Source organism: Aethalodelphis obliquidens, unplaced genomic scaffold (genome assembly GCF_003676395.1).
Source record: "Aethalodelphis obliquidens isolate GAN/ISIS:26980383/991018 unplaced genomic scaffold, ASM367639v1 scaffold42, whole genome shotgun sequence".
Lineage (NCBI taxonomy): Eukaryota > Metazoa > Chordata > Mammalia > Artiodactyla > Delphinidae > Aethalodelphis > Aethalodelphis obliquidens.
In genome coordinates, this window is record NW_020837986.1 from 2,625,269 (window position 1) to 2,696,721 (window position 71,453).

The 71,453-nt window shown below is 48.8% G+C and overlaps 1 protein-coding gene across 2 annotated transcripts; it reads right to left on the bottom strand.

The window, feature by feature from the left end:
- Positions 1–8,838: 8,838 nt before the first annotated feature.
- HNF4A (hepatocyte nuclear factor 4 alpha) lies at positions 8,839–34,197 on the bottom strand. 2 transcript variants are annotated; one of them, XM_027078069.1, is made up of 10 exons: positions 33,917–34,197; positions 29,643–29,817; positions 28,444–28,538; positions 22,519–22,625; positions 21,664–21,819; positions 17,684–17,771; positions 16,633–16,788; positions 13,617–13,853; positions 10,304–10,456; positions 8,839–9,246 (listed from the first exon to the last, which is right to left on the bottom strand). In XM_027078069.1, the coding sequence occupies exons 1-10, from the start codon at positions 34,029–34,031 to the stop codon at positions 9,104–9,106; spliced, it is 1,425 nt and encodes a 474-aa protein (XP_026933870.1). In that variant the 5' UTR covers positions 34,032–34,197; the 3' UTR covers positions 8,839–9,103. The 2 variants fall into 2 exon arrangements, with proteins under 2 accessions (XP_026933870.1, XP_026933871.1); XM_027078070.1 differs by having other exon boundaries at positions 9,104–9,246; positions 10,334–10,456; positions 33,917–34,031.
- Between the last annotated feature and the right edge of the window lie 37,256 nt (positions 34,198–71,453).

The window sequence follows — 71,453 nt, forward strand, 5'->3', positions numbered from 1 at the left end:
TGTGGACCAAGGGCAAGTCACTTCCTCTCGTCTGTGAAACAAGGACAGTTCATTTAACGTGCCACCCGGCTCACTGAGCCAGATACACGAGACAAGGAGTGTGGCAGTGCCCTTAGCACATAGTAGGCCCACAACCAACGTCGCCTGAATCCCTTTCCCTCACCTTTAACATCCATCTCTCCTGTTCTTAGTCCCTTTTCCTCTATCTGACCAGGATCGTGGAGGAACCCCGAGGGAAGTCTTCCCCTACAGCTCTCCGCTGCTTACACTCCCTTTTTGGAATGAGCTCAAGCAACTATTTGGCTTTTTTTCTTTCATTTAGAAAAAAGTTAAGGTATAATTTCCATATTCTGAAACTCACCCTTTTTAATGTTATGGCTCTGCAAGTTTTAGCAAATGTATATGGTGATGTAACCCCTACCACAGTCAAGATACAGAACATTGCCATCACCCCAAGACCCCTCTATGCCCCTTTGTATTCAAACCCTCTACCCCATCCTTAGTCCCTGGCAACCACAGCATGTGTCCCTAGAGTGTTGCCTTTTCCAGAATATCCTATAGAGGAAGTCATATCGCATGTAGCTTTGGGGCTCTGACTTCTTTTCTTTTCTTTTCTTTTTTTAAATATTTATTTATTTGGCTGTGCCAGGTCTTACTTGTGGCAAGAGGGATCTTCTTTGCCACATGCCGGATCTTTTAGTTGCGGCATGTGAACTCTTAGTTGTGGCATGGGGGATCTAGTTCCCTGACCAGGGATTGAACCTGGGCCCCCTGCATTGGGAGCGAGGAGTCTTAGCCGCTGGACCACCAGGGAAGTCCCGGGGGTCTGACTTCTTGCACTCAGAATGATGCATTTGAGACCCATCTTGCTTGATCAATAGTCCACTGCTTTCTCTTGCTGAGCAGTATTTTCATTTGGCTTTTAAATCAGATCTGTACTCGTGGCTTGGACTTTTCCTCTGCAGCTCAACTTTTCCCTGAGCTCTAGGCTTGTATATCCAGTAATTCCTTGGATGTTTAATTGGCATCTCAAATTGGCATCCCCAACAGAACTCTGCTTTCCTAACCCAAATCTAGAGCTGCTCTAGCCTTCCTCATTTCAATAATCAGCGCCACCAGCCCCATGGTTACTTCTCCTCTTTCCTTCACACATCCAATCCATTAGCAAGATCTTGGCAGTGTGGCTTCCAAAACATCCCAACCTGATCACCATTCCCCACCACCACCTGTGTTAGTTTTCAATGCTGTGTAACAAATTACCCCAAACTCAGTGGCTTAAAAAGATGCCCATTTGTTATCTCACAGTGTCTGGTCAGATGTCCAGGCATGACGTAATGGGGTTCTCTGCCCAGGGTCTTACAGCTGAAGTCAAGGGCTGTATTCCTACCAGACGGCTCTGGGGAAAGAGCCACCTCCAGGCTCATTCAGGTTGTTGCCCGAATTCAGTTCCTCATTGTTGCAGGATTGAGGTCACCATTTCCCAGCTGGCTGTCCACTGGGGAGGGTCACTCTCAACTTCTAGAGACCACCCACATTCCTTGCCATGTGGCCACCTCCATCTTCAAAGCCAGCCACAGACAGCCTCCCTCACGTCGAATTCCTCTCCTGCTTCTAATTTTATATGCCAGAAAGAGCCCAGCCCCCCACCCCAAGGACTCAACTGATTAGGGAAGGCCCGTCAATGATAATCTCTAGATCACAAAATCACTGGTTTGGGACCTTCATTACATCTGCAGAATCCCTTCGCAGCAGCATCTAGATTTGTGTCTGATTGAATAATATAGAGAAGATGTGTCTAGACCAGGGGGCAGGAGTCTTGGGGTCACCCTAAAATTCTGCCTACCACACCACTCTAGTCCAAGCTGCCATTGTCTCTCCCCTGAACTACTGCACATACCGCCTCTGGGCTTTTCTGCTTTCACTCTGTTCCATGGAGTCCCTTCTCTTCACAGCAGAGTGACCTTTTTAGAACATGAATCAGATCACATCAGTTCCCTGTTGAAAATCCTCCAAGAGTTTCCCATTGCACCAAAAATGAAATCTACGACCTTTCTCATCGCCTAGAAGGCCCCGCCCCCCCGGTCCTGGCCCTGCCCACCTGCCAGACTCCATCTCCTCCCACATTGCTCCAGCCACACCGACCACTGTGTTCAGCCCCCAAGAGGCTCAGCTGGCTCCCACCACAGGGCTTTTACACTTGTGGTTCCTGCCTTTCCCCCAGAGCTCTGCGAGCCTGGCCCCTTCTCAACCTCCGGAGCTCAGCCCAGACTCACATCCTCAGGGAGGCCCTCCCTGACCCCACGATCTGATGTTATTCCATCCTCAACACTTTCAAATTAACCTATTTGCTTGTTTTTATTTCATATTCACAGTCACCATACCTTGCTTAACTGGCTTTCTTTCTTTTTTTAAAAAAAAATTGTTTATTTTTGGCTGTGTTGGGTCTTCTTTGCTGCGCGTGGGATTTCTCTAGTTGTGGCGAGCAGGGGCTACTGTTCATTGCGGTACACGGGCTTCTCATTGTGGTGGCTTCTCTTGTTGCAGAGCACGGGCTCTAGGCGCGCGGGCTTCAGTAGTTGTGGCTCGCAGGCTTTAGAGCGCAGGCTCAGTAGTTGTGGCACATGGGCTTAGTTGTTCTGCGGCGTGTGGGATCTTCCCGGACCAGGGCTCGAACCCGTGTCCCCTGCATTGGCAGGCGGACTCTTAACCACTGCGCCACCAGGGAAGCCCCCTTGTTTTACTTTCAAAGAACTTGACCATTTACAGTCTGACAGCACTTGACTATTTCACATTATCTTTTAAAATTTATTCCCTCAAACATTGTCTGAGTGCTTCCTCTGGGAGGTAAACCTCAGGAAGTCAGGGACTCTGTCTTGCTCACCTGTGTACCCTGGTGCCTAGACAAGGGCACAGCACATAATGGACGCCCAATAGACATTTGTTGAGTGAGTGAATAAATGAATGTCTCTTGAACTGGTCCCTCCTCTACATCTGTACTGCCTCCATCGGGCACAGGCCTCACCACCTCTCACCTGGCCCAGCACGTGAGCATCTTCAATGGTCTCCCTGTTTACAGTTGCACCCTGTCCAATCCATCCTCCACAAAGCTGCCAGAATGAGCCTTTAAAAACACAGATCTGGCCACAGCCTTCCCCTGATCTCTGATCTCCAGTGATTTCCTATTTCCCCCAAAGAAATTCCGGTTGCCCAGTGTTTGAGGCCCTCCCCCCTGGCCCAGACCAGCCGCCATGGTGTGCTTCCAGGTGTGGGTTGAGGACCTCAGTGGCATGTTGAGTGATTTTAGGGTACACAGAGATGGTATTCAGTGACATTGTCGCCAAAGCCTGTCTCTTTACAAGTCTTCCTTCCTTCTGAAAACTTTACGGAGAAAGTCTCCATTGGAAACATATGCCTTTCACATCTAAGTACTTGTCAATTTCCCGTTTGAAGAAGAAAGTGTAGAGCTTTCCCTGGGCAATCCTATCTGGCTCCACCTTAAAAATACTGTTTTCTTTTCACTCTAATTTTGCAATCACCTTCTATTTACGTGGCAGGTGATACCGGTTTTCCACTTACGTCAGTGATCAGTGGAAGGAGAATGCTTATGAATTGATTTAAAGAAAAATAGTAAGTAAGGGAAAGCACAGTGGTACTCGGGTGTGGAGAGGATCAGGTGGCATGTACAGTGACCGCTGGCTGGGAACGCTCGTCTCTATCCTCCCTCCCACCCATGGGCTGTGCTTCCTGCTGCCTGCCGTGACTGCTGCTCCATCTCTCTCAACCTTGAACTCACTTCTGTCTGTTCTATGTCCCATTGCCTCTGAATCCTCCAGCAAGTGAGACTTTCCCAGACTGCAGTCATCCCCCCATCAAACTACCATCTCCCAGCTGTCACTCTTACTCCTTTGGCTCTTAATATTCAACTGCCTGTAATTTTCCCCTCTACGAGTGAAAATTGTGAACTCTAAGAGGGAGGCACCTTGTGGTACCACTTCTCCATAACCCCCAGGATGCTCTGGCTCAGGGCTCCGCCCATCAATATTTGTCAAATTGAACTTTCCACTGTTCGCACTACTTCTGTGCTCACCACACAGTGACTGAGTCATCAGCATCCTCCCTGGTCCCATTATGGTGGCCCCTGGGGTCAGACAATGGGCATTTGAACCTCAGCTCTTGGGTCAGCTCTGAACCTTGGACGAGTCCCTTCCTCGTTTGTAAAATACAACACGAATATCTGACTCAGGGCGTTGTCGTGGGGATTAAATTATGTCCAGCAATGTCTGGCAGAGAGGAAGAGGTCAGTAAATGTGGGCCTTGGAGACAGGATGTGGCTGTATGTCCTCCATCACCAAAGAGCTGCATGGGATCCTGCGACTCATGTCTCTTAGATCATGCCTTGGAATTTACAGATGACACATGATGCGAGAAATGTAGATCAAAAGTGATCTGGGGGGGCTTCCCTGGTGGCGCAGTGGTTGAGAGTCCGACTGCCAATGCAGGGGACACGGGTTCGTGCCCCGGTCCAGAAGATCCCACGTGCCGCGGAGCGGCTGGGTCCGTGAGCCATGGCCGCTGAGCCTGCGCGTCCGGAGCCTGTGCTCCGCAACGGGAGAGGCCGCAGCAGTGAGAGGCCCGCGTACCGCAAAAAAAAAGAAGTGATCTGGGTTCCACAAAAGAGGAAGTAGGGTGACCCCACCAATTTGCGATGATAGCTCATTCACGCGGCATGAAAATCCCTTTGGAGCTCACACAGCCTGCCACCCAGAGCCCCCCCGCTTCTCCTTCCCGTTTATTGAGCAATGGGGGCTCCATTTGGGATAAAGGGATAAAAGCCTCTAGTGTCGTGGCTGGGGAAGCAACCTTTGTAGGGGGGGAGGCGAATTCCCAATTCTCAGGGGGGCCGCATGGTTGGTAGAAGCAGCATGGGATTTGTGTCCTGGCTCAGCCGCTCACTGGCTTTGTGCCCTGGACAAGTTTCCTCACCTCTCTGGACCTCAGTTTCATGGTCTCTAAAATAGGGATAATGGGATGTGCTGTGTGTCATCTGAGCTGATGTTGTTCCGCAGCTAAATTGGAAAGCAGACTTGCAGCTCTGGCCGCCCACGCGGAGATCTGAGATTAACTGGGGCAAAGGGCTGATGAGGTGGAGAGCCAAGGCCAGAGGAATTTATGGCAGCCCAAGGTTTATGGTTTTGATATGGATTTATTAAGCACACTCTAGGACTGCAATAGCCTCCTCTGGCCCCCACCCCATGACCATGCTGGCAGCGGCATGGACGAGGCTTCTGTTGCAATATTATAGAGATTATTTCCTGGTGCTCGGGAGTGGAGGGAAGGCACAGGGGATGGTGGGAGTGGCCCCCGGGATCAGGCAGGCAGCGAATGGGTGCCTCTGAGGCTGGAAATCTCAATGGTTAGCTTCTCACTAGTCAGGGGGTGGTGAAGAGTCCACACTCACAACGTCCCCTGGGGTGGGCACTCTCTGTGCACCTCATATACACGGCAGCTCTCGTAGCTGCTATGATCTCCTTCAAGTCCATCCTGACAACACCCCTGGAGGGAGGGATCGGGGGCTTCCCTGGTGGCGCAGTGGTTAAGAATCCACCTGCCAATGCAGGGGACACGGGTTCGAGCCCTGGTCCGGGGAGATCCCACATGCCACAGAGCAACTAGGCCCGTAAGCCACAACTACTGAGCCCGTGTGCCACAAGTACTGAAGCCTGCACGCCTAGAGCCCGTGCTCTGCAACAAGAGAAGCCACCGCAATGAGAAGCCCACGCACCGCAACAAAGAGTAGCCCCTGCTCGCCGCAGCTAGAGAAAGCCCGCGTGCAGCAACAAAGACCCAACGCAGCCAGTAAATAAATTAATTAATTAAAAAAAAAAGAACTACCCGACTATCCTCATTCTTATTTCTAACACCTGAAAGGAAGAAAAGACACCCATCCAAGGACTTAGAAAACATATGCGCCATTTATTTTCTTTTATAAACTTTTGTTAAAACACACAAGAGTAAGAAATCTTTTTTGCTTCTTTGCCCCATTGGGTGGCAGTGACAGGGGCTCAGGGGACAGCACAGGACCCAATGGCATCCACACCCACTGGAAGATGCTCATCAGTCTGGCGGGACACAGCCCACTTCCAGAAATGCTCGATGTAAATTTCAAAATTCGTCACAATCAAGGCAAATCACAGAGCGACTTGGCAAAAGTAATTGGCTTGGTCATCACAAGAAATCGAGGAGCGTCCATTTCCGACGGTCTGCTCCCCTTTGTCCACCCTCAGGAGAGCCATGTGGGTTCTCGAAGCTGCTGAGAGCTGCCTAGAGAAGGGATTGGCTCAGTGGAGGAATTACAGGGTCTGTGCCTGCCCTCCCAACCCTCTTTTAGTCCATTAGATCTTATGTTTTAGGACCACGACTCAGGTAGTGAAGAAAAAAAAAAGAGATCTTCCAATGTGGTGTCGTGTCCTCAGTTCAGAGTCAGAAAACTAAATTCTCTTTGTTTTGTGTTTCCTGCGTTGCAATAACATTATTAAAGTAGAATGGATTTCTCCTCCAGGGAGGTTGATTTGGGACCGAGAACTAGCCCCCTGGCCCAGAAGATTGTTACTGTTAAAAGCCAATGTTACCCAACCCCACCCATGGGAAATTCTTATCTCAGCTTTGCTCCCATGACGGATAGAGGCCTGGGCAACATTGGGGTCGGCGGGGGTGGAGGGACAAAGAGGGGGAATGACAATTACCAAAAATGATTCCAGTTTCCCTACCTTGCCCCAGACTAGTCTGAGCGCCCTGGCTGGGGTTTCTGGGGAAGCGCCCCAGGAATAAGGGGTGGCTGAGGAAGCATGGAGCACCCCAAGCAGGAGACAACCTCTCCTGGGACTGGGGACTCGGCTTGGTGGAGCGGGAAAGCCAACCCTGATAGCACTGGAGACGCAGCAATGGCCCTTGGACACCTGCCCCAATACCCGTCATGCCTCTTTCACAAAAAGGAACAATGACTAATGGTGAAATCTGGGGGCACTGGGGTGCTGCCTGCATCCACTCAGAAGGGTCAGCCCTGGGTGGAGGGTAGGTCGTCAGTCTGACTGTTCACTCTCCTCCCTAAGCACAGCTCCAATCCCAGGACACATCTCTTTAATGCCTACTGGCCAGCGGCACTTTTCAGAATTTTCCCAAAGCCTCCATAATTCTGCATGGATGAGGTGCTGGCTCTTCCATCCCGGGGTTTAATGGTTCCAGAAGGTGCCCTGAGTGATGTTCCACAGAGCAGGTACCCTGAGTGATGCTCCACAGAGCAGGTCTCCAATCCAATCCTTCTTACCTCTCCCTTGCTCCCACCCAAACCATCCCACCTCTAGCATGCCGGCTCGCATTGGTCTATCTCCCGATGCACCGCTGAATGCCCCTTCCCCAGACTTGGGGAGTGAAGACAAAAGGGATCCAGGAGCCAGGAACTCTCCTCGTTTATCAGCACACAGGATTCTGGACCCGAAGTGGACTTTAGGGCAGCCTCAGGCCAATCTTAGTCCTGGGGGTGGGCAGGGCCCCTGGGAAGAATGACGCTTCGGCTTCTGAGGCTGCTGAAGGGGGCAGGAAGTCCCTCCACTCAATCCCAGTGAGGACAGAAGGGCCTTTCCAGAGAAGATTTTCAGCCACCGAGGTTAAGAGCTCCTGATCCGGGCAGACCTGGGATCAAGTCTTCGCTTGGTCACATACTAGCTGTCTGAGTTTCAGAAACATGGCTTAACCTCTTAGATCTCAATTTCATCTTCACTAACGATCTCTGGGTAGGAGAGAGGATGACAGGAGATGGTGCAGGTCAAGTGCCTTAAGACAGTGCCGGGAGGAAGCACTTGAGACAGACCCTGTGGAATAATTCCTCTTTGTTGCCACTCTGACCTGAGGTTCACCCATCTATCTGTCTTCTCCATCCCCAGCTTCATCTCTCTCACCTGGATGACATTATCAGGCCCCATGTGATGTCTCCGCTCCCTCCCAAACTTCCCACCTCTGTAGGACTGCGGTCTTCAGCGCCTGAAAGCTCAGCTCACTGCAAATCACTCCCCGGCTACTCACAGCCTGGGGACCCAAGTCGTCAAGTCTTGGTCTGGCATTCACGGTCCCCAGGCTGTCCAGCGTGCCCCCTCTGCTCCAGACCGCCCCGTCTTTCATCATCTCCCTCCACACCCTCCTTCTTACCTCCCCGCCTTGCCCAGGCTGTTTGCTCTTCTTTGGAACGTCCTGTCTCATCTGCTCCACCAGCTGGAATCCAGCCCTTCCTTAAAGGCCTGGTGCACAGTCTACCCCCTGCTACCTTCTCTGACCACTCCAGCCCTCCTCCCAGCTCCTGGCTGCAGTGTCCACCCTGGACTGTTCTCTCATTTTTGGCCGCCTATAGGGATCATCGCTCTGACTCAAGGGCTCCACTCAAATCCCTGAAGAAGGAAAGAGCCAGGGGTTAGAGGAGAAATGGAGTCTCCCTTCTCGACAACCTCCTACACTGCGCCTAGCTCCAGTCAGTGCTTTTAAAATGCTCCCGGGATGACTGGGGGAGCTGTTTGCAAGTCTTCCTCAGCCTCTGGAGAGGTGGCTTTGGAGAGATTAGGATGGCTGAGGAAGGTGACAGTGGCGGTTAGGACAGCAGAAGAGGGATGGGTAAGGTGCCACCGTCTGACCCAGCCTAGAAGGGCTCTGTGTCTGACAATGTGGCAGTACTAGGGACGAAGTACCAATCTGAGTGGGGAGGGAGCCATGTTTAAGCAAGGTCTTGTGTCGTCTCCAGGCAGCAATCCTCTAGGGGTGAAGAAGTTGGGGTGAAGGATGAAGGGAAGGCAGTGGCGTCGGCAGGAGAAAAGTTGTCCGAGGCAGCGGAGGATGTTTCAACGGGGGTCTCCCCAAGTCACAGCCCCGTCACCAGAGCGGGTAGTGAAGGGTGGCAGTGGGACGTGGCCCATAGCCCAAGTTCTAGGGCGCTCGCCCTTTCCATTACTGCTCTGGGACTGGCCCTGTTGTCACAGCTTTCTTCGCTGTGACCAAGTGACCATCGGGGCTCTCTGAGGGGGCCGGGGGGCTGGCAGAGCCCCCTCCCCCTAGTGACTTGCTAGATGACTTCCTGCTTGGTGATGGTCGGCTGTGGGATTGCAGAGGGGGGCTTGACGATTGTGGCGATGGCTCCCGGCAGGAGCTTGTAGGGCTCAGACCCTGAGCCACCTGGCGGTGAGGGCTGTGGAGTCTCAGGGGTGGCTGGAGGGATAGAGAGACAGACAGGGGCTGCTCAGAATGCCAGCCCTTTGGGGAGTAAACGAAGAGTCCTGGGAAAGTTCGTCCCCCTCTCTGAGACTTAGTTTCCTCTACCACAAAATGAGGGAATTAGACTAGATTCTCTCTAAGGTCTCCTACGGCCCAAACCTTCTGAGTCCCAGATCACCAAGTCTAAGTTCCATGAGGTCTGGAAGGCTGTGGCTGGGTCGGGTTCTCTGGTCAGAACCTTTTGCCCAAGTCCCCATAGCCCCCATCTCTTCCACCATTTGACATGGAGACTTCAGCTGCTGCTCTCAAACCAGAGCCCAAGTTGACTCTCCCTATGGACAATGGGACATGTGACAGGAATATCCTTTCTTGGAGAAAAGGAACAGCAGTAGATGCGACCCAAGGGTCTGGTTAACTGGTTCAAAAAATACCATTTCTTTGATGTTGAGGCAGCTGAGTAACAGAAACGAACGGCCCCAGCGCCATTACCAGTTCAGAAAATAATTTTGACCATGACCCACTTGGCCAACTTTATTCAATGGCCAGCTTTCCCAAAGAACAGTCTCAGTGAAATGCAACCTCATCTTAGTGGGCCACCTCATCCCAACGATAACCTTACTCTTTGAAGAACTTTGCCCGATGACAAACTCACTCTTGGGAGATATCACCTCAGAGGACAATCTAGCCCAGTGGAGGTTCTCATCCAATGAATGGTCTCACCCAACTGTCTAATGGACAGCCTTACCCAATTGGGCAGTCTTACTTCAATGAACAATTTTACCTAGTGGACAACATCACCTAATGGAATTCTCACCCAATGGGCAGCCTCACCCAGTGGATTGCCTTATCCCAAGGGCCGCTTCATTCAGTGGAGACCGTCCATCACCTCAGTGAACAAACAGCCTTCACAATGGATGTCTCACCCCTCATTCCCTACCCTGGAGCACAGAGAACTGTTTTATCCCATTTCCCATCTTCTAGACCCGACCTTCTCCAGATTCCCTCTTAGGCCCCAACCTCACCCCTTCCTGGGTAAAGCCCAATTGCCCACCTGCCTGCCCCCTGGGTCGGGGCCACTCACACATCTGTCCGTTGCTGAGGTGAGCAGGCATCGTGTTGGCAACAATGACGTTGGTGCCCATGTGTTCCTGCATCAGGTGAGGGTGCAGGGGGTGATGGGCATGAGGTGCATCACTGGAGGACCCTGCAGGTAGAAGGGGTACTCAGTGAGGATGAAAGAGTCTGGGGTAAAGTCCATGGGCCTTGAGGCACCATCTTCCTCCAGTGTGGCCGATCTACCTGCCCATCCAATACTGACAGTGCCTGTTGGGCTCCTATTTCCAGATTAGTAAACGGGGGCTTCCATTCCTATCCACAGGCTTCATGAAGGTACGGAGAGGACACAAAAACCAAGAGAATAAAGTGATTTGAAAGAAACAAGGAGCGTCTAAAGAAGCTGTGAGATCATTTAAATATTGCAGCAAGCACTGTATTGATTACATGTTAATATAATGGATTCAATCAATGGCTCTCAAAGCTCCTTGGTGTGCAAGTCCTTCAACCATTTGGTCCCAACTCACCATTAAGCCTCATCCCCTATATCTGAAGCCCAAATGACCTACTTATAGCATCGATGTGTCCCCTGTACTGTCCTAGCTCTGTGCTTTTGCTCCTGTGTCACTTCCACTAAAGATGCCTTCTACCTCCCCTTCCCCCCGCTCCCCCAATATCCCTAAGTCCAAATTCCAGCTCACAAATTTCCTCCTTTGGGAAGCCTCTCCTGATTCTCCCCAGTCCAGTAGGAAGTAAACCTCTCCTTCCTTGGAATTCCCATCGTCATTTATCTGTAACCCATCTTTTGGGACCAATCACTTCTGTCTGTGAGCATTACAATTACAGGTGTATTTTTCTTCTCTCTTTGAGGTCCTAGCAAAGTGTCTGGAACACAGTAACTGCTTCAAAAAATGTGTCAGAGAATGACAGTACCATATATATAAGGTCTGGTAATAGGCTATGTTCACTAATATGACAATGATGGAATTTTAGGGCTTGCAAGGGGACTCTAAAGTGTACCTGTCGCAGTGATAGCTGTCAATTATTGAGCACCTGTTATGTGCCAGGTACTGCTTTATAGCACTTTTCATGTTTGACATAATTTAATCCCCACAGCAATCCTGTATAGTGGGTATCATTATTAACCCATTCTACAGATGAGATTATAGGACCCGAAGAGATTAATTATCTTACTCATGTTTATCTGGCAACAGAACACAAGCTCCTTCCTGACCCTGATCTCAGTGACACCTGATTCATTATGACCCCATATTCACAGGGTCAAAGTGAGAATGAAATGAGTTACCATATGACAGTGGTTCTCAGCTGGGGGCGATTTTGGTCCCGCAAGGGACCTTTGAAAATATGTGAATATTTGTCACCACTGAAGGAGTGATACTGGCATATCTTGGGTAGAGGACAAGCATGTGGTTAAACAAGGTACAGAAGAGCCCCCTCAGCAAAGAACTGTCCAGTCCCAAGTATCTGCTGAGGTTGAGAAACCTTGTCCTTGGCCATCACCAGTAACTGTGTCGCCTCCAAAACCTTCAGTTCAATCATCTTCACTTAGACCCTGCCTCTTACCTTTCCAGCTCACTTCCTCTAGTACCACCACTGCAAAACTTCTTCAGCCCTATTGACGCTGTCATTTCACTGACCCCCACTTTTCACTCTTGTCACCCATCCACATTCCTCTTAGTTCAGCCAAGATTCCGTGGTACATTGTTATGATCACCGCCTTGCAATCATCCTCAGCTCTCTCCCAGGTCCCCTTCTTAGCAAAACATTGTCAAAGGGCGGTATACTCTTGCTATCTCCACTTCTCCACGTTCCAACTCACTCACTCTGTAATACCCGCTCCCCTGCCTCAAATCTGGTTTCCTTTCCCACGGTCTTCTGACACTGCTCTCAACACAATCGCCAAGAGCCTCCTTCTCCCTCCTGTGGAATTTAACACAATTAAATGTCTGTCCCCACTCAAACACACTCTCCTCTTGGATTCTGGGACTCTCCCTGGCTTTTCTCCTATCCCCCTGGCTAGTCTTCCTCTGTCTCCTTCTTTGGCACCTAGTTTCTGGGACACCACGAAGCTGCCCCTCATCCTCACCTTTGGGCTTGTTTGAGCAACAGAGTCAAACATGCATCTGCCTCCTGGATAACTCAACCCGGATATCTAACAGTCATCTCAAGCTTAACTAAAGTCTAACATGGATTCCTCACCACCACCATCATCCCCAGCCTCCAACTGTTTTTTCTCAGTCTTCCCCATCTCAGTAAATTACTCCACCACCATTCCCGTTCCTCAAAGCAAACATGTAGGTTTCATCCCTGACGCTTCGCCTTCCCCTCACCGCCCCATCTGATCAATCAGCAGATCCCGTGGGTTCTTCCTCCAAATAGATGTTCAAGTTCATCTATGCTGATCAATTTCCAGTCATGCCTTAGTCCTAGCCTCCTTGTCCTTCCCCTGATTGGAGACAGTGACATGTCTCAGGGGTCTCCTGTCTCCACTTTGCTCCCCTGAAATTCACTTTCTACCCAACAATCAGGGTAGTTTGTTTAAAACATTAGTCTGATTTTTCAGTCTTTTTATAAGAGTAGTGATGAGAATACAATGCAAATTTCTGACCATAGCCTTTAAGACAATGTTTATGAGTTGGTTTCTGCTCAATCTCTACCTTTATCTCATGTAACTCCTCCCGTCTCACAACCTTATCTTTCTTGAAGACACAAGCCTCCCCTGCTTCAGGGCCTTTTGCACTACATCTCTTGGAATGTTTCTCTCTTGGCTTTTAAATGTTCTCTTTCCTTCCATCAGGTCCGTGGCATAAAAGTCACTACTTCAGTGAAGTCTCCCTTGGCCAACCTATCTAAAGAGGCCCCTTTTCAGTTATACTCTATCATATTACCTGGTTATTTCAAAATCTGTAGTTGCCCTCTTTATTATATACTTGATAATCATCTGTTTCCACGAGCCTTTATACACAGTGGCAGGCGCACGCACACTCATACACACACACTCATACACAACCTCCAGGAGGACAGAATCTTGTTCTCTGTTGAAACTCCAGCACTTAGAACAGTGACTGGAACATGCTAGCTTCTCAGCACCCGAATTAACAGACCATTATCCCCATTTTCCTGATGAGGAAACTGAGGCTCAGGTAGGTAAAAGGATTTGCCGAAAGCTACAGAGTGAGGAAGTGATGGAGCTGAGAGGTGAACTCAGGTCTGCCTGAGGCTTGTGTCTTGGAGAGGCCGCCCACCCCAGCCCCGCCCACCTCTCATCCCTTCCTGGGCCAGGCACGGACCTCCCAGCAGCATCTCCTGCAGCAGGTTGTCGATCTTGGCCATGCCAAAGAGCTTGATGAACTGGATCTGCTCGATCATCTGCCAGGTGATGCTCTGTAGGGTGGGCAGCAGCAGCAGCAGCTCGCCGAAGCGGCCGCGTGAGTCGTACTGGCGGTCGTTGATGTAGTCCTCCAGGCTCACCTGCACCTGGGAACGCAGCCTCTTGATCTTGCCCGGGTCGCTCAGCCCCTTGGCATCTGCAATGGGAGAGCTTGTGCAAGGGAGGCAGTGGGGGCCACCTGGAGCATCTGGGGAGGTGGGACCCAGATGTCCCCTTACTCCTGAGGCCCTGATAGGGGGACCTCGTGGCCCAGGTTCACATAGGGAGTCCCCAGCAGCGCTGGGGCAAGGATTCACGGTCCTCAAGAATCAGAGTGCGCTAATGCGAGCTGTAGCTTCCCGGACTCAGGCAGAAAAAGGTTTCTGTCACATTTCCTAAGACGCAGAACTGGGAGAAAGAAGTGGAAGATGGGGGGCAGGACTTCAGGAACACACCCAAGAGGGTACCTTGCAACCGTCTCATCTTAAAGATGGGGAAATCGAGGCACGGAACAAGGAAAGGACTTGGCCCAAGCCACACAGCCATTTGTTGGCAGATCCATGATGTGAATTAGGGCTCCTGACTCCCAGGTAACGTCCCGCCATCCAGACCTCAGCACACACTGCTTCTGCTGCCTTACAATAGCCTCCCCTCTTCTCTGCTCCCTTGCCTGTGTCGTCTTGGGGTTTCAGCTTAGTTTACGCTTCCTTCAGGAAGCTGTCTCCATTCCACCCTCCAAAGTCTGCACTCTCAGTGTCCATGGTGTCCCCAAATTTCTGTGGCTCTTCCATCACTACTGAGCACACAGGATGTAATTGTCTCTTCCACTAGCACAGGCCCCAGACGCACAGGCTCAGCGGCCATGGCTCACAGGTCTAGCCGCTCCGCGGCATGTGGGTTCTTCCCGGACCGGGGCAAGAACCCGCGTCCCCTGCATCGGCAGGCGGACTCTCAACCACTGCGCCACCAGGGAAGCCCTCTTTTGTCTTTTTAAACCCACTACTTAGCACCATGTGTTGTCAATATTTGTTGAATAGATAATTAGATGAGAGGATGGGTACATGGATGGAAGGATGAATGAATGAATGAAAAAAATCAATGAATACATTCTAGATCCTTAACTAAGAAGGTGATTCAAGTGGTCATCCAATAGTTAATCTCAACCGTCATGGAGGTAATACATTTATTTCCTCTTTTATTTCCTCTTTTATGGATAAAGTAAGCAGCAGAAAGAGAACTTCACCCACATTTCCAGTCCAGGGCTTTCTCTTCTGGGCCACGTTTGTGCATTCTTTCATTCAGTCAATAAATATTTATTGAGCACCACCCACGTGCCCGGCCCTGTCCTAGTTCACCTGCCCGTCCAAGCCAGGTTGCTGACCCTGACTCAGCATCAGTAATCCTGCACATTTTACTGAGCAGTTACTAGCCATCTAGCTCCGCGCCAAGCACCACAGGGGATGCAGCCTGGGCCAGGCTCTCGAAGAAACTAGAACTAGAAATCTTACCCCCTCAAGAAACGGGGAATAGTGTGTGGTAGGTAGGAATATGGGCTTAAGAGCTGGATAGTCTGAAGTTCAAATCCAAGCTCTGCCATTTCCTGGTTGTGTGACCTTGGGCAAGTTAATCGATCTCCCTGTGCCTCAATTTTCTTATCTGCAAAATAGTGATCATGACAATTCCTACCTCACAAGTAAGAAAGCGAGAACATCCACAGGAAGCGCTTAGAACGGAGCCTTAGCGAGCACTCCATAAACAGTGCTCATTTCCTCTGTGTCACTATTTTTACTAGAGGCGATCTCCATGCAAGGAGGGCCTGGCGCTAAGAACAGCGTCTGGCACACAGTAGGTCCTTTCTCACATGGAAGGAGGGAAGGAAGCCAGCAGGCTTTTGCAGCCCAGGCAACCATCGTGACATTGTGAAATGAAATCACACTTTGCACAAAGACACAACTACAACAACGTTGTATAAAAGTGCAGGTGGGGGCTTCCCTGGTGGTGCAGTGGTTGAGAGTCCGCCTGCCGATGCAGGGGACACGGGTTCGTGCCCCGGTCCGGGAAGGTCCCACATGCCGCGGAGCGGCTAGGCCCGTGAGCCATGGCCGCTGAGCCTGCGCATCCGGAGCCTGTGCTCCGCAGCGGGAGAGGCCACAACAGTGAGAGGCCCACGTACGGCAAAAAAAAAAAAAAAAGTACAGGTGGAAAGTCAGTAGATGGAATGGGGAGAGTGGGGTGCATAATCTTTATTCTGCTAATGAAAGGTTAGGAGATACTGCCTACAGGTAATGGGACAAGAAATAATAGCATAAGCGCAGGACATTATAAAGGCGAACAGTAGAGACGCTGAAATAGCAAGAAAAATAGATTAGGAGGAGGGGGGAGAAAAGATGGGAGTGGTGATAGAGAAAAGTGCAATCCTCAGCTATCACAAGAGGGAAAATATGTTCTAAAATGGATAAACCAAGGAATAGAAGGGTTAGCATTTTATTTAGAGCTGGAGAGGTAACTGCCAGAAGAAACAGTAAAAAGAATTGGAAACGGTTCCCCCATGGGGAGTAGGCTTTGGACAGGAAAAGTGTGGTGGGGAAGACTACTTCCATTTTGAGTGTGTGTAAATATTATTTCGATAAAAAATTTTTTTGAGGGAAAGAAAAGAAGGATGGTAGGAGGTAAGGAGCAGAAAGCAGGGAGGAAGGGAAAGAAGGGTAAAGTGGGAAAGAAAAAAACCAAGCCTCTGGAGTCAGTGCACCCTATCAAGTCATTTCAGCCCTTTGAGCCTTGATTTTCCTCATCTGTTAAATGGAGCTAATAGAAATGGCCTCTCCTGGTTGATGTACTAAAGAGATGAGGTGGTAAACTCAGGGTACATAACCCAGTAGGAGAAGTTTGGCAGAGGGTCCGGAGCATCAGGGGAGGGTGGGAGGTCTGGGCTGTACCTGGGTCAAAGAAGATGATGGCTTTGAGGCAGGCATACTCATTGTCATCGATCTGCAGCTCCTGAAAGGGCAGCACCAGCTCATCCAGGATGCGGATGGACACACGGCTCATCTCTGCCAGCTCTGGGCAGTGCCGAGGGACGATGTAGTCATTGCCTGGATGGGTTGGGAAGGAGAGGGGATGGGGAAGCCACCTGGGTGTACCCCTCTCCCCTAGCTTTGGACAAGCCCTGCCACTGGCAGTTATAATGCAGCTGGTGCCCATGGGAGGAGGGGCCTGTGGGAATTGTCACGCCCATTTTACAGATGAGGAAGCTGAGGCCCTGATTAAAGGAATGAGTTGCTTGCAGTCACTGGACTGGGCCTGGAGCCTGACTTCCTAGGACCCCTTTCACATCACCCAAGCTCCATTCTTCAACATGACAACAGACCCACAACACTGATGACACTAAAGGGCCACTTCGGAGGCATAAAAGCACCAAGGATAAGGGCTCAGTTTCTGGAACTAGATTGCCTGGATTGAGTCCTGCTTCTACCACTGACTAGCCAGATATATTTGGGTAAGTCATTTTCTGTGCCTCAGTTTTTCCATCTATAAAATGGGAATAAATTACAGAGCTTACCTCACATGGTCGTCATATTAAAGGAGTTAGTATTTGTAAAGTACTCAGACTAGGGCTCACGGTGCGCCCTATATAAGTATTTAAAATAATAAACAAACATGCTATGAAGGCATAGGTGACATAGGCTGGGGGTTTGTGCCATTCCTGGATGTCTTTTGCTCCTACTCCAGAAAGTACACCAGAATGCACAGGTTACTCCAGGGCTAACCCTGACTGTGCTCTAACTTCCATGCTGGGGAATTGAGTTCTTCGAGTCCACATTTCTTTGCATCTGAGTGGGGTATCCAGGTGAGAATACTGAGGACAGGACCATTCCTGATCTTTCTCCCTCACTCCTGCACACTACCATGGAAATCTCCCGTGCCCAGGTGTGCTCCATGCTGGGCACACCCTCTGCAGAGCCCTGGCTGGGCAGGCAGTATCCTCACCTAGAAGCAGAACGTCCTTGAACACCATGGAGCGCTTGGTGGCTCCGAGCAGCAGGTGCTCGCCAGCATGGGCTCTGAGCAGGGCCACCTGGAAGAGAGAAGGGATTGCGTCCGGTGTCCACACCCCTGGGAAGGTGTCCACACCCCCGGGAAGGCTGCTCCCGGCCAAGTCAATGACCCTGGGCAAGTCAGCTTAATGCTCTCCTTGCCTTTACCTGCCTGAATTATAAAATGGGTATCAGAAAACTGCTGCCTTGGAACGTCCCTGGTGGTCCAGTGGTTAAGACTCTGCATTTCCACTGCAGGGGGTATGGGTTCAATCCCTGGTCAGGGAACTAAGATCCCACATGCTGTGCAGTGCGGCCAAAAAAAACCAAAAAAAGAAAAAAAGAAAAGAAAGAAAAAGAAGAGAAAACTGCTGCCTTCCTCCCATAACGGATAAAACTGCCTGGAAGGGTAAAGAACATGTGCTCAGAGCCGGGAGACCAAATGCTGAGCCTGTCCTTGAATTGCTGTGTCCAGGTTAGCTGCTGCTCCCCTCTGGGCCTCATCTGCATGGCTGGTAAAACTAACAACTGGGTATGTGGGGTTTTTTTTAGCAGAAACTTAAAGGCTTTCATCAGACTCTCAAGAGGGTCTACAAACCCAAAAAGTTCTAAAACTTTTAGAGCTTTTTCCTGAATTCCTACCCATGGATAAGCTATGAAAGATTATGAAGACTGTTTTGTAAAAACGCAGATTCTCAGGCCCTACTGCCAGAAACGCTGATTCTGTATGTCTGGGGTGGGCCCAAGAATCTGAAATTAACAAGCTCCTTGGTTGAGTCTGATGCACCGTTGTGTTTGGGAAATCATTACTCCGGGAGATCTCCAGGGCATCCACCCACTTGACGCCGGAAGATTCTAGATTCTGAGAAAGCGTTATAAGAATCTGGACATGGATGTTGCTTCCCGAGGCAAAGGTGTGAGCACTGGTCCTTGGCAGGAGATCTGCTTGACCGACCCCTTCCCTACAGAGAGGACAGGGAGGCCTTGGAAGAAGACTGAAGTCTGAGGTGGGAGCCCTGCCAGTGCACAGGAGGACATCGCTTGCCCTTTCAGAACCACCTGCTTCAGTGCTTGTATTAGGACCAAAGGATGGGGCTGGTCAAACAGTAGCAGGCTGGTAGCCTCAAGGATCTTATCTGCAAGGTTGGGTTGGGGAGTTTGGAAGTGTTTTAGCAGGCTAAGCTAGGAGGCAAAGATGCTTTTATTCATTAATTCATTGGATTGCTCATTCTTGTAGTCGTCAAATGTTGAGTATCTACTAAGTGCCAGACACTTGTTTGGGGACACAATGGTGAAAGGAAAGCAAAGGAGGGAGGGAGGAGGAGAAAGGAAGAAGGAAGGAAGGAAGGGAGGGAGGGAGGGAGGGAGGGAGGGAGGGAAGAAGGAAGGAAGGAAGGAAGGAAGGAAGGAAGGAAGGAAGGAAGGAAGGGAGGGAGAGAGAGAAGGAAAAAATAGATTGATGGAGGGAGGGAGGGAAGGAGAAAGGAACGTGAGGGTCATGTGATAAAGAGCAATGAGGCAAGAGCAACTACATTCGATGAGGAGATCATAAAAGGCCTCTCCAAGGAGGTGAAGTTGTTCTAAGGCACGGAGGACACCTGGTACATAGTAAGCATTCGATAAACATTTGTTTGAATGAAGCAGGAAGGAATAGGTGAATGGATGAGCCAACTACTTAACATCCTCTCCAGATCGAGCCCCTCCTACCGCCATGCCCTTACCTCATCTGTTCCCCCATGGTTAAGCCTGGTGAGGGTGACAGGAAAAGAGGAGAAACGGCAAACAGCCTTGGAGGCGAGAGCTTCCTCTCCACGACCAGGGCAAAAGGAAGCCAAAGGATGCTGATTACTGAGCACTTCCTATACGCCAGGTGCCATGCAGGACTTTCGTCACTCACCCCAGTGCCTCTGCGATCAAGAGGCAGAAGACCTGGATTCACACCCTGTGGCTGCCTTGTTCTGTGACCTTGGGAATATGGCTCTTTCTCTCCAAGCCTTAGTCCCCTTATCCAATGCTACCCAGCCTTCTAGGTTTCAATGGGTTGATGTCCAAGACAAACCAAGAAGCAAACAAACTTGGAAGGTGGTTCCTGGGGCAACGTCGACAGACAGTGCCCCCAATTCTCCCAGGTGTGCCTCACTCATCTTGGGCAAGATGAGCTCCTTATACGCCATGAATGGGGAGCTGGGAACCCTCCTGGCCCTGGGTCTAGCCCCCTAACATGGTGGCTGTTCTGGGGGCGGGCAGGCAGGGGGGTGGTGATGTTAATGATTATTCTGTGTTACTGGCCACCCATCACTGCTCTCTGAGAATGCTCTGAGCCCCAGCCAGGAAGGTTTGGGTGGGAAATCGAGGTTAACAATTGCTTAGCTTGGGGGGGATCTTGTTGCCCTGTTGAGCCCCTGGGAAGGAACAGGAGGGATTAAACATTAATGCAGACTCTCCAGCAGAGGGGACCAGGGCCAGAACATGAGGAGCAGGGGAAAAGGCAGGGGCCGCTCGGCCGAGATCCCTGCCTTGTCATCCCTTCCAAAGCAGAGAGGAATCCAGGCGAGAAGGCGTCTGATCTAGCCCCCCCATGAGGGTGAGGGCCAGCCAAGCCAGGGTTTTCACAGCGTGTCCCACCAGGTGATACTAACGTACTCCAGGAGAGCCTGGGCATCAGAAGCCTTCGAGAAGCCCTAGGCTTCCCAAAGTTCCATAGCTGCCTTGCCTGAGGACTTCTCAGAAACTTTAATAGACCGACATGTGCTGCCAATCTTTTGTGCAAATGTGCAAAACAGAGAAGCAAATGCACCAGGAGCCGGTACCTGGAACACTACCCATTGGTGTCCCTCAGCTTCCCTTGGAGCTGAGAAGGTGACCCAGCCCAACTCCTCTTTCCCAAACAGGGAAAGTGTCTGCAGAGGCCTCGGGGGTGCCCTGGGCAGGCACTACCATTTACAGTATCTCAGAAACTCAACTGTCCTCAGCCCCTGCCCCTTCAGCCCCCTTTTTCCCCTGGGACATTTTTTGGTATTCCAAAGGAGGTGCTTTGGGAAATAAAATGCTGAGTTAAGCCATCTTGGTGGGATACAAGGAAGAAACTGACAGTTAGGGAGGTCCGCTGTGGCCTGGGACTGTGTAGGTGCCCCGTTACATGATTCACGCTTCTCAAATGGTAAGTGGGAGATTGGGACGGACGTGTACACACTACTATACACAAAATAGATAACTAATAAGGACCTACTGTATAGCACAGGGAACTCTACTCAGTACTCTGTAATGGTCTATACGGGAAAAGAATCTAAAAAAAAAAGGGCATATATGTGTATGTATAACTGATTCACTTTGCTGTACACCGAACTAAATCAACCATGCTCCAATAAAAACTTTTTAAAAATGGCAATGTCCCTCAATCCTCCCAACAGCTTTCTGAAGTGGATATTACAATTCCTACTTTACAGATGAGAAAATGGAGGCTCAGAGAGAGAAAGTAATTTGTCCGGGATCACACAGAGAACCTATCTTAGAGCAAGGGCTCAAGCCCAAACCTCCTGATCCCTGCCCCTGACCCCCTACCAACATCCTCCCCAGGAGAGCTGCCTGGGGCAGTGGTGCAGTGGCTACTAGCCTGGACTTTGAAGCTTGTCTGCCTGTTCTATTACCAGCTGTGTTGGATACTAGCTGTGTGATCTTGAGTAAGTTACTTAACCTCTCTGTGCCCCAGTTTCCTCACCTATAAGATGGTCATAATAGCACTGATCCCCTAGGGTTGTTGGAAGGATTAAATGAGCTAATATTTATAAAGTGATTTAAACAGCTCCAGGCACACATGAGCACTGTGTATGTTTGTTAAATAAAATCAAACCAGTCCAAGGCTATATCCCAGGTGGGCCAGCAGGACCCACCTGCCCAGGGCCCGCACTGCCCGCAGACCATGTTCACCCTCACCTGGTCGTCCAGGGGGAGCTCGCAGAAAGCTGGGATGTACTTGGCCCACTCGACGAGCACCAGCAGCTGCTCTTTCATGGACTCACACACATCCGCGATGCTGGCGATCTTCTTTGCCCGAATGTCACCATTGATTCCAGAGACAGGGGAGGTGATCTGGGGGAGATGAAGGAAAATGCTGGGGATGGCCGGGCCCTCCTTACATCCTCTGTCCCCTGCACAGAGCCCCCACCCCGGAGAGTTCTCCTGTCTGGAAAAGGGCAGCTGGACTGTGGGTGCCTTCTCCACTCTGAAGGAAGCTCAGGGAAAACCGGAAAGGGAGGATGCTGAGGAGGCAGTCATGGGGGAAGAAGCTCTCTCTGGGTCTTTATCTGCTGCCTGCCCTGTGTGCCCTCCTCCACCAGCTCCTTTGAACCCCAAGGAACCCCTCAGCCCTAGAGGAGAAGCAGAGCAAAAATCCTCATCCTCATCGGATAAGTGGAGAAACCACTGCCCAGAGAAGTGCTGTGACTTGCCCAAGGTCACACAGCAAGGGGTTGGCTGAGTCCCATGTGCTACTCTGTCCACTTGTCCACTCCTCTTTTCTCTCGGGGCTAAGCTGATCTCAGGCCCTCAGCGAGAGAGAAAACTGCTTGGCTTGCAGAATGCAGGCCCCACAGGGCCCCTGAGCGCTGGCTGTGGGTCTTTGCTACTAAACCGGCTGAGCGACCCTGGTCTCAGTTTCCCTTCTGTGATAGCTGAGGGCCCTCCCATCTGCTGCTCCAGGGCCTGGCTGGGGAGGTCAGGGGTGGAGTTGAGATTCCTCTTTGGGGTGAGGGATCCCCAGGTGGGTGGATCCTGGTGGATCCCCAGTACCTGCTGGGACAGGACCTCGGCCTGCAGGAGCGCGTTGATGGAGGGCAGGCTGCTGTCTTCGTAGCTCGACCTGCGAGTGCTGATCCGGTCCCGTTCGTTCTGGACGGCTGTGAGGAGGCAGAGAGAGGTGGGGGTGGGGGGCTCCTGTGACATGAGGGGTGGCTGAGGAGCAAGGGGAGGTGGCTGAACCCAGAGGGAAGGACTGCAAGGCTGGCCTGGAACAAAGGAAACAGGGTGGGAGGTGGGAGTTGGGGGCGCCGGGGAGCGTCCAGAGGGCAGAGCCAGATCAGCATGTGGGAACGGGGGGAGATGGGTCCTGGCCCAGCTGTGGGAGAACTTGCCAAGCACCACAACTGCCCCGCACACAGCTGGGTGGCTGTAGGAGTGACCCAGCCGTCACTGGAGGCATGTAAGGTCGTGATGACTTGGCAGAGGGCTCAAGGTGGGTCTTGAACTTTGAAGAGGGGATCTGTCTAGATGACAGGCTTTCAAGCTCTGTTTTGAAAAAGGGTCCCTTTCTTTCCAGATGAAAGTGTATAAAACAAGCAAAATGAATTGCTCTGGGTGACGGAGATGGTCAGGGATTCCTGAATGTGGAGGCAAAAGGCCCCACCTGCCCTCAGCCATCAGCAGGAAGGGCATGTGCTCTAGACAAACCTCTCAGGAGCAGCTCAGGAAAGCTCTGGCTCCCTCCTGACCGACTGCGGGGGCCCCCCTGCCAGGAATTCAGAGACCCAGGGCCTCCATCCACCAGGGCCTCACCCCCCCACCCCGGGCATCCCCATCCTGGCCTAAGATGTAAGGTGGTCCTTCTGCTGCCCTGGCCTGGCCCTCGGAGTCCGGGAGGCCTCACGGTGGTGGAATGTTTTTGAAGCTGGAAGGAGGGAGGACGAGGCGGCAGGAGACCTGGGTTCCTGTCGGGATTCATCCCTCACTCTCCCTGTGCTGGTGGGGGTCACATCCTCTCTCTGGGCCTCGGTCTCCCCATCTATAAGCTTTTCCCTCCAAACCTGCTCCTCGGGGTCTTTCCCATCCCAGGAACAGGCAGGTTCTTTCTTCCTCCTGGGAGTCTCACTATATGCCTTTTTTCTCACACTCCAAATTCCATCAGAAAGCTTTGCAAGCTCCATCTGCGGCTCCCGCTCCGGGCTGGGCCCTGGGGCAGTTCAGACCCTCCTCACCGGTCACTGTGCTTCTGGCCTTGTCCCTGCAGTCTGTGCACCTCTCGAAAGACAAAGGGATCCCCTAAAACCCAACTCAGGTCATATCCCTCCACTGCTCAAAACCAGGACCTCCCCATCATACCCGGAGTAAAGAGACAATTCCTCGCGATGGTCCTGTCTCTCCCATCTCGCTTTTATTTTCTCTGCCTGTCAAACCTGCCTCCCCGCTGTTCTGGGACTCACTCGGCCACTCTCCCTCAAAGCCTTCCCACGGCTGTTCCCACTGCCTGGAATTCTCTTCCCCTGCAGCTAAGCTGCTTCTTCTTCATTTACTCACGTCTTTGTGCAAATATCACCGTCTCAGTGACACCTGCTCTGACCATCCTGTCTGATGTGGTATCCCTCCCACAGGCTCTGCCCTTTCTCCAGCCTTAATTTTATTTTTTTGCTGTACACGGGCCTCTCACTGTCGTGGCCTCTCCCGTTGTGGAGCACAGGCTCCGGACGCACAGGCTCAGCAGCCACGGCTCACGGGCCCAGCCGCTCCACGGCATGTGGGATCTTCCCGGACCGGGGCACGAACCCGTGTCCCCTGCATCGGCAGGCGGACTCTCAACCACTGCGCCACCAGGGAAGCCCCTTCTCCAGCCTTATTTTTCTTCTTGGTACTTACTCTCTGTTTCTTTCTTCACTCTCTGTCTCTCTAAGAGGAGAAAAGCTCCAGAAAGCCAGAACATCATCCCTATTGTCCGCTGCTGTAGCCCCAACAAGTAGAACAGAGCCTGGCGCACAGTAGGTGCTCAATAAATATCTGTTGAGTGGCTGAAAAAAGGCGCAGGATGAGACAAGCTCTGATTCTTGGGCACATCCTATGCCCCGTTTCTCAATGGAACGTTGACATTCCCGCTATTCAACTCTCTCCTGATTTCACACATTGTTGAAATCAGAGAATGAAAGTCAGATAGTGTACAGGGAGCCCAGGAATTTAGTGGGATATGATAGAGGTCCCAAGGTAAGAAATCTCCTCTCCCCAGACCCACCATCCTGGACGGATGCCAGCTCCCAGCACCGCTCCCCTGCCCGAGTCCCGCCCCGCCCGCAACACCCCTCCCATGGCTACCAGCCCGCACCCACCAGGGCGCCAAGTGGCGGCCTAAGAAAAGGGCTGCTGTCAGCAGCTGGGGATTGGGCTCCTCAAGGTTAGGCCGGTGTTATCAGTGCCCGGCGCGAGCTCAGTCACGGAATGATGTTTTCCACATGTTTGCTCAGTATTAGCAGGGTCGGGGACCTAAGGTAACTTCTATTGAATATTAACCGGCCCGGGCAGAGGCGGAGAGGAGGACCAGCCTGTCTTCCGAGAGAACCCCTGAGTCGGGGCGTAGGGGAGTGCTGGGCCGGGGTTCCCAGGAAGGGCCTCTCAGACGGCCCCTGGCCTACCGCCAGCTTGCACCTCCTGCACCCCTGGCTCTGCGTCCTGGGCTGGATTTCCGACGCCAAGAGTCAGACATTTGTCCTGGGTCTACCAGCAGGGGCCCAGGAAGGTGTAGGTTTAGAGGAAGAAATTTGAGACCGGCTGTTGAGCCCACTGATTCCCCAGATTTCTTCCCAGAGTCTTTGTTCTTTCAGGGAACCCACTTCTGACCACCGTGGAATAGCCTCTGGCCAAACTTATAAGACTTTGAGGTCGAGAGGAAGTTTCAGGAATCTCGGCCGAGAAGGTGCCTCCCAAGGCCATCACTACTAGATTTCATCCAGGGACCTGGTGTCTGCTCAGCTCTGGGGAGGCTGAGCTCTAGTCCTGCCTTCCCCCACCCCGACCCAATCACATCACCTCTCTGGCCTCAACTTCTGCATCTGTAAAATGGGGAGGGGGTAGATCTGATGACCTCGTATACAACTGACTGGTCTATAAATGCTATGTTTGCGGCCCATACCTTCCTGTCCTCAGGGGCAACTTTTGAGTTTTAATCCCTGGATCTTCCTAAGGCCATCGAGGAAGGGAAATAAAAACTGGTCCCAACTCTCCTGATCACTGGGGCTTCCACCGAGAATCTCTCTTGACCTCCCACCAGGCCGAGGAGGGGTGTTGGGACTGTAAGACTTAGGTAGAGCTAGTAATGTCCTGACTCCCCAGAACTTGACCACAGTGGCAATGGAACACGTTGCTACCCTGGCCTGTTCTCAAAGCAACCAAGCAACTGCATGTGTCATGATCTCCTGGTTAACCCAAGCATGTAAATAAGCACCAACCTTTACTAGCCCACACTCACTTGCCATCGGTCAATTCTCCTATCCTTCTGGAGTAATGCCACCTTCTCCAAGACAAGAAGCCATTGGCTATTCTCAAGCCTGAGCTAAGGCAGAATGGCCGGGGGCTCTCCCTCCCCTTCCAGGAGCCAGGATCCGGGCCTGCTGCCTCTGTGGCAGCCCAGTGGGAGGATCAGGGAACAAATACACATGTCCTGGTGGGCAGTATGTACTTGTACGGGTAGATCAGTGGGCGTAAAGGTAGACTCAGAGCTGGAAGGGTTCATTATCCACCCCTGTCCTTTTATAGATGTGAACACTGGAGCCCAGATGGGGCAGAAACTTCCTCGAAGTGACATGTGAAAGTGCCTCTGAATATTTAATAAGAGACATCTATAACGACCATCCAGATGCAGGACCAGGCTACCTACAGCCTAGGAAGGTAGCCATCTGCTCAGGTGAGCTGCCAACCTTTCTCCCACCTGCCTGTCACAAGGCCTGGAATTTTAACATGAGAGATTCATTCTCTCAAACCTAAAATCTTAGGCTGTCGGGGTGATTGATAGAATCACTGGCTCTTAGGCTATAGCTCTCAATCTTTTTCTTGCCTCCAGCCGTTCATGCATGCCTCATATTCCCATTCATAACATTTCTTTCATTCTTTCTTTCTTTTTTTTTGGCCACGCTGCGCAGCATGTGGGATCTTAGTTCCCCGACCAGGGATCGAACCTGCGCCCCTGCACTGGAAGCATGGAGTCTTAACCACTAGACCACCAGGGCAGTCCCCCATTCATAACATTTCTCATTCCACAAAGTCGTTCTCAAGTTCAAGGTAAGACTGGCTCAATCCCATTGATAACTGGGTAGGGGAGAGCAGGGGGGCATCTGCCTTTTGAAAAAGGCCCTCCCCGACTTTGAGGATAACTGAGGTCTGGATGAGAGAATTGCGTTGCTGCGAGCCAGAAGGGGCCTTGGAGACCACGCACTCCTTCGTGAGGATCACAGGCCCAGGTTTCCCAACAGGGCTAGTGAACTCTAAGGGCTCTGTAGGGATGAGACCCAGAAGCTGTTTCCCAGGGAGGGAGAAGAGAAAACAGGGGCTCAGAGGTAGAGTCGGGGAGGGGAGACAAGCAAAGCCAAGTTCCCGTCCTTCTCAGTCTGCCTGGGGAAGGCTGGGTCCCAGGATCCTGCTGCGGTGTAGGGTGGGGTGGGGTGTGTGTGTTTGTACAGAACTAGACCAAGGGTTTTGGCTGCTGTGCCACAGCTGCGGGCTGGAAGCGAAGGTCTGGGAGCCAGTCCCAGGGCTGGGAAAAGTGAGTTGAGCAGAGAAGGAGACAGAGATTTGAAAATGAGCTCAAGTTACCCAGAGAAGCGGTTAAAAGATGTTTGCCAAAAAAAAAAAAAAAAAAAAAGATGTTTGCCTCCTGAGCTTAGGCTGAAAAACTTTTAAACATTCCTGGGGTCTGGAGGGCACAGTAGGCAGCACTGAGGTATCGTCTAAACAGCAATGAACTCGGGTCCAAAGCTCTGGGTTCAAACCTCGGAGCTTGTCTGACCAGCGGCGGGGCCTTGGGCAAGCTGCTGAACCATCCTGGGCCTCAGTTCCCTCGTCCATGAAAAGCAGGAAGGATAATAGTGCCACACGGGGCTGTCATGAGAATGAAAGGAACTATCAACTGTGGAAACGCCCAGCCAGGGGATTGGTATCTGCTGGTGGCAGGAGGCCAGGGAGACCCGAATAAACATTGTGCCCCAGCGTTCCCATCCTCCTCCACCCAGGATGAGTCTGGGGCCTTGTTCCCTTTTCCTAGAATGGGAGAACGCTGGGTCACCCGATGCCCAAGAAGGAAGATTAAGAAACTGCTTGCGGGGGGCTTCCCTGGTGGCGCAGTGGTTGAGAGTCCGCCTGCCGATGCAGGGGACACGTGTTCGTGCCCCGATCCGGGAAGATCCCACATGCCGCGGAGCGGCTGGGCCCGTGAGCCATGGCCGCTGAGCCTGCGCGTCCGGAGCCTGGGCTCCGTGATGGGAGAGGCCACAGCAGTGAGAGGCCCGCGTACCGCGGGGGGGGGGGGAAATAAAAGAAACTGCTTGGGGAGGAAGCTCAGCTATAGAACTCTCGCACCCCTGCCCCCATTCCCATTTGCTGAGTCTGGGTGGTGGGTCCGTGGATGTTCGTAGTGCCGTTCTCTACACTCTTCCTAATGTTTGAAATAGTATAGTAAGAAAAAGCACCCAACTCGGCTGCCTTGTGTTGGTAAAGGCAGGCAGGGGTGGTGGCGCTGGGAACCTGAGTAGCTGAAAGTGGGAGCTTATCTCTTGGAATCTTTCTCAAGACCAAGCCCAGCCCCTCCCTATGGTCAGATTTTCAGGCCCTCCCTCCTCTCAGCCGTTAGCCAGTCACCCTGGGGCCTGTCACCAAGTCATAAAGTTGTGGCCGCAGTTGTAAATGGCTGCCGGGAGCTTGCGGGTGCAGGTGGGACAGTGGGGTGGCAGGGGGAGGGTCGAGGCTCACCTTCCTTCTTCATGCCAGCCCGGAAGCACTTCTTGAGCCTGCAGTAGCGGCACTGGTTCCTCTTGTCCTTGTCCACCACGCACTGCCGGCTAAATCTGGGGAGGGCTTTGGATGGTCAGGTAGAGAAGAGACAACCTTCCCCCTCCCAGGTCTGAACCAGGATCCTGGCCATCTGGTTGACCTCCAGCCTCTTTGTTCAAACCTTTCATCCCAGGAGTTCTTCTGCTAACCAACCAGGAGCTGGAAAGGCCCTATGGACTCTCTGAGAGCCCAACCCTGTCCCGCTAAACATGGGGAAACTGAGGCTCAGAGAGGCGACACGTGGCCTCAGACCACTCAGCTGCAAGTAAAAGGCACTGCTATTTCCAGCATATCCTATAAAATCCCAGAGCCCAGAGTGGGCTCCTGATTGTGGATCAGTGTCAATACTTGGTCCACATAAGCCACATTCTTGGGGGGGGGGATATGGAATAGAGGCAGTACCCACAGTGGTTATGGGTGGGACCCTGAGTGTCAATCTGGGCTCTGACATTGATTCAAGCTGGGTGACCTTGGGCAAATTCCTAGTCCTCTCCAAGCCACAGCTTCCTCATCTATAAAATGAGAATAATAATAGTAACGACCACAGCGGGGTGTTGACAGGTGACAATGAGATAATTACCTTAATGGGGCTCAGCACACAATCTGTTCATAGTAAGGGCTCGTAAGGGACAGCTACCATTATTTTATTATTGCTGTTACCCAGAATGTGAGATGCTTTGAAGGAGGGATCTCCAAGGCCTTGAGAGAGGTGGAAAGGCCGGGGCCAATCCCCTATTTGCCCCAGAAAAAGCACCAGGTTGGGGGATGGTCCTCATCCTCTGAGGCTTCAGAGTTGGCTTAAACCACATGGGTCCCCATTTGCTAAATGGGAAAAATAACAATGAGCTTCTGGGAACAGTTAATACAGGCAAAGACTTAGTATGGTGCCTGGCACATAGTAAGTACTCAATAAATGTCAGTCTATGGCTTTATGATCAATAAATGAAGTTTCTAGAACAGATGTTCCCATCTGGATCTGCAAGGACTAAGAAATCAGAGGAGGCTTGAAGGGCTTGAAGGGCAGATGCCTCTGGGACTTATTCAGAGAGAGGACAGACCCGGGGGGACATTAGCCCACGTGCACCCATTTCCCAGCTGGAGAAATCAACGTTCCTCACCTGCAGGAGTACATGTGGTTCTTCCTCACACTCCTCCGGAAGAAGCCCTTGCAGCCGTCACAGCTTGAGGCACCATAGTGTTTGCCTGTGGCCCGGTCCCCACAGATGGCACACAGGGCGCTGACACCCAGGCTGTTGGGTGCGTTGAGGTTGGTACCTTCTGATGGGGACGTGTCTGCACCACAAAAGAAAAGTGAGGACACAGCGGGGGCAGAAAGTCACCTCCCGGAGGCCCTGCTCTCCTGGTGGTTTAGATTCAGAAACTGAGATGAGCATTGTGGGGACCTCCCCAGGGCTTCAGCCTCAGCTACACCCAGGTGCTGTTATACTCCCTCCAAGAACTCGGGCAAGTTCCTCGCCATTTTGGAACCCCCATTTTGCATCTGTAACTTAGGGATGGTTGTGGCACTGACTTCACAGAGTTGTTTGCAAAGGTCTGTTCCTCCCCATCGTGGAGACCGCTAGCCCCAGCTTTTCTCTGGGAAGGAACGAAAACCTGGCTGTCTCCCAGGATGCATCAGACCCTTGTAGACCCTGATTGGCTGGGTGGGGGGGACCGTGGGAGGGGCAAATATTCCCCCAGTGTCTGCCCAGAACCAGGTCCTGTTCCTCACTCCTCACTGAGTGAACAGGTCTGGGTGGCTCTCAGCTTGGTACCCAGGGGCCCTGAAACTCTCCCAGGGAACAGGAAGACATACATCAAGGACAGTGGCTCGTTTGCCCCCCTGGGAGGATCATGGCAAGGATCTGAGCACCTCATAGCAAAAGCTACTGCATCTATGTAAATGTGAAGAGGGGAATAAGAGGCAGGTGGCTGGGGTCCTGGGTACTAGTACTGCTACCAACTTGCTTGTGGCCTTGGGACAAGCTCCTTTTCCTTGCTTCAATTTCCCCTGGGCCTCAGTTTCCCTAACTGCAGAGAGGGGCAGTTTGACTGATCCAGTTGTTTTCCATTTTTTTTAAGTTTCAGCAGCTGAAACCTCTTTTTTGTAAGCAAATCTTCCACCAAGGATAGACCTCTTAGAGAAGTTGACAAGCACTATCGACCATCTCCCCAGAAAAATGCCTACATACGCACATCTCACAAAGTCACACACACACGTGTTTTCATAGAAACCCTGAATCCAATCCTGAATTCCTAGGGAACATCGAGCTAAGAACTGGAGAGGGATATAGTGCTGTAGTTAAGAGCACAACCTCTATAGCCGTTCTGCCAAGTTTAAATCGTAGCTTGTCCACCTCTTAGCTGTGTGACCTTGGTTGCATTAATTTACTTCTCTGTGCCTTCATTTCCTCACGTGTAAAATGGGGAACATGATAATCCCCAGGTCTGTTATGAAGATTCAGTGAATCAATATATGTGAAGTGCTTGGCACATAACAAGCACTATATCAGTGTTTGTGAAATGAAAACTTTTCTGCAGAAGAAAACTCTGGGAGCAGATGACTTCCAGCTTCCAAGCACAAGTGGACATCTCATTGCGGCTGTGGCCTAGCTGAACATCACCTAGACTCCCGAGGGTGCCCAGGAGTGCGGCCCCCTCCACTTGGTGAATTATTCCTGGAGATGGGGATAATTGTTAAACTGCGTTGGTGCCCTTTCTCCCTCAGCCTTGCCTCCTCCAACCCCCAGGAGAGCTGACCCCACAACTCAGGCGGAGGCTGGGGGAAGGGGCTCCCATATCCTGGGCAGGATAGGCTGGGCGATGCCAAGTGTATCACCCCACTCCCGGGGTCACCTGATGCTGGGTCAGCTCCCATTCTCCAGGTGAGAACATCAAGGCTCGGAGAGGACAGGACTTGCCCAGAGTCATCACATTGCTGTTAAGTAGAGGAACCAGATTTATGGTCCAGGTGTGAGGGCCAGTGCTGGCCTCTGGCCAGTGCTGTCCTTATTGGGGTGTCTGCTGGGGCCTCTGATAAACAAGGACTTCTGCCACTTCTGAATCAAGAGTGGCAGGCAGGTAGGGAGCTATCTTTGGAGCCTTCAAGCCTCCAGCCCAGGATGAATGCAAAAGATAACCCCAACTCTCAACCCACTTCAAACTCCAAGGGAGAACGTAGACTCTTCTTAGAGATGCTCAGAGTTCCTGAGACGACTCATGCGGGGCCAGGACCAGTTACCAGCACTAAGCACTCAGGTGCCTTATCGTTTTGGTTTTTTTTTTTTTTGCGTTACGCGGGCCTCTCCCATTGCGGAGCACAGGCTCCGGACGCACAGGCTCAGCGGCCATGGCTCACGGGCCTAGCCGCTCCGCAGCATGTGGGATCTTCCTGGACCGGGGCACGAACCCACGTCCCCTGCATCGGCAGGCGGACTCTCAACCACTGCGCCACCTCGGAAGCCCCAAGTGCCTTATCTTACTGGATCTTCTGGTTAGCCCTGGGAGGCAGGCGCTATGATTTACTCCCACTTTACAGATGAGAAAACTGAGGCTCAGAGAGGAAAATGGCTTGGCAAGTTCACACAGGTAGGAAGGATTTATGCCAGAATTTGAGGCCCGATCTTTCTGGCTCCAGAGCTGGAGGCTGTCCTGTCTTCAGAACAGCCGGTAAGGACCTGGCCTCTGTCTCAGGAACACACAGTTCTCGGGAGCTGGAGATATGCGCTTTGAAGGGGTGATGGGGGCAGCCCAGGGCTGGGCGGTGACCAGGTGTGGCAGCACACACTATCCCTCTGGGGTCACACAGACCCTGCCTAGTGCAGCAGCTTCTTGTTTACCATTTCCTGTGTGTTTTCCCCTCAGTTCCCTCACGTGATACCCGGACACTCCTAAAAGCCGGCCGGCCAGCAGGCCTCAGGTGACTAAGCCCATTTTGTAGAATATACAGAGGCCAGGAGAGGGGAGGTGACATGCCCAAGGTCACACAGGGGGAGGCGAGCAGCTGGTAAGACTGACCACGGGCAGTGCCCACTGACCACGGGCAGGGCAGACACCTCTCTCTGGCTGAGCTGAGCTGACCCAAGTTCTACAGACCTCAGCTGAAGCCGCGGCGCCATGGAAGGAAGGCAGGTGGAAGGCCAACCTTGGCCAGCTGCCCTCTCTCCTGTGAGGCTGGCCTTCGACCAGTCAGGTCCCGGCATCCTGGCTTCCAGGCCTCCTCCCTTCCCCCATCTCTTTGTATAGGAGGCCCCCCCCCCCGCCACCTTCAAATGTGCTCTAGGTGATATGGGAGCGTATGTATAAACCTGGGGAGAGACACACAGGCAACACGATCTGCTCTAAGACAAATGGACCTGTTGCTGATGTGAATCGCATTTGTTGAATGGCAACCCTGCACATCACGTGTACACAATCACATCACGTGTACACAATCACATGTGCTCTGGACCCCCGAGGGCAGGGATGCGCACACACAAACAAGCAGGTATAAACAGGATGCCCAAACGGGACATACACCCAGGAAGCTCGGGGCACACAAACCAATCCACATCCACAGACCACGTGTGCAAACATCCACAGACACACGTACACACACTCATCACCGCTCACGGACATAAGCAAGACAACACAGGCATCCCTAGAGACACCAACAAACACAGACCCACTCAGTGAACAAATGCAACTAGAAATAAGACACAGAACACGCACACACAGACGGGCGAACACAAACGTGCAAGTGGATTCCCGGAAACACACGTTTGCAACACACTGCCACCTGCCCACACGCGTACACGGAAACTCATGCACGCACGCCAAGAGGAGGTCACGATCGCACACCAGCGCGCACGCACATGGCACACGCACTACTGATCCGCGTCTCATTTAGCAAAACCTCCCTGAGAACTCCATTTTCTCTGAGTGGGGCGTTCGCCCCAGGAAAGTCCCAAAGATGCCCTGAAACACAGCTGTACCTCCATCCACCGTCCCCAGGGACAGGACGTACCTTTCCATCTCTCTGGACCTAGAAGGGACCACGTGGACCAGTTACTGGAGCTGGACACCAAGAGGAAGCTCCCATGAAGTCCCCGCTCCCAGTGACACGCTGAGCGGGGACAGCTTTGGTAACGGGGACCACAGGGGCCTGGCAGGAATACCTGGGACCTCCTTTTGCTGAAGATTTGCCCTTGCAGCACCCCCCCAACCCAGAATACCTCTGGTCACTGTACCTGGGCACATCTGCTTCACCTGGCAACACCTGTGCTCTCACCTATGGGACCAACGTGCTAATCTATCATTCTCCCAGTCCCAAATTGAGTGCTGAAGACTCGCTCCCGTACCTGGGCACACCTGCCCCCAACTGGCACACCTGGGCACACCTGCCCCCACCTACCATTGCCCATCGTCAACACCTGCACATTCTCAAACTCCAGGGTGGTGTAGGCTGGGTCCAGCGCAGCACTGTAGTCGGCCATGTCCATGTCGACAAGGGTTTTGGAGAGGCGCATCCTCCCCTCTTCACACCTCGGCCACCTGCCCTGCCCAGGATGCCCACCCCGAAGGCTCTGGGCCGAGCCCCAGCCCCCGCCCTCCGCCCTCCCACCGCCTCCTCCCAGGTGCCCTCTCTGCCTTCCTGCGTTTCAAACCGTCCTCTGGGAGGATCTGCCGGGAGTCTTGGCCTAGCCCCTGCGAAGGGGTGGAGGCTCTGCCAGGGAGGGCTGGGGGTTAATGGTTAATCGGCTCCCCCACTGGTGGACCGGCTGGGCGGGGCCACAGGGATTTGGCTGTTTGCTGGTTTCTGGCTGACCCCCCGGGGTGCTGTTACAACGGATGGGGCCCCAGCTCCCCAGTATTGTGTTAGCAATTCTGTAAGATGGGCACACTAATTCACCAGCCTCCATCTGACCCTGACTCAGCCACCCTCCAAGTCACTGTCACCCCGAGTCAGGCTGAGACGCTCACATATACCCTGGGGCATTGACAGCCCACCTCCAAGATGCCCTAATGCAGTAACTTCCCCAGTCATTGACTTCGACCCTCAATGCTCTCGCAGAGATAAAGCCGCCTCAATGGCTCACGCATCAGAAACATAAATCCCAGGCCCCAGATACCAATCTTCTAGATCCTTGTTCTGGGAGCATCCTTCCAGGTTCCTGCCTCTCCTGGGAGCAGGAAGGACTGAGAGGCCCACGCTGCTGTCTGGGTCCCCCGCCCTGCTCCCCAGGACCCCTCATAGGGGGCTGCTCAGTCTGTCACAGCTGCTCAGGCCCACACAGACTCCATCTCCCAGGTCCCCATCACCTCCTCCTGTCGCCCTCCCCCGTGCTTCCTCCTCCCCTTGGGGAACAGGCGGAGACAAGGCTTACAGCCCCGCAGACCTGGATTAACATTCAGGCGCCTACCACCTCCTAATCGTGACTTTGGGTAAATGATTCTCCTCTCTGAGCCTCAGTTTCCTCTTCTAGAAAATACACAATCAACTTCAAAGGGTGGTCTGAGTATTAAATGAGATGGCATTAGGAAAACACCAAGTGGTGCCCAGCAAGCGTCCATCCCCTCTCCTCCTGCCCCCCTTGGCCTCCCTTTCGTATCTCCTTTGTTTCTCTCCACCCACCTCCTCCCTCTAGAGTGGGCTTCACGGGTGAGCCACATAAGCCGTGCACAGAGCTCCACTCTCAGGCTCCCGTGTTTGGTTTAATGCTCGGCTGTTCTGAACAAGGGGCCCCCCATTTTCGTTTGGGACCGGGCCCGCCTGCCTTCAACTCATGGCTTACTCTTTTCTTCTGCACCCTCCAGCCCTCATTGCCCACCGCGCAGACACTTTCATGAGCTCCCAGACTACCTGGGGTGGTGGAGCTGGAAAGTGCAGGCCGACGTAGAAAGATCTGGGACTCTGGAGGCTTGGGAACCTGTCCTCCTTTGCTGGCGGGAAGGGCCGGGCACAGGGATTTGGTAACAAGAGCAAGAGTGGGTGAACTAGTGAGAGAGTGCATGAATGAGTGAGTGGGTGGGTGAATTAATGAATGAGTGAATTAGACAGTGGGTGAATTAGAGACAGAGTGAATTAATATGTGAGTGGGTGAATTACTGAAACAGTGAATGAATAAGTGAGTGAATGGGTGAATGAATGAGTGGGTGAATCAGTGGGAGAAGCAGCAGGTGCCTGAGGGGTGTGTGGAGGCACCCTGCTCATATTCTTCCAACTATTAGAAGCCCTTTCTCTGCCCCATGTAGCTGTGTTCTCCTCCCTCCATCTTCCCCCTGGAGCTGAGATAACTGGGGTGGGAGTTGGAGGGGCGGGCAATTGTTCTGGAGGAGAAGAGAAGCTGGATTTGGTGTCAGGAGACCTGGGTTTAGGAACTAGCTCTGTCACTATTTGGATAACTTTCCTTAAATCACATCTCTCTAAGGACCTCAACTTTCCCATCTGTAAAATGGGGTGAAGATACTGGCCCAGTTGTTTATTGAACAGGACAAGACAGCAAGGGAGGGAGGGAGGAAGAGAAATTCCGTAAGAGCTGATGGAGAAGACTTCAACTCCTGGTGGGTTCCTCCCATGCTCTGCCAGGAACATCTGAGCCTGGCTCCAACAGCCTTGGGGCCAAGGCTGAGCCGGGCAGGAGACCCAACTAAGGCATAAACACAGAGGAGAAGGAGGGGCAGCTCTGGGAGGGGCCTTCAAGGGCTGACTCCGGGTCCTGCCACCTGTCTGGCACCTGTGACAGGCCACACACCGCTAGTCCTCTCACAAGCCTAAACGTATGGCATCTCATCGAGTCTAAGAGGCGCAGTTCCCTATTTCTAAAAGTGGGCTGGGATCGCTGGCACGTCAAAGTGTAACGGTAACAAAAATAACAATTTTCAACCTCTACAGATGGCATCTTAGATTGAATTGAATAAGGTCTATGATCAACTAAGGTCAACCATGCCACACACATGCCTGTTACATGCAAGAACTATCAGGTGGGCAGCCTGCACACGACAAGCTACTCTGTACACAAACAGTGGCATACGTGCTTTACCAAACGCACAACATGGGAGACCCACTGCCTGTGAGGCACATTCCAGAAACCTATGTCATATCCCATGTCCCACCAATCACAACCCACCCCATAAGTAAATCTACCCACCCATGAACTAGGACTTGCATAATCTGTTACATACACAAATCACCCCACCGTTAGCTGACCCCAAACAATACCTTCTAGATACACGTCCCTCATATAAATGACTGGCCACCTCTAAGATCCACTGGCTCTGTGGTCTCAGGCAAGTTATTATTTCAAAGCCTCAGTTTCCCCTTCTGTAAAATGGGCCTAACTTGAAGTTTGTTGTGAAGATGACACACATCCGCCCCCACACCTACCCCCACCCCACCCTTAAAGGATAAACCATGGACCTTGAAATCAGAAAGACCTGGGTCAAAAGTCAGGCACTGCCAACTTCCCAAACTCTGTGACCTCAGGTTCCAGCTTTCTCAGCCCTCATTTTGGCATCAGACAGCTTGATACCTTTTCCGCGGGGACAGTACGAGCATTAAATGACCGCGCGTAAGCACAGAGTGCAACAGCAGTGATTACTGTCATCAGTGGCTGACTCCTTGACCTTGGCCACATAATCAGTTGGAATCGGGACCCCCTGCACAGGAGAACTCCAGGGACGGCTTGCCCAGGTCTGAACAAACCCTGGCCTCTAGGCCATCAACTCAGCAGTCCTTCTTTATCTCTGGCCCGGCCCCTGGGGCAGTCAGACCCCAGCTCAACATGCCCCAGTTCCCAGGGGACAACAGAGAGGTCTCAGAGCTCAGCTGGAGGTCCCACTCCTTTTTGTTGTAGATGGAGAAACAGGGGCCTCAGGAAGGGAAGGAGGGGTGTTTTGAGACCACTGTCCTGGGCAGCCGGGGGTCGGGGAGGGGCGGCAGTGGGCAGGGTGCTGAGGCCTCTGGCGCGGGTAGTGGTTAAGGGAGCCGCCGCTCTGGACCACAATATTTTTCTTTTAAATGACAATAATGGCTAATGTTTCTGGAGAGAATCTGTGCTAGGCCCAGTGCTAAGAACCTTCCACTCTTCTCTGTTTATCTGTCCCACTTTGTAGGTGACAAAACTGAGGCTCAAAGAGGGGAAGTCACTTGCCTAAGGCCATAATGATGTAACAGGAGGGGCTGTAACTGGAACCCAAGTCTGACTCCAGAGCTTGAGGGCTTTACCCCCTCCACGCTGCCTCCCTCCTGGATCCCTGGAAAGAACCCTGGAATTCTGGAGCGCTGGTGGCTAGTGGTTCCATTGTCACGTCACTGCCAGGGAGCTCAGGGAGCTGAGAAGTGAAGGAGCTTGTCCCGGGGCACGTGCAAGTGCAGAGGCATCCTCCAGACACCAGCCACCACGGGCCGCCTGGCGTCTTCACGTCCCCTGGGCGCTCGAGTCCCCACTATCTCCTGTCTCCCCTCCCCCGCCCACAACCCAGGGAGTGGTGCAGGGAACCCGGGACTTATCAAGACAGAGAACAAAAGTCGTGGGGGAAAGAAGCCAAGAGCCATCTCCACTCCTGGGTAGGGCCCTTCAGTTTTGCCCCTTTGAAATTTCAAATTCCAGTTTGTGGACAAAGTCCTAACTTTCTCACAATATAGGTCCCCAACAACTGACCAAACTCCAGTCCAGGCAGCCGGCAGGCCTAGGGCTGGTGTGGCCTTGCTGCTTCCTTTGGCAGCTCTCGAGGTCTAGGGGGAGGGGCCCTGGACCAGCTGGGGTCTGTCAGGTCATCCCTGCAGCCACAGCCCACCCCACAGGGACCCCTGCCTTCCACCAGAGAGGACAGCCCTCTTCCTGGAGCTGGGATCTGACACTGGCTGGTGCCGACAGCACGTACCAGGTAGGCCCCCTCCCTCCTCCGGGCATCTCTTCTCCCTCCTAGCACTCCTAAAACATGGCTCATCCCGCCCTCCTCGTCCTGGGTACAGGCCCTGTTGGCTTAATCCAATCACAGAACTTCAAGACTGGACAGGGTGTCCCAGCCAATCCACCCATTTGGCAGATGGAGACACCGAGGCCCCCAGGAGAGTGGCAGCCGGCTGTAGGCTGAACCTGGGACATAGACCCAGGGCCCCTCACGGAGCCCTGAGGAGGGAGGACACATGCTCCAGGCCATGCAGAGGCAGCAGGGGGAGCTTGGCCTTAACAAGAAGACCAGGAGCTTGGTGAGGCCCCCTTTGCTTCATCCCAGGCCTCGAGGGCCCTGGCAGTGCCTCCTACAGACCCCAGAGGGTGGAGTGTCTGTTCACTCAGTGACTGATGGCCACTCGCTGGGGTGCCACGGAAGTACTTCCGAGAGGAAGAGGAGGAAGCTCGGGGCTGAAGGCCAGTGGGTTTGGTAGGAAACATTTATGTGGTTAACTGATAACTCAGCCCCATCCTTGGGCCCCTGGAAGCCTCCTTCCTCCCTCTCCTCAGCATGATTAAGACGAACTTACCTGCCTGCTAATCATTGCTGAGCCTGTTGATTTTGCCTTAAAAAATTAACTGGGCATGAGTTTGCGGTTTGCCTCACCCCTAACCCTGCAAAGCAAAGGCCTGGGTGGGCAGGAGGCCGCCGGGTTATGCAAGAGGCCTTCAGCCACCCCACGCACAGCGAGCGCCTCCTCTGCTGCTCTCCAAAGGGTAGGTTTTGCTCAAGAGTCAACAGTCTGCTTGTTTCCCCTGCTCTGGGTCCTAAGCAAATTTGCTGTGTTACCAAAGAGAGATAAAAGAAGCTGGGGGGCGGGGGGGGGGGCGGGGAGAGCTTTCCAAACAGGGATGCGAAGCGGCCGCTTTGAGCTGGGGATTCTAGAATCCTGCAGTGTCAGAGCCAAGAGAGCCCTTAGGAGGATGCGGCCTAAGGCCTTTCAAACTGGGTTCTCAGGTCCCAGGAGCCAAGGGAGTGTAGGCAGAGGCCCCACTTCACCCAGTGCCTGCCTCTTAGGGACACTGTCCCTCAATATTTCATTTGAGAGTGGAGCCAGCTGTTGTTAATGAGAATCAGAAAACTGCTGGTCCAGCCTCATCCCCTCACTCATCGTACAGATGGGGAGACGGAGGCCAGAGGGGGGAAGTGACTCGTCCAGGGACAGAAGGTCACCCGGGTGTCCTGAGTCTCCAGCTAGGCTGGGGCAGACAGGAGCTCTCTCTGGTACTCAGTGATGTATTCTGGATGGTAGTGAACATCCCTGATGTTCAGCCCTGAAAGGCCCTTCTGAAAGGCCCTCCCTGAAAGGGCCTCCCTGAAAGGCCCTTCTTTGCTTTTTACCCTCCCTCCTGGTGCTGGCTGGAAGCAGAATGGTGCCTGAGAGCCACCGGAAGGCCCAAGTCAGGGGGATCTCACCTGGCCCTGTGTCCTGCGGGCCCTCTGAGAAGCAGCCATGAGCTGCAAATCAGAGGCTCAAAGTTATAACCCATCTCAGCCACATCCTCTCTCTGGAGGCATCAGGCCACAGAAAAGGATGCAGAGCCCTGCCCTGACTCTCAAGACCTCTCTGAGTCTCAGTTTTCTCACCTGTAAATTGGGAATAATAGTACCTAACTCATAGGGTTGTTGTGAGATGAAATGGAGTGGGATATATGCAATGATAACCACGGCCAATGTTTATAAAGCTGTTTTGAGGGTTGTCCATGTATTAACTCATTGATCCTCACAACCACTCTGTGAAGTAAGGCAATGTTTTTATCACTATCTTATAAACCTGGAGCACAGAGAGGTTGAATCATATGCTGCAGCTCACACAGCTTATAGGAAGCTGAGATTCCAACCTGAGCAGAATCTGTGCTCCAGAGTCTGTGCTCCTAACCTCCAGGCCACCCTGCCCTTCCAGGGCTGGCACATAGTAAGTAGTCAATGAAAAGTGGCCAGTATGATGATAGAATAAGCTCCACCCCAAGGCACAATTGGGCTGTGTGTATGGACTGTGAGGGCTGGAAGGTGGCAGAAAGAAGACATATCTCTGGGCTGGAGTGGTCAGGGAGGGTTTCCTGGAGGAGGTGGCATCCTGGGCAGAGGGAACATCCAGAAGTGGAGAACATGGTGGGTGAGGGTGAAAGGGCATGGAAGCTACTCTGGCTGGAAAGCAGGGTATTATGGGAGATGCTGACTGCAAGGCTCAATAGGTAGTGTAGAGAGTGTGGTCGAAAGAATGATCAGGAAGGAAGCCAGGAGGACTTGGGTCTGTGTGGGCGGGGCCTCCCCATAGGCTGCCTTCTGCCAGGTGGCTTGTGACTTCTGGGCTGAGGCTGTTGCTGTCCTCCTGCGTGTATGTTCCTCCCTCCTGGTATGTTCCTGACTTTATCTGCTGGATGTGACTTTGGGAGTTAGATGGGTCCTTGCCCAGACCCTCTCGGGTCTGAAGGGTGCAGGCCCTGGTCTTCAGGTGAGGAATGAACCCACATCCCAGGAACCACCCTGGGGCTCCCCACATCCTTGTTCTGAAGGGTTCTAGGGATCTGCCTGGAGGTCACTGAGATGAAGTGTTTGGGATCCCGAGACTCAGGCCACGGTCACCTCGTACAGTTGTATAGGTTGCTCACTGCACAAAGGTTCTCTGGCTAAGGGGGCAAGTGGAGGTGGAAATCCAGCCCTTGTTCCACTTACCAAGCCAACTGCCCATGGAGATTTGCCCGCTCAGAGGGGGGCACCATTCACTTATTTTCAAAAAGGCTCCATGTGAGCCCTGTTCCAGCTCTGCTTCCAGCCACTGTGTGACCTTGGGCAAGGTCATTTCCCTCCTGGGCCTTGGTTTCCCATCTGAAAAGTTGTCTAGCATAAAGCAGAAATTCAACCCTGATGGTGAATTAGAATCACCTGGGACCTTTAAAACCTACTGATGCCCAGGCCCCACCACAGTACAATGATCAAACCTTGGGGTGGGGGTGAGTGGGTGCTGGCTGTGAGTATTTTCTAAAGTTCTCTGGTGATCCTGATATGCAACTAAGATTGAGACCTACCACAGGAGGGCTTAACATTTTGGAGCTGGAAAGGCCTAGATGTGCATCCAAGTTCTCCAACTTCCTAGTTGCAACTTCAATGAGGCTCCGTTTCCCCATCTGTAGAATGGGAACATAATAGCTTCCTCATAAAGTCAGATGCTAATTCAACGGGATGCTACTCAGACAGTGCTTGGCACTGTGGTGGGCATGTAGGGAGCTCCTGATTCTTGGTACCGATGACTATCATTTTGCTATTGGCAAAATGAAATCGGCTTAAAATAAAGGGCCCTTCCAGGTCAAGGATGCAGAGACTCGGGGTCAGGCTTTCTCGGTTCCTGAGTCAAGTCCTAGTACATGGTCTCCATCTAGGCTGCACACCTGTCACATCATTGAGGTCTGAGTGATTATTCTGATGGTTTGATATCTTACCCAATCTATTAAAACACTTAAATTTCCTTTGGAATCGGTACTACGTGCACATGATTCAAAAGTCAAAACAATATAAAAGGTGTACTTTGAGAAGTCTGGCTTCCACCCCCAATTCCTGTCCACCAGTCCACTGCCCTCTTCACTGTAGCTAATCACTTCCCTTAACTTTCCCTGTACAGACCAGGCAGCGTATGAGATCGTACGATATCATCCCCCATCTCTTAAACTGTTCTGCATCTCACTTTGTTCATTTAATAGCATAACCTGGAGATTTTTCCATAGAAAATGGGAACAAGCTTTGAGGAAGGGTTATTGCCCCCCTTCACAGGTGAGGAAACTGAGGCTCACACTGCTGAGTCAAGAGCATTTGAACTATCGCTACTTGGCTCCAGAGCCAGTGTTTGCTCCCTGCCCCAGTGTGGCCTTCCAGGAAGCCTGACCCAGGAGTGCTTTGGAACTGGGCCTAAATCTCTCCAATGCAGGCCTGGCAGGAAGAGGTGGGGTGGGGATGGGTTCTCAGGGCCCCCACCATATCCAGGCCCTGAAGTCACAGAGGGGCTGAAGCGTGGAACAAAAAATGTCCAAAGTCATCCTGATAGTGACCCAGTGAGGGGACGTCCCCTGGATGGGACAGTTAGGGCCCGGTGGCCGTGCCCTCCAGTGGACTGGAGCCTGCCAGGGACATTCTGGCAGGCTCAGACTATGCAGGTAGCAGGGGAGGGCAGGAGGAGGGGGAGAGGCGGGGAGGGAAGGGAAGCATGGCTGATGGGACAGGCCCAGGGGAGAGAAGGCTGAGGGGACCCCGTTCTTGGAGGTCAGGAAGGAGGATGTGGGATTCATGGCAGAGGGGGCAATGACATTTTAACCAAACATTTTCTGCTCAGGCAACCCCAGGGCTCCCTCTGGATTCCTGACCTGCTTCAGTTCACTGACTCACTGACTGGGGACAAGTCACTTTCCTGTTCTGTGCCTCAGTTTCCCCAAAGCAAAATGAAGCAGATTAGGAAGCTGGTCTTTAGGTAGCTTTGAAACACCCCTAAAAGACTCTGTGAGGCTCCCCTCGCCTTGTTGACAGAATCTGAATCTTGCCTTGATCAGAATGGGGTCCCACCATCAAGACCCTGGGCCTTCCTGGGTTGGGGGCTGGGGTGACAACATCTCTATACTGATCCAAAATCTGGACTCCTCCCCTAGGTCCTGTGTCTCTCTCCCACCACCTCGTCCTCCTTTCCAGGTAGATGTGGAGTCAGGATCATACCTGGGGTGTCCCGGGGGAAGCCCTGGCCCCAGTCTGACATCCTCCTCCTGGTGTTATGGGGTCTCACACAGTGGGCAACCTCTTCATCCTTAAGGGAGCTCCCACAGCCACTCTGGCACCCAAGACCCTGCGAGGGCTGCCGGGCAGAGTTAATCTCTTAATACTAGTCACAATGAGATTTCAGGGATGGAGGGAGGCGGTCTCCATGGAAACTGCAGACCAGCCCAAGACCCATGCAGGAATTAGCCTCAGGGCTCAGTAAGGGACTCCTAGAGACCCAACCCAAACAGGAACAGGAGACACAACGGCCTGAACTCCTGTGTCCTGCTCCAGGCCTCCTGCTGTCTCTCTGGAGGGCCCGAGACAACCCAGACCCCTCGTACTGCCTCAGTGTTCTCCTGTTAAACTGGACGGAGCCTCCTTCACAGGGAGAGCCCTGTCACCTTTCTGGGCCTCAGTTTCTTCATTCTCCAGTTGGGGGTTATAATCCTTAACCCAGAGCCTTTTCAGAAGAGTTCAGGTTCAGAATCTGCTTCAGCTAGGCCTTTTCCACTCAGACTGTCAACCTAGGCCAGGCATTTCACTTCTCCCAGCCTCAGTTTCCTCATCTATACAATGGGCACAATCACTATAGCACCTGACTGGTGGGTACTGATGCTCAGCGACGGAGTCTCCTTCTCACCTCTTTCTGACTGCCCCACCCACACTGTACATCTGCCCTCCACCCCAACCCCTTGCAGCTTTCAGAATTCCGTAGCCCCTGCCTTGTCTCTGGCCTTTGCACATGCCATACCTTCTGCCCAGAGCAGCTGTCACACCTCTCTCTTTGCCTCCTCATCCTCCAAGTCTCATCTTCATCTTCCTCCAGGCAGTTCTGCTGGCTTGGACAGGTCAGGGCTCCCCCTCAGCGCTCCCACAGCCCCTAATACTTTATATCATCAAAGTTTAATCGCATGGTGGTTACTGGTTGTCTGCCTCTTCCATTGGACTATGTCTCATTTTACCCTTATAGCCCCACGACCCAGCTGGCAGGTAATATAATGGGTTGGATGAATAAATGAGCGAAGGAATGAAGGAATTTGCCCAGCCAGTCATTCGACATTTATTCAGCACATGCCATGCGCACTACTGTGGGTGCTGGAGATGAAGCAGTGAATAGGTAAGATCCCTCCCCAACAGGGTTGCTGTTTTAGCAAATGAAAACACAGGATGCCCAATTACATCTGAATTTCAGATAAACAATGAATAATTCTTTTAGTACAAGTATGTACCAAATAACACATGGGACATCACTTATATCTTTTAGAACTTCTGTTGTTTATCTCAAATTCAAATGTAACTGGGCATTCTGTATTGGATCTGGCCACGCTCTTCTCTCCCTCACAGAGCTTACATCCTGGTGGAGAGGTGCGGTGGTAACAGACAGGAGGAAGTAAATAAATTAAAAAGAAGAGAATTTCAAATAGTGGTTAAGTGCAGGGAAGACAATGAAACAGTACAATGTGACGGCGCCTTGGGATGGTAGGGGGTAACTGTGGATATGGTGATATCACTCCGAGATAGTGACCTTGACCTTCATGAGACAATTCTAAGCTCCAGTGAGATGCTGCTTTGGAAGAGTTCTTTGAAGATCTTAAAGGGAGTGTAGGCTGTAAACACTGGCGGCTGTTAGTTGAGAGGAGGGCTACGAGGCGAGCAGAGGGCGCAGCCGGGGGTCGCTGCTGAGTCTCACCTGACAGACTCCACAATTTTGCAATTTGGATCTGGGCCTTCACAAACCTTCGCGAACCCGCAGCCGTCGGTCAGCCAATGCCCTCTGCGGGGGCTGAGAGCCAGAGGAAGGGGCCAAAAGGGCTGTGCAGAGAAGCGTGGCCACCTGGGCCGGAGCTGTGAGCTCTGACGCCGTCCCCCCCACGCCCAGCCGTCCCTCGGTGGTCCTAGGACGCAAGGGGAGGAAGCGGCCCAGATGCGCCCCAGCGACGTGTTTTGCGTGTCCTGGGCTCCGCCTAGTGGCCAAAGCAGGAACTGGCGTACAGAAACCTTTAAACAACCGAGCGGGCTTCACCAATCACAGCGGAGGTCGTATTACAATCCCACCAATCACAGGCCCAGACGGACTACGGCTCTCCAAACTCAGCAGAAGACAGCTCGACATGTCTTCTGGGTTTAGTTACGGGGCATGCTAACTTTCCTCCTATCACATATCACCACGTGGTCACTGCACCAATCAGAACGCAATGTTTTAAAACTGGTTTCCTAAGGGGGGCACCGCGGTGCCATTACACCATCTAGGGAATTTATATTCCGAACTTTCGGCCCCAATGTACAATCGCCTTTAATGAGGGTCCCAGGTGTTGTGCGGGTTCTATGTGGACGCCCATGGTTGCATTCAGGGGCATTCATATATCAATATTTAATGATATATCATTAAGTATCCTCCCCCATTATAAAAATTAATGTGTGGGTCCAGGAGAGTGGGTAAAGCATGACCTTTGGAGTTAAACACAGCTGAATTGGAGTCCATTTACTAACTTTGTGAAGTAGGACAATTCACTTCCCCTTCCTCAGTTTTAAAAAAGAACAATAATAATACTTACGTTAATTGTCACAGTCCATCACCTCACCCCCAACTCAGTTATTCAGGCCAAAATCCTGGGAGTCATCTTTGTGTCCTTCCTCCCACCCCTGCCAGCTCTTCATAAAATCTAGTTCTTGCTACCTCCAACAGTATCTCAAATTTTCATCATCTTTTCATCTCCACCACAGCCAACCGTGTCCCCATCCCCCATCATCTCTCCAGGTCTGCAAAAGCTCTTTTCACGTCTCTTGTTTATCCGCTCTGGGTCTTCTACCACCCACTCTATACCCAGGGGCCAGGGATGATTTTCTACAAGCAGATTGGAACAGGTCCCTCCCTTAAACAGTTAAAACTTTTAATGTATTTATACTAAAACTCATAGAATTCAAAACTCCCATGAACTGTGAGGCCTGCATGACCTTGCTTCTAAAGCCCTGCATTTATGTGCCATTCAATCCCATCCCAGTGGCAGCAGCCACACTGGCCTGAAAAAAAAAAAGTCTTTCAGATCCTGATTTAATTGTCACCTTGTCTGCGAGGGCTCTCCTACATATTTATGTAGGTTCTTCCCATCCTTCACCCTTTATTCTCTGTCCCTGTACCTGATTTTTCTTCATACCGCCTATCACAATTTGGAATTCCACATATGTTGTGTTACTTGTATATCTATTTCTATCTCTTCCACCCCCATGAAGGAGATGAACCTTGTCTGATGTGTTCCCCAGGGTACACCCCACATCTTGTACAGTTTAAAATTAAACACATAATAAGCACTTAATAGATATTTGTTGGATAAATGACTGAAAAGACTTGGGAGGGAGAAACTGATACAATGTACATGAAGTGCTTAGTACTTAGTATGTATTCAATGAAAAGGATTCCATGTTTTCAGGGAAGTAAAATTTTAAAAAGAGATTAAAAATCATATGTGCTCCTATGTTTGGAAGGGTTTAAACTCTTGTTTACCAGAATTTCTTGACCTCAGCGCTGCTGACATTTTGGGCTGGATAACTGTAATGGGTGGCTGTTCTATGTACTGTAGGATGCTTGACAGCAACTCTGACCTCTACCCACCAGATACCAGTAGCACATGCCCCCCTCCCAACCTATGACAGTGAAAAATATCTCCAGACATTGCCAAATGCCCCTTTGGGGGTCTCAAATCACCCCCAATTGAGAACCACTGTGTTAGGCCTCTAGACTTATAGGAAATTTTCTCCCTATAATTCAGTATTTCTCAAATCTCAGTGTCCATAAGAATCATCTGGGGTCATTAACAAAAATTCAGATGACTCAGGTCCCACCTCCAGGTTCCAGGGTCAACAGCTGGCCCAGGCATCACATGTTTAATGAGTTTCCAGGTGCTTCTGATTCAGGGACCCTGCAGGAAAACTCCTCCAGGAAGCCTCCCTGATAACCTGATAACCAAACACCGTGTGAGGCTCCCTATCCACTTGGACCCTGTCCTTGAATTCCTTTCCTTTCTGATTACACTTCCCTGGATATATTTTCAAAGTAGTGACAGAACCAAATCCTAGCTCAGGCAAAGCCCAAACTGCCACATCTAACTTCAGGGAATAAACAAAAGCTGACCACAGGGTTCAGCGAAAACCGCTTACGAAATGAAGGCACCCCCAACCAAAGGAATCGTGGGTCGCTGCTTGGGAGAAGTATCAGTGTAACAGAATGGTACTGTCAGACTGTCTTCTCCCTGGTGGACCACTGTCCCTTCTCTCAGAACAGGTGTTGAAGACCACTTGGTGGGGCTGGTCTTAGTGGTCTAAGACAGGTCATAACTCAGTCTGCCTTTCCAGAGCCATCTTTCAGGCTCCTTTACTCATAGCCTACCTGTGGGTTGACTATTCCACGTCCCTCTTCTGAGGCACGTGGCAAAATCACACTTCCTTGCTGCCTTTAAAGTTAGACGTGCCCACGTGACTGGTCTTAGCCAATGAAATGTGAGCAGAAACAATCTGCGTCACACCTGGGCGGGAGCTTTAAAGAGTCAGTGCTGTGGTCGTTCGGAAGCGAGGGTACATATGGAGTCACCAGGACGAGGAGAGCGACCCGCCGACTCATGGCAGACAGTGCAGTAAGCGAGCAATAACTTTCCATAGAGTTAAGCCAGTGAGACCTGAGGCTTTCTTTCTTTCATTATCGCAGCGTAACCTCATCTAACGTGACTGAGTGCGGTCTTTTCGAAGCGTCACTGATTTTCCTATGACCATTATGATGTTTATCATATCTGAAAACCACCTATGCTATTACTTAACATTTGGCTTACATCAACTCACTTATTTTTACTTAGATTTATTTTAGAAGGAAACGTTATTACTTCCAAATCAAACACCAATATCATAAGTAGAAAGCAATGGGAAAATAAGCAGAATAAAATAAACCATTATATTACGTCCTGAATTAATACTGTTGCCTTTCAAAGCCTCTGGGCCCTGGGTCTGTTCTCTCTTTGTTAAAAAAAAAAAAAAAAGGACAGTCACTGTGTGTCAATCTTTTGGCCTCAAAAAGCTGGCTGAGAGGGACTTCCCTGGTGGCGCAGTGGTTGGGAATCCGCCTGCCAGTGCAGGGGACGCAGGTTCGAGCCCTGGTCTGGGAAGATCCCACATGCCGCGGAGCAATTGAACCCGTGTGCCACAGCTACTGAGCCTGTGCTCTAGAGCCCGTGCTCCGCAGTAAGGGAGGCCACCGCAGTGAGGGGCCCATGCACAGCAAAGAGGAGTGGCCCCGGCTCTCTGCAACTAGAGAGGGCCCGCGCTCTGCAATGGGGACTGAACGCAGCCAAAAATAAATAAAATTTAAAAATTAAAAAAAAAAAAAACTGGCTGAGATTGTCAGATGTTTGGAGGAAGCCCAGTATGGAGGCTGTAGCCTGACTTTCTGGGCTTGAATTCTGGTTCTGCCCTGGACTAGCTGTGTGATCTTCACTGAGCTCCTTAACTGTTCTGTGACTGTTTTCTCATTTGCAAAACAGGGGGGATAATGATGTGTGTGTCATTGGGTTGCTGTGGGGATTATTTGTGTTAATGTAGAGAAAAGGCTTAGAACTGTGCCTGGCACGCAGTACTTACACAGGTGTTAGCAATAAAATAACGGCAGGAGCAAGGTCAGGTGGGTTTGGAGAAATGTTTGAACTCAAGGAAGAGGAAAGAAAAATCCTCCACACTGGCCCAAAATAAATCACCTGGACACTGTGGAGGGGGGGCGGGGGGGAAGCTGCCTTAGCAGCAGGCGACGTGACCAAGTTCTAGAGGTTTTACTTGGCAGCGGCTAACCAAACCTCTAACCCCGGTCTCAGGTGTCATTAGTGAAGATGTAGTGCTCGGGGACTTCCCTGGTGGTCCAGCCGGTAAGGCTCGGCGCTCCCAGTGCAGGGGGCCCGGGGTCGATCCCTGGTCAGGGAACTAGATCCTGCATGCATGCCACAACTAAGACCCAGTGCAACCTAAATAAATAGATATATCTATTTTTTTAAAAAAGATGTAGTGCTCAGGTCAAAGGAGCTAAGGAGCCCTCTGTATACATGGACCATACACAAAAAACTGTGTTTGATTTCAATTTTAATAGAAACACTTAAAATTTTCCTAGGATGGGACAGGGTGAGAAAACCATACCCTTTAGAGAATAATTGAAGATCCCAAAGGGTTCTGGGCTGACGGTTGGGGAAGGGGAGAGGGGCAGTGTAGCAGAGCGGTCAAGGCCACTGCCTTTGAAATATCAGTGGTACCATTTACATAATTGTTCAACCTCGTGAAAATGATAAGTTCTTCAAGCCTTATTTGTTTCATCTGAGAAACAGGAATCAACAATAGGACCTCTTCACAGATTGCTTTGTGGAATAAATGTGATAAACCTTATAAACCCAGCACATAGTTGCCCACCATGCAGTTGTGTTATTTACTGAATTCGAAGTACTTTCCTTTGGAAAAGGGTGTTCACCTATTCTCAGCGCCCCAGAGGACAAATTAGGACCAACAGATGGATCGTATAGGGAGGAAGATTTGTGCTGAAAATGAAGAAGATTTTTCTACTGGATACAATGATACTACCAGGGAAACAGCTGCTTTATTAAGTAGTGAGTGTCCTGTCACTAGAAGTATCAAACCCAAGCTAAATGACCACCTGTCAGGGAGGATGGTGAGAGCTTTCTAGCAATGGATCAAAGATTGAATCAAAGTAGCATTTCTCAGCTGTAAAAGTCTTAAATAAAATGTGATCCAAACCAAATTCACATTGGAAAAACTGGATATTCACATGTGAAAGAGTGAAGCTGGACTCTTAGCTGACATATATAAAAGAATTAGCACAAAATGGGTTAAAGACCTAAGTGTAAGAGTTAAAACTATAAAACTTTTAGAAGAAAACATGAGGGAAATATTCATGATGCTGGATTTAGCAATGATTTCTTGGAGATGACACCCAAAGCACAGGTAACAAAAGAAAAAATAGATAAATTGGACTACATTGAAATGAAAAATTTTGTGCACCAAAGGACATTATTAACAGAGTGAAAAGGCAACCCATGGAATGGGAGAAAATATTTGCAAATCATGTCTGATACGGGGTTAATATTCGGAATATATAAAGAATTCCTACAACGCAACAACAAAAACCCTGATTTTAAAATGGGCGATGAATTTGAATAGACATTACTCCAGAGAAGATATAGAAATGACCGAGAAACACATGAAAATATGCTCAACGTCAGTAATCAGTAGTGAAATGCAAATTAAGACCAGAATGAGATAACCACTTCACCCTATTAGGATGGATAATTAAAAAAAAAAGATAATAAGCGTCGGTAAGGATGTGGAGAAATTGGAACACTTTCTCACTGCTGGTAAGAATGTAAAATAATGCAGCCACTATGGAAAGCAGTATAACACTTCCTTAAAAAATTAAAAATAGAATTACCATATGATGCAGCGATACAACTTCTGGGTATATACCCAAAATAATTGAAAGCAGTCTGGAGGAGATATTTTTACACCATTTCATAGCAACATTATTGACGATAGCCCAAAGGCAGAAGCAAGTGTCAATTAAGAGATGAACCGAAAAACAAAATGTTATGTATACATACAACAGAATAATATAAAAATGTTATGTATACATACAACAGCCTTAAAGATGAAGGAAATTCTGATACATGCTGCAACGTGAATGAACCCCGAGGACTCTTTGCTAAGTGAAGTAAGCCAATCACAAAAGGACAAATGCTGTATAATCCCATTTATAGTGGTACTTTGAGTAGTCAAATTCATAGAACAGAATGGCGGTTGCTGGGGGCTGGGGGCAGAGAAGCTTGGAGAGTTATTTTCTAATGGAAACAGATAAAAAATTTCAGGAGTTGGGAGGTGGTGGAGGTTGTATAACAATGTGAATGTACTTGATGCCTCTGAACAATACATTTTAAAATGGCTAAAATGGTAAATTTTATGTATATTTTACCACAATTTTAAAAAATTTCATCCATGTATAAAATATATGTATTTCATCCTGACAAATTTAGGTTTAATTCCAAGAATGCAAGGATGGTTTAACATTAGAATATTACTAAATTAGCAGACTAAAAGAGAAAAAAATATGATTATCTTAGTAGATGCACAAAAAGCAATTAAGACAATTCAACACTGTGATTAAAAAGCAAACAAGCAAAACTTCTGGCTTCCTTAGAAGAAACTTTTTAAAACCCAGTAAAAGTTACCTACCAAAAACCTAAAGCAGATATCTTACTTAAAAAGGCCAAAGTCCCTTTAAAGTCAAGAATAAAACAAGGCTGCCCACTGTGGCAGAGGCTGCAAGTTGTCTGTTCTGTATTATATAGTCTCCTTGTCTTCCTTTGTAATAGAACCTCCAGTTTTCATTTGAACACATGAATGCCCCCTCAAAAAACTTATCTCAAGCATTCCTTAAAGCTAGGCGAGACCATGTGAATATGTTCTGGCCAATGAAGTATAATCAGAAATGTAATGTGGCAGCTTCCAGGAACTTTTTAAGAAAGACAGCTGGAACATGACTTTTACTCCTTTTTCTTCTTTGTTTCTTGCTCCTTCTTTCTGCCTGTAACATGGCTGTATGGTTGGAGCTCTGGCAGCCATCTTGGACCATGAGGATGAAGACCTCATGGGGATGAAAGGAACCTGGGTTCCTGAGGACTGTTATGGGGAAGAACCACCATACTAACCTTAGATTGCCTCCCTCTGGACTTCTATAATCTGAGGAGTTATCTTCTATTTTGTATAAACTACTGCTATTTTGTGTCTCAGCTACTCATAGACAAACAAAGCCCTATTTGAAATACCCATTATTACTGCTTCTCTTTGATATTTTACTAGAGACCCAAGCGATACAATAAGATAGGAAATTAAAAACAGATCTAGTAAGAGAATTTAACAAAATTGCTGGGTACATTTTCAGTATGTCAAAAGCAGTTGGTTTCTATACACTAATATCAACAAATGAGAAGATTCAATTTAAAAAATTATTTATGATAGCAATAGCGATTATTGCTAGGATTAATATAACAGAAGACCTTTATGTATTAAAATTATTGAAATTTATTTAAGAAACATAAAAGCAAACCTATATAAATGTATCATGGTCAGAAGGATTTTTGAAAATTATAAAGGGAAACCTCATTAAAACGAAGTCAGAAGGCCAGAAGGGGGAGCTCTCATGCACATACTACTTAATCTCAATACAGATCCCAACAGGAAGAGATGTACCTTACATCTCTGGAAGAAAGTGACACTACTTTACTACTGGCAGCAGGAGGAAGAAAGATTTTCTCTTGGCCTGGCAACAGCTCAGTCCATGAGAAACTGTCACAACTCAGCCAATGAAAAGCCACTATACTTCCAACTCCCAGTTGCCTCTAATGGACTGTTTGTTTATACCAGCCCATCCCAACTTCGTCTTTTCCTCTGTAGAAGAGTTTCCTCTCCCTTAGTTTACCAAACTTGCATATAGTTCACCATAGTTGCACGTCCCAAATTGCATTTCTTTGCTGCTCCCAAATAAACCCATTTTGCTGGTAAAAATAACTGGCTCTTTTATTGTCTTAGGTTAACAGCTTCATTATGCAAAGATGTCAATTCTTCCCAAATTAGTCAATAAATTCAATGTAATTTCAATTAGAAGCCCAACAGGACAAAGCTACTTAGCACGGTAGTTGGCAAGTTGCAAGCACTCAAAATATGTTAGTTGCCTTTATTGAAATCCAGTGGAGACAAATAGGCTGTTGGTCTCCAAACTTTGTTCTGTCCTGTTTAGTCTCATCTTAAAATTTACGTGAATGAGCAGAGAATAAAGATAATTTTTAAAAAAACAACTGTAGGGGCTTCCCTGGTGAAGCAGTGGTTGAGAGTCGGCCTGCCGATTCAGGGGACACGGGTTCGTGTCCTGGTCTGGGAAGATCCCACATGCCGCGGAGCGGCTGGGCCCGTGAGCCATGGCCGCCGAGCCTGCGCGTCCGGAGCCTGTGCTCCGCGACGGGAGAGACCACAACAGTGAGAGGCCTGCGTACCGCAAAAAAAAAACAAACAAAAAAAACACTGTAATATGAGGAGGACATGCTCTATGATACATAAAGCTATAGTTTCACTCTCCAATGTGGTAACCACTAGCCACATGTGGCCATTGAGCATTTGAAATGTGGCTAGTTCAAACTGAGATGTGCTGTAAGTGTAAAATACACATTGTATTTTGAAGCCCTAGTATATAAAAGAAGAAAAATATCTCATTAATTATTTTTGATTGATTAAATGTTGAAATAATATTTTAGCTATTTTGGGTTGAATAAAATATTAAATAATTTTAACTATTTCTTTTTTGAACTTAAAAAAATTAAATGTTTTATTTTTGTATAATTGTATCAATAGATTCACTTACCTGGGTTTTTTTTTATTTCATTGTTTAAATGTGGCTACTAGAGATAAGTGGAACAGTATAGAGAGCCTAGAAACAGATCTACACATGTCTGAAAATGAGGGACAAAAGCAATGGCATTGCATATCAGTCAAGAAAGGACATCCTAGTCAATAATTGTCTGGGTCAATTGGTTATCCATATGAAGAAAAATATAATGGCATCTCTATTTCATATCGCACACAAAAATCAGTTCCTACGGAATAAAGACCTATGTATGAGAAATAAAACTTTAAAATATAGGAAACGTTTAGCATAATATCTTAATGATTTCAGGGCACTGCAAAAAACAAAAAGCACACACTATAGAGGAAAAGATTATTAAATTTAATGATCTTATTTATAATTTAACCAAAACTTAACTACATTACAATTGTAAACTTCTGTACAACAGAAGATACTCTAAAGAGAGCGAAAAGACGAGCTACAGACTGATTAAAGGTATTTTCCACTAATACAACTGAAAAAAGGATCTGTACTGAGAATAAATAATTCCTTCAAATTGTTAAGAAAAGATAAATAAGGCAATAGAAAAATGGGCAAAGGCTATGAACACACACACTCACAGAGGAAATTCAAATGGCAAAAGGAACCTTTCCCTCTCTAGAAATATGGGAAATGCAAATTCTCATTTTACATTCATCATCCTTCAGAGTCAAGTGTGGAGGAAGGTGTGCAGCAACCAGAGCTCCTAGATGCTACTGACCAAAGTGACAGTTGGTGGACAAGATTGATCAACTTGCCAACATCTCATCAAAGTGAAGATGCCCACTGCCTGAAATCCAGAAAGTCCACTCCCCCACATTATCCTCGAGAAACTCTCACCCACAGGTATAAGAATGTTCTTTGTAGCATTGTTTTAAATAGTGAAAAGCTGGAAACAACTCCATTGTCAAAAACTGGAATAAATATACTTTGGGCTGTTCATTCACAGCATTTTCAATGAGTGCCCTAGTGCTACTTGTAGCTGCATGGGAAGCGCCAAAAATAAAAGGAAGTTGCTGAAGGATACATACAACATTTGAATACGTTTTCCAGATATGAAAAACAATGTTATATATAGTTTCTGTAGCCATGTAGAGTGAAAGTATAAAAACATGTCTAGCAATGATGAACAGCAAATATTGACAGGGGTCACCTCTGAGAAGGGTGGCAAAGCAAGGGATTGAGGAGGAGTACAAGGTGGGGCTTCAAGTCTAAGTGGAATGTTTCATTTGTCATTAAAACAAACAAAACATGAATCAAATGAAAATATGGTCATGCATGTAGGGCTTGACAAAACTGCGTGATGGGTCCATCAGTGTTCACAATATTATTCTACTTTTCTGCAATATTAGGGAATAATTACAAATTTTTAGAAAGGTGAAAGATAGTGAAAAAAATTAACTGTCTTTCTACATACCAGCAACAATCTGCAATGTAACTGTTAAATCATACTATTTAAAATATCTCTACAATTTTTTTTTTCTTAAATCTAGGAATGTATTAAACTAGAGAATTTCTCTGTTGGGAGGCAGGGAGAGCTTTCGCGTGTGTTGATGTTTTCAAGGGCCTCTGTGATGAGCTAATCTGAACACACTGGAGGCTTCTCTTGGAGTGCCCGAGGCATTCATTGTCCTGTGTTAAGGTCTCTGAGAAGTTCTCTGATAATGAAATTTGTACAGCTTTCTTTAATCCAACATTTTTCAGACATCTCAGGATAGAATCCTCCTTGTCTGAGCGGTCTCGCCTTGGGAAAGGCTGACCTAGTCACCTCCAAGTTTCCTTCCAATCCTCACCATCAGCGTTCTAGTTTCGGCTCTGCCACTAACGTGCTGTATGACTTTGGCCAAATCATCTTTCTTCTTGGGGCCTCAGCTTATTAAGATATTAAATGGGTGTGTGAAGTTTAGACTCTAAGATTCTCTTACCTGTTTCCAGCTCTAAAACCCCATGTTGGAGCCCAGCCTTAGGATGACATTTCCACTCAATTTTATTCCTCTTCACGCAACTAACTTTTTATGATTTAACTGAAGCAGGTTCATGGTAAAAGAATTACAAAAATGCACAGAAGTGAAATAAAAAAGAATTAAATTTACTCCACATGCCAGTGTATGCCTTTTTCGAAAGGTATGATGATTGCTAGCATTTATAGAATTGTGGGACTCGAGGGACATTGTTCCAGCTAATGATTAAGAACTCTCCAGACAATAGGGGCTTCTTAGACAATGGGTGAATTTCCAGGATGTCCGGCCCCCTTCCGAGAAGGAGGGAGATAAACAAAATGTAAAAAAGGTATCTGTCAAAGACCAATCAGGAAGCTGGGGACAAGTTCCCTCTCTGGTCCGAGCCTAAGCCGGGACCAATCAGCAGGAAAACACAACCAAGTCTATAATTTACATACGGGGAAGTGGGAACCTATAAAACTGACATATTCGCGCCCAAAAGGGGTTCCTTCTTCGACCTCCTGCGTGAGGACCAAGGAACCCCGGTGCACCGGCCTTCAATAAACCTCTTGCGTTTTGCATCGGCTTCCGACTCTTGTTGTTTCCTGGGCGAGTCGAAACTCCTAGGAGACCGCGAAGGTCTAACAGAATACTTATGTCCCAAGCACTGTGCTAGAATAGAACTATTTTTATCCTCATTTTATAGATGAGGAGACTGAGGGTCAGAGAGGTAAAGTCACCTGTCCAAGGTTATACAGCTTGCAAGGCTCTAACCCAAGTCTGCCTAACTCTGCACCACAAATTCTCAGCCACTACCATATGAGGCCTCCCCATCTGAAGGGGGTCTTCATCACTGTGAGATTCCTTTTCCTCCCAGCATCCTAAGTCCTTCAGGATTCTCTCATCTCAGAGGAGCTGTGGGTGGATACTACTACCTCCTCCGAAAACAAAGTCAGCACCTTCACTGTGGGAGGATCCGTGTCCCTCCCCCATACTCCGTCCACCTTATCTCTAGAAAAACTATGACTTGCCCTGGAGAAGGGGAAAAAAAATAATCCTCTCCCCTCCCCAACTCCACCCCCCAAATCACAGGATTTGGGGGTAAATTCACAGGCTGGAGACAGAAGAATGGGTGTGTAATTAAGATTCAGATTGACTATTGTTCTATGTGAATGTCTGATAAAGAGAAAACAATGGCTGCCGTGGGGGCTGGGAGGTGAGATTTCCCAAGTGTAGAATTCTAGAAGACAAGCCTTGAGTTCTAGAGCCTGGGTCGTCACCCTGCCCCACCCCCCCAAACCAGGCAAGCAACAAGGGTGAGGACACCAGAGAGAACTGTGGGCTGGGGAGAAGACCCAGCCAGGGATACCTGCCCAAGACGTTTGGCTAGAGCTGGTCTATTCAGAATGGGAAATGGAGACAGGATGAGTTAGCTGCCATAGAATCCTAGGTGCTAGAGCAGCTGTGTCCAACAGAAATATAACATGGACCACATATATAATTTACAACGTTCTAGTAGTCACATCAAAAAATAGTAAGTCTATGAAATAGGAAATTGCGCTCACAAATAATGAGCTTCCCCTTGGTCTTAGCAATCAGGGATCCGACAGTCAAGTGCCCTCGGTGCCCAGATAGAGATATATGGAGCAGATAGAGTATAAGCAGGTTTCACACTTTCCTATAAGAAAACACAGCAAATATAATGGTTTATGTTTATTAATATAACTTTAGTGTAGAGACACTAAGGAATGGTGGGGACTGTGGCAAATTAGAGAAAGCATGCCCAGCCTAAATAAGCTCCAGTGGGCTTTTGTCTCATGGTTATGGGGAATCAGTGTTGCTAGAGCTTCCAGTGTTTTGAAAGAGGCTGGAAGTTGGGGTTTTGAAAGGTTAGAAGTCAATTGAAGTTTTATTTAAAAACAAAACTGGGTGGCCTGGATCTCAACCTCTCATCTCCTTTGAACCCTTGGCCATATTTTACAGAGGAGGAAACTGAGGTTCAGAGTGGTTAAATATTTTCCCCACTCACAGTAAAGGCAAAGAACTGGCCCTTCGGGTCATTTCTGCTGCTTCCGCTAATAACCAACATTGATTTTTCAGTATTCTTATTGAGAATTTCCTAGGTCCCAGGTTCTGGGCTGAACATTTGACACCGTGAAGGAGGTACTGTTTACAACGCCAGATTTAGAGAGGGAAACCAAGGCTCAGAAAGGTGGAGTCGATTACCTAAGATCCCACTGTGAGGCTTGAACCTGGGTCTAGGTTTAATTACAAGACTCTTGGTGAAGAACCTCGGAGACCAAGGAGCCTGGTGGTTTTCACCCTGGGGCTACTTTGAAGGGCCAGGGGCTACAGGGTGGGCAGCATCCTGCACCCCGACACTTCCTTTAACCCAGGTGCCTCTTTTGTATCACTCCCGCAAACTGGTTTCTGGTAAGATTTTGTTTGAAGAAAGAATGCCACTGCCATTTTTTTTTTTTAAGTTTGAAACCACTGATCAGCCCACGGTCTCTTGATTTACAGCAGAGGAAACTGAGGCCCAGAGGCGGCAAGTGTCTGAGGTCCCTCTGCAAGTCGGGACCAGAGCCAGGACCAGAACTGGGCTCTGGAGGCCAGGCCCTGTCTGGGAAGCTGCCCACTGGGTGTGCTCCTCTGGGCTCTGCCCAGGGAAGGCCCAACTGCTCTCTCTGTGTCTCAGCACCTCCTCTGCCTTTCCTCATGCCTGTTTGGATAACTTTTTGACCTGTTCCTTCACAAGCTCTCCCTGAGGTGTGGCTGCGTCCGTTGCTTGTCCCAGGGAATCCTGGGGCCTTGGCTGTGTGACGGCCCAGGCTTGGCCAGTCCCATGGCAGACAGTTGTTAAATAGTGGCTGTCTGGGCAGAGGGAGGACTATTTACCCAGGGCAGGGCCCAGGCAGAGGCTGCAGCTTCCTCCTCACGTCACCGGCCCAGCCAGCCATTCAGCAGACTGACTCACCTGTCCCCTTCGGCATCTGCTCATTCCACAAACATTTGTGGAGCGCCTACTGTGTGCCAAGCGCTGCTCTACATGCTGAGGATATAGCAAGACGGCCAGATCCCCCACTCTCATGGAACTGACATTGTAGTGGAGGAAACAGATGATAAACAGATCAGCGAATTCACAATTCCAGAGCTGTAGAGGATAAAGGGATTGATAGTGATGGCTGGAGGAGAGACAGTCTTAGATGGGGTGGTCAAGGAAGGCTGCTCTGAGTGGGGACATTTGAGCTAAGAACCAAACTAGGAGAAGAAATCCGTTATGGGAAGATCTGGGTAAAGGGTGGTCCTGGCAAAAGGAACCCCAAGTACAAAGGCCCTAGGGCAGGAATGTGCTTGGCGTGATTGAAGGACAGTAGAAAGGCCCAAGTGGCTGAAGTGGAGTGAGCAAAAGGGAGAAAGACAGGAGAGGCCAACAGAAGGGCAGACAAGAGTCAGACCCCAGGGGTCCTTTTAGGTCAGGGAAAAGAGCTTAGCTTTTCTTTTCAGTGTGACACAAAGCAATTAGAAGGTATTCAGCAGGGATTTTAAATGCAATTGTATCTTGAATTTCTAACTTTAACTCTGCCCTTTCCCTTTGTGGCTTTCTGTCCCAGGACTCTAAGTACTGTTGAGGGTGTCTGAAGTAGTGTTTATTCCCTTTTCCTTTTTAATTTAAAAATTGTTTCAAAAATTTTATGAAAGCTCTATAGGTATACAATTTGAAAAAATCAAATACTTCTACAAAGCTGATAATAAATTGCAGTAGGGCTTGCCTGGTGGCGCAGTGGTTGAGAATCCACCTGCCAATGCATGGGACACTGGTTCAAGCCCTGGTCCGGGAAGATCCCACATGCCGGGGAGCAACTAAGCCGGTGTGCCACGACTACTGAGTCTGTGCTCTAGAGCCCATGAGCCATAACTACTGAGCCCACGTGCTGCAACTACTGAAGTCTGCGTGCCTAGAGCCCATGCTCCACAACAAGAGAAGCCACCGCGAGAAGCCCGAGCACCGCAACGAAGTGTAGCCCCCGCTCGCCACAACTAGAGAAACCCCGTGCGCAGCAATGAAGACCCAACGCAGCCAAAAATAAATAAATAAAATAAACAAATACAAAATAAATTTAAATAAATAAATAAATTGCAGTAGTTGCCCACCCACTCTTTCTTTTTTTTTTTAATTAATTTATTTTTTGGTGGTATATTTTTTGGTAGTACATTACAATACCAGCTAGTATTGTCCTTTTATTTTTTTCCACCATCCTTATTGTGGTATAATTGACAAATAAAATTGTAATACACTTAAAGTGATGATTAGGTATATATGTGTGTGTGTATATATATATATATAAATGATTCCTGCAACCGAGTTAATTAACACATCCATTGCCTCACATAGTTACTTTTTTTTTTTTGGTGAGAATGCCTACGATCTACTCTTAACGAATTTCAAGTAGACAAGTGTTATGAACCATAGTCACCATGCTGTCCATTATATACTCAGAACTTATTTAATCTTATAACTGAAAGTTTGTATCTTTTAACCAACGTTTCCCCATTTCCCCCACCCCTAGCCCTGTCAACCACCATTCTACTGTCTGTTTTTTGTTTTGTTTTTGTTAACATCTTTGTCCTTACTAATACAATGCCTGGGTTTGAATCCTAGCTCTGCCTCTTGTAGTCTGTGTGGGTAGGTTATTTAACCTCTCTGAGCCTTTGTTACTTCTACTGAGAAATGGGTATGGTGACAGTACCTACTCAATGGGCAGTTGTAAGGATTAAAAGAAGTAATTTTTTTTAATTGAAGTATAGTTGATTTACAATGTTGTGTGAGTTTCTGGTGTACAGCAAAGTGATTCGGAAATATATATATATATATATTCTTTTTCATTATAGGGTATTACAAGATATTGAATAGAGTTCCCTGTGCTATACAGTAGGACCTTGTCATTCATCTATTTTATATATAGTAGTTTATGTCCACTAATCCCAAACTCCTAATTTATCCCTCCTCCCTTTTCCCATTTGGTGACCATAAGTTTGTTTTCTGTGTCTTTGAGACTGCTTCTGTTTTGTATGTTCATTTGTATCATAGTTTAGATTCCACATATATGTGATATCTTTATGATATTTGTATTTGTCTGACTTCACTTAGTATGATTATCTCTAGGTCCATCCGTGTTGCTGCAAATAGCATTATTTCATTCTTTTTTATGGCTGAGTAGTATTTCATTGTATATATATACCACATCTTCTTTATCCATTCATCTGTTGATGGACATTTAGGTTACTTTAAAAGGAGGTAATTTTTATGAAGTGTTTAGAACAGTGCTTGGTCCATTTTAAGTACTATATAAGAGATAAAATAGGCTTCCCTCGTGGCACAGTGGTTAAGAAACTGCCTGCAATGCAGGGGACGTGGGTTTGAGCCCTGGTCCAGGAAGATCACACATGCCACGGAGCAACTAAGCCCATGTGCCACAACTACTGAGCCTGCGCTCTAGAACCAATGAACCACAACTACTGAGCCTGTGCACCACAACTGCTGAAGCCCACGTGCCTAGAGACTGTGCTCCGCAACAAGAGAAGCCACTGCAATGAGAAGCCTGTGCACTGCAACGAAGAGGAGCCCCCGCTCACCACAACTAGAGAAAGCCTGCATGCAGCAACGAAGACCCAATGCAGCCAAAAATAAAATAAATAAATAAATAACTTTATTTTTTAAAAAAGAGATAAAATAATCAACAAGGACCTACTGTATAGCACAGGGAACTCTACTCAATACTCTGTGATAACCTAAAATGGAAAAGAATCTGAAAAAGAATAGATATATGTATATGTATAACTGAATCACTTTGCTGTATACCTGAAACTAACACAACATTATAAATCAACTATATACATGTAGCTGATTCACTTTGTTGTACAGGAGAAACTAACACAACATTGTGAAGCAATTATACTCCAATAAAGATATAAAAAAATAAACAAAAATAGTAAAAAAAATAAATAAATCAACTATATTCCAATATAAAATAAAAAATTTTTTAAAGAGAGATAAAATAAACCAGAGCTAGAGAATGAATACGCCAGGACCCAGATGTGGGCCTTCTGATGCCAAGTTCAGTATTTGACCCCAAAGCCCCAGACATTTGCATTCCTCTTAATGATTTTTACCATATTTGCCCAGCACCTGTATTTTGTTTAGCTGTAATTATTTACTTGATAATTTTCTTTCTTTTGAGGACATACATTAATCTTTTAAAGGATATTTTATATTAGTGCTTCAATATGCTAGTTATAAATTTTTCTAACACAGAGTAAAATAAATTCAGTAAGATTTAAAAGCGTTTGTCGATGTACTACCGAAAATCAGCCCCTGTTCCCTGTGGGTACACTTAAGGAAAAGTATGCTATTTTTAGATCTATAAGGAACCTTTGGGAACATTCTGTCCAGTGACGTTTAAACCCTTTTGACTATAACCCTCAGTAAGTAACACATTTACATCCCATGCTTTATATACAGTGGCAATAAAGGTGGCAGTCAAAACACAGACTCTGGAGACTGACTGCCTGGGTTGGAATCTTAGCATCACCTCTTAAGGCATCTGTCACTTTCACTGAGTGACTCAACTTCTCTGTGGCTCCATTTCCTCATCTATAAAAGGGTAAAGTCAATTATAGCCCCTACCTCACAGGGTCATTGTGAAGGTAAGGAGTTACTATTTGTAAAGCCCTAGTATGTGATCTATAAATTGTTGGTATTATCACAACCCCACACACACATCCATAACCATATAGAAATGAACAAAATTTTCACACACGAAATTTACCGTGACGACATGAGATGCACTAGGATGTTTTCTGTTCTATTTTACTTCCATTTCAAAAAGTGGTCGTCTTTATAAGATTTCATTAATCTATTTGTGAGTTATGATTCATACTCTTTTCTGTGTGAACAATATACCTCAATAAACGTATTTTTAAAATAGTACATTTTTATTCAAAGAAAGCACAAGAAATGAAAATGAAAGAAATCAGTTGGTTATGTGAACAGCAGTGTGCTGTTATTATTTTGTCCAGCACAGTGAGGGTACATGAACAGATTCGGGGTCCCTAACAGCTTGGAGACTGCTGATCTGTAATTTCTAATGAAAACTGTTGAATTGTACTCTAGGAATCACATATGTACTTTAAAGGCTTTAAAAAAATATATTCAATATATTTTTCAGTTTGCAAGAGTCAGCAAATTACAACCTCTGAGCCAAATCTGGCCCAGTGCCTATATTTATAAATAAAGTTTTATTGGAACATGCCACACTCATTCATGTATTTATCGTTGATGGCTGCTTTTGTGCTACAAGAGCAGAGCTGAGTAGTTGCTACAGATCCCATCTGGCCTGCAAAGTCTAAAATATTTACTCTCTGGCCTTTTACAGAAAAAGTTTGCCAACTCCTGTATTAAAGTTATAATTCAAAACCCTTAAGCCTAAATTAAATCTTACGCTATTTGTATTATATTTTATTCTGTTCATAAGTATAGCAAATTTTAACAATTACATGTCCACCAACACTTTACTTTGAACAATTTCAAACCTACAAAAGATTCAAAGAATAATACAGTGGACACTAATGTATCCTTTACCTAGATTCATCAATTGGTAGCATACTGTCACATTTGCTTTATCACTATCTATATATCTCTCTATGCTCTTATTTTATTAGAATGTTTAATGTAAAAAATTGTGTATTCATATATGTTATACATATTGGACTGTGTATGTTTGTGTGTGTATTTGTGAATGTGACCATGGTCCCATGGCAGAGGTGGTCAGCTGTGTACCAACAAATTCATTCCTCCTTCTGTAGTTTAGAGCTATTCCTGGAAAAAGCTGCCCATCTAGGGACCACATATCCCAGACTCCTTTGCATTTGGCCAAAGCCAGGTGACTAGTTCTGACCAATAGAATGTGAATAGAAGTGATAAATGTCACTGGGCCAGGGTCACTTCTGGGGTCTCTGGATGACTATGTGACAGAAGTAAGTAAACTTCTAACTCACATTTTAGGTTTGTTTTTTTGTTCCAACAGGGAGCATTGCCGTAACTAATACAACCCGATACGTTGCATGACCCATTAATGGGTCAAGATTGAGGTTTGAAACACACTGGTCTGGTCCACGCATTTTTTAACCATGGAATCCTTTCATTAAACACTTCCATCAAAAGTCAAAATGCAGCGTCTCTGGTTAAACCAGAGGTTGTGGCGTGCTGGAACCTAAGAGCCTGGTCTGTTTGAACACCAGCCCCAGGCCCCCACTGGCCTCAAAGTGAACTCTGAGGCATCTTTCTTGACTCCTAGGGCCCCAGTGAATATTGTGTGATGACCACTGAGCCAGGCACAGGGCTCCATTTCTCAGAAGAGGAGGCAGGGCACCAGTAGGAAAAGGACTCGAGTGAGGTCACAAACAGCTGCCTGGGCCCAGAGCCATTTCTCAGGGCTGTGGCCAGGCCAGGTCTGTTCCCCCCATTTCCATGCCTTCAATTTGCTCTACACAGGCCCAGACTCACAAGCCAAGCCCCCGAGAGCCAACCTCAGGCCTCAGAGGGCATCTGAAGGCTCAGGGCCAAGCTTTGTCCAGCCAAGGAACTGCAGCCCGGAACCAGTTACATAGCCCTCATTCATCTCTTGTTTGTTCCACAGCAGCTAAAAGATGTCTCGCACGTAAGAAGCATTCAGTCCGTCTCACATAGCAGGTATAATAATAACAACAACAGTGCATAAAATTTACGTAGCACTTTCTACCTGCCAGACACTCAACGCTTTACAGGCATCAACCTCATTTACTTCTCACAACCCTACAAAGTAGATGCTGTTATTATCACACCATTTGACAGATCAAGAAACTGAGACACAGAAAATGAAGTAATTTACCCAAAGCCATATGGCTAGTAGGTGGCAATATGAACCCAGGCAGTCTGACTCCAGAGTCTGAGCTGCTAACCAAGGTGTTATGCAGCCTCTCAGATGCTATTATAAGAGGTGACAGCATAGCCAAAAGAATGAAGGTTTGGCACCAGGCAGACTAGGTCTCAATCCGTCACTGGGTGACACAGGGAAACTTACTTAACAACACTGAATCTCAGTTTCCCTGTATATGAAGTGGGAATAATATTTCCCACCTTGACAGGTATTGCAAAGATTAAAAGGGAGAAAAACCTATAAAGTAGCCGGCATCCTGCCCATTACATAGAAGGGGCTTATATGGAAATAAATTTCTTTCCTCTGCAGAGGTCCACCCTTATGCTAGAGGCCTGTGAGTCAGAAAAAAAATGGAAGGCGTAGTTCCTGCCTTTAAGCATCTCATAATCTTCTTAGGGACAAGATAAATCCTTTATGGAACAATCAGAAAAGTCCCAAGATACTTTCAATTAAGGATGGAATTCACTGCAGTCAAATGTTAAATAAAATCAGTGCCTTTGCATCTGCTGGTCCCCCTCCCTCTCTCCTCCTGGCTGACTCCTGCTAAACCTGCAGGTTTCAGCTTAGATATCAGTTCACTCCTCCAGGGTCAAGAGGTCCCTGACCCCTTCCCCTCTTCCTAAGCCCCTTTGTCCTCCCACTGTGTCCTGTTCACCCCTGTTATGGCACTGTCTCGATTACTGCTGGTTCATCTGTTTACCCCACCAGATTGGACGCTCTCCAAGATCTAAAGCCATACTTTATATTCTCCTACATTCCCCCAGAGCCTAGCAGAATGCTTTGCACACCATAAGCCCCCAGTGGTCATTTGTTGAAGAAATGAATGAGTGAACAATGAATTAACGAATGCAGGAGTTTTCCGGATGAGGACAGGATGCACTCTGGGTATCCACATCCTCCCTTTATAAAATGGGACAAAATAAGGCAATGGTTTCCAAACTCCAGCTGACCCAACACCCCAAATCACTTAAGGAACTTAATAAAAATTTAAAGATTCTTGGAACTCATCCCAGAAGATTCTGATTCAGGTCTGGAGTGGAGCCCGCAAAAGATGTCATCTTAAGAAAGTTCCCCATATGCAGCAAGATTCGTAAACCATTGAACCATAGAGGCTGAAATCAAATTGAGGTGGGATAGGAAGATAATATGGACAGGGAAGAAAGGCAGGAAGGGTGAGGGAGACTGTATTTTGAGAATGAACAGTGGGAACAGCCATGCCTGTTATCTGACATAGTCCCGTCGCTGGCCAGTATCTGGGGCCCAATTTTGGGCTCATCAACCAACCATTCAGGGAGACAAAGCACTTTATAGTTTATGATACCTTTTCGCCTTCATGAGCTCATGGATCTTCACAACAACCAAGGTTCATTTGGTAGATGAAGAAATTGATGATCAGAGAGCTAGTCAAAGTGTCCAGCCTCTCACAGCTTTAAGTGGGAGAGCCACTTAACTAAACCACCTCTGATGACCACTTCTGATCTGACCTAGTCAAAGGAACTAGTCCTATGTCCTCAGGAAAAATCCAGCTCATCTGACACTTAGATATACTGTCCTGAAGGAGGTTTGTTGACCAGTGGCCAAGTCACCCCTTGTCTCTTTACTTGCATGTACTGATGTCCAAGACCAGCCCATCTTGTCCGTCCATCCATCCATCCATCCATCCATCCATGCATCTTTCCAGTTATTTATTCATCCGCTTGCCACATCCATTCACATATCTCTCCATCCATCCCATCCATCCATCATCCGCCATACCCACTCACCCATCCATCACATCTATTCATTATTCCATCCATCCATCTACCCACCTGCCCATATTCCCTGTTACTCATTCATTCATTTGTACCATTCGTTCATCTATCTCTCCATTTCATTCCCATCCATCCATCCATTCACCAGCCCATCACATCGATTCATCAAAGCAACTACCTATCTACCCACCCAGATATCCATTCATTCATTCATCCATCTTCTCATTCATTCATTAAATAAACCTCCTTCAAGGTCTACGTGGGACCAGGTCCTACGGTAGCCCGGGGTATAACAAGAAGCATCAGACATATACAGACCTTGCCCCTGAGGAGATTTGAGATGCTTACAAAAATGGCAGAATCCTGAAGGGCCAAAATAAATAATCATCAAGGGAAGCTTGCTAAAAGCAAAACAAGGGTAGGAAAATAACAAAGCCAGGAGTTAGGTTAGCACACGGATACGCACACCATAACATCTTATCCCCACAGTTGCTAAGGACAGCCCCAAATCTGGCAGTGAGCTAGATGCTGGCATCGAGAGCAAATACTGCAACATGAGTCACAGTACATACACTCAGTTGTGGCAGATCCCACTCAGCAGCTATTCCTGCTTCCTTATAACACAGTGGTGTTTCATGTGCCCAGGGCACATTTGGAAATGGCAGGAGACATTTTCGGTTGGCACGGCTGACAGGAGGTATGCTATAGCGTCTAGTGAGTCGAAGCCAGGATAGCTGCTAAACATCCTGCAGTGCAGGATCCTACAGGCCAGTCCCTTTACAGCAAAGAATTATCCACACCAAAATATCAGTAGTGTCAAAGTTGAGAAACCCGTTAGAAGGGAACCCCGGTTTGGTTTGCAACAGCATTTTGCCATACAAGAAAAGACCATCATTGGTCTAAACCTTTGCTGTGTGTTCCCATTTCTTTCCATTAGACACTTCCCAGCTTTCCTTGAACTAAGGCAGTCTGCTGGGAGGTTTCTGGGAAATGTTTGCTTTGGGGGAAAAGAAACAAGTGCTTGGAGGAAAAACCCTTCCAGCTTCAGACACTTAACTGCAAACGTGATACCTGATACTGTGACAGCCACCTGGGGTCTGTAATGGGGCAAATCGAGAACCAAAAGCCAACACGGTGAGGATGGCAGGGAGGAAGGAAGGGAAGAGTACAGACCTGGTGGACATCGCTGACCATTGTCACAGGGCTGTTTCTTTAAAACTGACCTCAATTCATTCATCCAACAAATGCTTACTGAGCACTTATTCTGTGCCAGTCGCCATGTGAGACGTGCAAGGCTGAACAAAGCACTGAAGTCCATGGCCTCATGGAGTCTATAGTCTAGTGGGGGAGACAGATGCGACAAGACGCACAATGATTTTTTTTTTTTTTTTTTTTGCGGTACGCGGGCCTCTCACTGCTGTGGCCTCTCCCGCTGCGGAGCACAGGCTCCGGACGCGCAGGCTCAGCGGCCATGGCTCATGGGCCCAGCCGCTCCGCGGCATGTGGGATCTTCCCGGACCGGGGCACGAACCCGCGTCCCCTGCATCGGCAGGCAGACTCTCAACCAGTGCGCCACCAGGGAAGCCCCCCACACAATGATTTGATCAGAGCAGTGATGAGAACTCTAAGGCCGAATCCAGTGTGTAGTGGAGGCACTGCAAGACCAGGGAAAGGTCAAGTTTGCCCAGTACCACCACTCCAAAGCTCATTAAAGACTATCCCACTAAGGTTCAAGAACGTGAGACAGCAGTTGGGATTTATTTCGTGCTTGCTTTGTGCCAGGCACTATTCTAAGCACTTGTGTGTGTATATATATATGTATATATATATATATATATTTTATTGAAGTATAGTTGATTTATAATGTGTTAATTTCTGCTGTACAGCAAAGTGACTCAGTTATACATACACATACTCTTTTTCATATTCTTTTCCATTATGGTTTATCATAAGATACTGAATATAATTCCCTGTGCTATACACTAGGACCTTGTGGTTTATCCATCCTATATATAATAGCTTGCATCTTAAGCACTTGTACATTAATTCTTGTGATCCTAACCACAGCCTTGCCCTCCATTGCCTCTCCCAGGGCTCTGCTATGACCCATGTTCCTTACCCAGCAACTCACCTCTGTGATTGCAATCTTCAGAGGTTATTATTATCCCCAGTTGAGAATCCCCGAGGGGTTTTACTCAAAGCACTTGTTTTTTTAATCAGAAAGTTCATCTTTCCAGAGCCTCCCAGCAGACTGCCCTAGTTTATTTTACAGATGAAACATCTGAGACTCAGAGAAGGGTAGGTTATACAGCTTAAAAAAAAAAAAAAAGGCAGATCCAGAATGCTAACCCAGATTCATTTTATCTGAAAAGCAAGGTCTTTTAGCCAATGTCACTCTCTCTCTCTCTCTCTCTCTCTCTCTCTCACACACACACACACACACACACACACACACACACTCCAGGTGTTCCAGGATGGCAATGTTCTCTTGTTGTTGATGCATGCTGCAAATCTGGGCATGGGAGCCCTTCTTTCTCTCCTCAGCCATATCTGTAGCTGAGCCAAGAGGGTCAGCACAGATGGACAATGTCAGGTCTGGAGTCAGATGGTTTTTTTTTAACAATCCTAAACTTTAGTTTTCTCTTCTATCCTTGGAGATGATAATGTTATTTATCTGAGACAACTATTTTGAGAATTAAATGCAGTAATAGGCATAGAACACCCATCCATCCATCCATCATCCATCCGTCCCTATCTGACCCATTGGGAGATGATGAGTCTTCCTCTGGACACAGGGTCAGCCAAGTCTCACAATTGTGTTTTAACCTTGGATGAAGCCCCCCAGGCATGCCCAGCCCTTTAGCTATGCTATCTCCTCTAACCACCGCCCCCTGTGAGATAGGTCCTGTTGTTCTCTCCATTTTACAGATGAGGAAATAGATTTAAAGATGGGAAGTGACTTGCCCAAGGTCACACAGCTGGTGTGGGGGATAGGTCCCCAGGCTGTTTTTGGCTCCACAGCCTCTGCCATTTCCACTGCCTCACATACTCCTACTTGATGGTGAAAGAAAGAAGATCCCCTGGACCAGTCGAGAGACCAGCCCCTGATTCCTGGAGGCCATCCACCCTTCGCTAATGATGATATCGAGTAATATTTACTGAGTCCTTACGACATGCCTGGTGCCGAGGGCTTACACCCTCGCTTTCCTTTAGTCCTGCCTGCAAGAAGCCCCTAAGACACCCTCTGTCCACTTCAGAGAGACGGCAACCAAGACCCAGAAATGATGAGTAATTTATCTAAAGTCACAGAACAAGAGCCGAGATCTACTGGATTCCAGAGGCCAAGCTCTGCGCATGCGACTGAAATCGGTTTATAAAATGCACAAATTTTTGAAAATCCAAAATGTGCAAAAAAGTAAAACGAACATTCTCTTGAACTTCCCTCCTTAGAAACAAAGCTATGTTACCGGTCTCTTTGTGTCTTTCCACTAATTTTCTACGCAAATACAAAGGTGTGTACATACATATGAATGAATGTATCTGTTCTGTTATCAGAAATGTAATATGCTATACTCTCTTCAGATTACTTTTTTCCATAATTACTTGGAGGTCCTTCTCTATCTGCAAACAGATCTGCATTTTTTTTTCTTCAACAACGGGATAGCATTCCATCCTAAAGAGGCATCATGCTTTATTTACCCATCCTCTATTGTTGGTCATTGGGGTTACTTCCAATTCTGGAGTTACCCCGAGCAGCAGAGCCCCAGTCCTTCACCGAAACACTCTTCCCTTACCCTGCATCGAAGTTACACACTTACAGCAAAGATCATTCTCATTTTCCAATGCCCCAGGCTGTGCGTTTCCTTCTACGGCTTCCCCTTGCTGAATTATCCAGAGCTGATGGTCCTTGTTGGAGGGGCTGGCTGACTCTCCCCTTGGGTCCCATCCCACCTAGACCAGGAGCTAGTTCTGTGACCGAGACCCAGCAAGCTTCTCTGCAGGCTTCAAAATGAGGATGATGCTTCCAGTTCCACGTTCTGTGAAATTTCCTACAGACCCCCCGGGATGCATCTCCACAAAGGCTGCCTCTGTGGGCGGGCAAAGTGAGCCAAGCCCCTACCCTGGGGCTCCTGCAGCCCCTCCAAGTACTTCCCATATCGGCTCCACCAGGCCTCAGTTTAGGAGTTTAGTGAAGCAAATCACATGCCTCCCTCGGGTTTCCTGCTGTTCTAGAGAAGCCCTTAGAGGGTCTTTGGGGTGCTAGGAAACATGTAGAGGGCCATCCCATGGTCTCCCAAACTTAACGGTGGTCCCACCATGTCCAGTCTTCCCCCGAAGCCCAACTGCCGACCCCACTCACCATAGGGACTCTCCACTGGAGCCCCGAGGGGCGCGTTCACACTGACCATGGCCAAGCCCGCCCAGCCGGAGACCTGGGGGCATGGAGGAGCCTGGGGCCCACACACAACAGCGGGAGCTAGTCCACCAGGAAGGCGGTGAGTGCAGCCAGCTGCCACTGCCCGGTTATCTTATTGATTCTTCTAATCACCCAAGGTGGGTGGATACGTTAAAGAGTAACCAGTCACTTAGGGAACCTGTGGCTGGGGACTGTCACTGTTACCATGGCAACGACAAGCTGGCCAGACCAGAGGTCCACTAGGGCCCCAGTCCTGCGTTCTGGGGTTGGGGGCTCTTGGAGCCAGAATGTGGGGGACACCAGCCCCCTCACCCCTCACTTGAGGGAAAGGACTGGCCAGGAGATGATGAGGAGGTGAGAGTCCAACCTGGGTTGGGTTTTATGACTCCAAACAATGGGTGTGGCAGGAGGTAACAGGGAGGGGTAGAGGAGAAAAGGAGGAAGCTGGGGGATTGTATTTATTGAGCGCCTACTGGATGCTGGGAGTTGCAAGGTTTAAATTAAAACTTGAGATGAGGAAATTGAGCATTGCCACGTTTAAATTAAAACTTGAGATGAGGAAATTGAGGCACAGAAAGAAGTTGCTTGCCTGGAGTCTCCCAGCTGGTACAAAGAGGAGTTAGAATTACAACCCACGATTTCCCTTTATCTAACGTATGTTTATTGAGCACCTACTGTATACCAGGCTCTGTGCTAGACTCC

What these genes read in the sequence shown, in the direction of transcription:
- HNF4A (XM_027078069.1), bottom strand. Translation starts at nt 34,031, where the DNA reads ATGCGCCTCTCCAAAACCCTTGTCGACATGGACATGGCCGACTACAGT. An exon ending in AACCACATGTACTCCTGCAG is followed by an intron (nt 28,539 to 29,642) that starts GTGAGGAACGTT and finishes AGCCCTCCCCAG; the next exon opens with ATTTAGCCGGCAGTGCGTGG. An exon ending in CCGACCCAGGGGGCAGGCAG is followed by an intron (nt 9,247 to 10,303) that starts GTGGGCAATTGG and finishes CTATCCCTCCAG; the next exon opens with CCACCCCTGAGACTCCACAG.